Source organism: Euleptes europaea, chromosome 4, assembly GCF_029931775.1.
Source record: "Euleptes europaea isolate rEulEur1 chromosome 4, rEulEur1.hap1, whole genome shotgun sequence".
Lineage (NCBI taxonomy): Eukaryota > Metazoa > Chordata > Lepidosauria > Squamata > Sphaerodactylidae > Euleptes > Euleptes europaea.
This window is the reverse complement of record NC_079315.1, coordinates 14,056,008-14,127,741: the sequence shown is the minus strand read 5'-3', so window position 1 is coordinate 14,127,741 and position 71,734 is coordinate 14,056,008. Positions and strand designations below refer to the sequence as shown.

Sequence of the window (71,734 nt, the reverse complement as noted above, 5' to 3'; positions counted from 1 at the left end):
TACCATAAACAGAATAATAATGAACAAATATGTTTTGGTCGAAACCCTGTGCCATCAATCCATACTCACTCTGCATCTCTCTGACTCGTGATGATAAAATGCCTTTCGTGTTGAGTTCTGTTCTTCAGGAACATCTGGAGTAAATGATTGGGAAAGAACACATTGTTGTCAATATCATGAAAGTGGAGCCCCCCTGCTATGGAAATTCAATACAGAAGCTGGGTGAATGGGATATCTTTTTTGAAGTAGCCTTAAGAAGAAGGTGAAGGCCACTGTGTATACCTGACTTGGGTTGTGCACCATTCCCCCCACCCCCCCCGGTATTTTTTGGATTCAGGTTTATTGGACCTGAAAATGTTTGGAAAAGCTGAAAAAAGCCGAATACCCATACCAGTAAATAGGGCTTTTTTGGCTTTCCCCCTTGGATATTCTGAAATTTTTTGGCTCCATTAAAGTCTATGGGGAATTTTTTAGGAGCTCTGGAGGGGTTGTTTTTCAAGGTAGAGGCACCATATTTGCAGCACAGCTGCTGGTGACTGTCCTTAGAATAGTGTCTTCTAAGGGGGTTCTCCCATCTTCCATTGGAAACAATTGAAAACTCCATTGGATAGATGAGGGCACCCCCTTTGTGGGCCCATAGAACTGGACCTCCTGACCCAGACTTCACCAAACTTGGGGGTTCTTCTAAGGAGGATCACCTGCAGCAATGTTGCAAATTTGGTGCCTCTACCTTGAAAAATAGCTCCCCCCCCCCGAGATCCACAAAATTTTTCCATAGGCTTTAATGGGCCAATGTCACACCCGAGCATCCATAGGAAAAAGCTCCCACCATTGACTTCAATGGAGAGGGGGCTAGGAAATGCACACCCTATACTTGACAACTGAGCATGCACTTGATGCATTTAAAGAAATTTATGTCACAATGTATTGCTTAGTCTTTAATTGTTTTTGTGGCAGTGGGCAAATCTAGTTTCTCCTCTAGAATTGTGTAAGACAATTGTTTTTAGAAGGAAAGATTATAAGGATTCGCACATCAAAATCAACCCAAGGTAATAGAAAAGATTAATACTAATTGTCTGAATCTGTTTTTAGGTTATCTTCATGTTTCTGAGAAGCTGGTACCTGTGTCCTGCTGAAAGCAGTCTGAAAAGGGACTCTGCGGGTTTGCTCTTCCCAGAAGACCTTTTCTTTTTTAACAAATAATTTTTCTCACCAATTCTTCTTTGCCATTGACAACTGCGAGATGAGAATCAAATTCAGCACAGGTCACCAGGCTCTCATCCCATGTTTGTGATCTGGTAGAAAAGTAGTAGCATTTGCCATTGAAGAATGACCAGCTGACAGAGCAGCCTACAGTTATGGGGAGACAGAAGATACATATCTTTACTACTTGGGCATGTGTGTGTAGAATTCCATTGTCCTCTGGGCAGATTTTGTCATAAACCAACCTTTAGTGATGCTGGTGGGTTCTTCTCGCAGAACAGGAGTATAGAAAATCTGTGAAGCTGAAAAGAAAAAGAATTTTAATCACAAGATCACAAGATCACACACAAGGTTGGAAGAGACCACAAGGGCCATCCAGTCCAACCCCCTGCCATGCAGGATCCCACAATCAAAGCACTCCCAACAGATGGCCATCCAGCCTCTGCTTAAAGACCTCCAAAGACGAGGACTCCACCACCCTCCGAGGCAGTGCATTCCACCATCGAACCGCCCTCACCGTCAGAAAGTTCTTCCTAATGTTTAGGTGGAATCGCTTTTCTCTTAGTTTAAATTCATTACTCCGTGTCCTAGTCTCTGATGCAACAGAGAACATGACATCTCTTCAAATATTTAAACATGGCTATCATGTCTCCCTTTAACCTTCTCTTCTCCAGACTAAACAAACCCATCTCCTTAAGTCTCTCCTCATAGGGCAAAAATTCCAGACCTTTGACCATTCTGGTCGCCCTCCTCTGGACACACTCCAACTTTTCAACATCCTTCTTAAATTGTGGAGCTCAAAACTGGACACAGTAGTCCAAGTGAGGTCTGACCAATCTATTAAAAGAAGATGCTGTTCTTAGATATAACCCTAACAGGAAATGGGCTACATCATAATGCATGATATAATCTAAGTACGTTTAAACCCCCAAGCTGAGCCAACCTGCCTTTCCCTGTAGTTACTTCAAGACCTGTGCCTGAGGAGAGGGACATAGAGGAGAAGCCTAGCTCTAGGGAAATCAGGCCATCTTCTCCTGAAAGAACTATCAAGGACCTTGAATGTATAAGAATATTCTCAATCAGTAGGCCTGGATTTTTTTTTCATATGTCTGGTATTTATTTCTGAAGATGAAAAAAATATATTTAGAACCATGCTTATTACTCATGAAATAAATTAAGCTTCTACCAACTAAAGGGACAAAAGAAAACCTAGTCCCTAATTATCTTGAAGAGAGCCAGAGTGGCGTAGTGGTTAAGAGCAGTGGACTCTAATCTGGAGAACCGGGTTCGATTCCCCACTCCACCACATGAAGCCTACTGGGTGACCTTGGGCTAGTCACAGTTCTCGCTGAATCTTCTCAGCCCAGGCGGAGGCAGGCAATGGCAAACCACTTCTGAATTTCTGTTGCCTTGAAAACCTGACAGGTCACCGTAGGTCAGCTGTGACTTAGGGGCACTTTCCACCATAATTATCTTGAAATTACTCCCAGATTCAATATCTGCTCCTCAATTCATTACATCCTCAGTTAACTGAATAAAATATCATCGTGTGACACTCTGATTAATCAATGGATAAGTAAAACACGTTTGCAAACTATTCACTTAGCAAGAGATACATCTTTAAATAAGTAAAACAACCAGTTTCAATGAATGAATAATTCACAAGTCCTGCCATAAAGTCTCAAGTTAATACTCTTAATTTCCTTGAATTAATTCATTACCAGTGGTCAACTGATTGAAGTGTTGTATGAAACTCTAACAATACAAGAACTCCAACTCAATCTTCTTGGATCGAACCCACATACTGCAGAAATTCAGACAGACAGCATTTCTCTGCCTCCTTCCTAAAGTTAATCAGCAATGGCCTTCCACAGTGGGCCAAACAGTTCCTTCCCCAGACTATTAATTAAATTAAAAGAGTTTCCATCTAGACATTAGGAAGAATTTTCTAACAGTCAGAGCGGTTCCTCAGTGGAACAGGCTTCCTCAGGAGGTGGTATGCTCCCCTTCCCTGGAGGTTTTTAAGCAGAGGCTAGATGACCATCTGTCAGCAATGCTGATTCTATGACCTGAGGCAAATCATGAGAGGGAGGGCATCTTGGCCATCTTTTGGGCGTGGAGTCGGGGTTGCTGGGTGTGTGTGGGGGGAGGTGTTTGTAAATTCCCGGCATTGTGCAGGGGGTTGAACTAGATGACCCTGGTGGTCCCTTCCAACTCTATGATTCTATTTGGGGGTAACAGCACAGGAGGGAAGGTGAAAGCAGTGTGATCCAGAGGGGGAACAGCATGCTGGGAATAAGGGTGGAAATACAAATCACATCTGGACTGTGATGGAGTTCCCAGGTTGGGTGTTTCATCCCTTCCCAGCGAGTACCATCTTGTGAAAATCAAGCCCAACAGAAGCAATGTCAAACCACCGAAACCAAGCAGACTCCAGGATCAAAATGGCGAGCCCAACAGAACTTAAACCCATCCGCACAACAGGCTAGCAAACAGCAATATAATCCCAAACATTCAAGCACATAATGGTTTCATTATGAATGCATGATGGAAGGCATATCAACATGAACGAATTCATGAGCTGGTACTGGAAAGCTCAAAGTAAAACAAAATTGTCCAAATTCTGCTTGGAGCAGGTAATTGGGTATATCACAGTCCCAACAAAGTAATAATGTGGTGAATAAACAGTAATGTTGATGGAAGAGACGGAGAACCGGATGACTGCGGTTTCGAAGAATGACTTCATCAGTCTACATATCATGCAATAATGAAATGTATTGCATGATATGTAGACTGATGAAGTCATCCTTCGAAACAGCAGACATCTGTTATGTGCTTGAATGTTTGGGATTATATTGCTTATTGTTAGCCTGTCGTGCTGTTGTTGAGCCCAACAGAACTAACATCAAACCATAGAATCTAACCCAAACCAACCTGGCAAGCCAACACCAAGGCAGCCAGCCAGACTGGCAAGACAGACTGGCACACACTAATGTCACTTCCCTGAAATGGAATCAAGCTGCAGGCCTGCTTTTTATGCTCTTTACTCATGCTCAAAGAGCCATGGAGAACTGTGAGAGAATACACATGAAGCTGCCTTATACTGAATCAGACCCTTGGTCTATCAAAGTCAGTACTGTCTACTCAGACCAGCAGCGGCTCTCCAGGGTCCCAGGTAGACGTCTTTCGCATCACCTACTTGCCCAGTCCCTTGAACTGGAGATGTCGGGGATTGAACCTGGGACCTTCTGCGTGCCAAGCAGATGCTCTACCATTGGGCCATGGCCCCTTCACAGTTGGTTAACCCTTAGGGTATGGAGAGGTCTCCAGGGTCTCAGGCAGAGGTCTTTCATATCACCTACTTGCCTAGTCCCTTGAACTGGAGATGCCGGGGATTGAACCTGGGACCTTCTGCATGCCAAGCAGATGCTCTACCACTGAGCCACTGGCATATTACTTTTGAAAACCTCAGTTTTCAGAGAAACAGACAATTGCAATCGTGGATTTGTTGAGCAGTTTGGACAAAAAAACCACACAATAGCTCCCTATTTCTGAGAAAATATTTTGACTTCCTCCCACTCCCCATTCACTCATTCCCTGAACACTGAGGTCATTTATGCATGGGTACTTTCACTCATGTTCACCCCCTCATCCTGTCTGTCTGTCTTGGTTGTTCCTTGGAATTATACATGGGTTTTCTCTCCATTAGAGATGACCTCGCCGATCCCGGGACTTCCCGTTCCCCTGTTAACCCAATTCTTCCCTCTCTCCTGAGCTCAGCCTGGGTAAAATCTCTGTGCATAAGGCAAAATGTGGGACACACAAGCTTAGTTTCGCTCACAGCCAATTACAAAGCAGCATGTCTGGAGGCAGGGATTCAAGTACTTCCTGCTTCCTGAGAGCTTTTTCTGAGCAGAAGAAAGGATTTTTAAAACCAAGGCTTGGATTTCTCCACCTCCCCTTCGTTTCAGATTGCTCTGGTTTTTGTTCTATTTTCTTAAAATGCCTTTTAATGCAGCAATTGGGTTTGGGGTGGGGAGGGAACTTTTCTCTCACTACAGCCAATTACAAAGCAGCACTTAAAGGGACGGGGACTTGATTTGAACTTGGAGACTGCTGGTACCTAGATTCCGCCCCCTCAACTTCCTTTCAGCGATCCTTTTTTTGTTTTTGTTCTTAAAATGCTTTTTTATGCAGCAATTGGGTTGGGGGGATTTTCTCTCACAGTAAGCTCTACAAAGTAAGCCAATTCAAGGGGCGGGGACTTGATTTGAGCCTGGAGACTGCTGGTGCATAGATTCCCAACAGGAAAGTGTGGGTCCAGCAAGCAACGAACCTCAGATAAAACTCCCATGCATAAATGACCTGAGAAAGTAGGTGTTTTTTTTCTTTCAGAAGGCTGAAGAACTGTCTCACAAGAATGTTAAAGGAAGTGGAAATCAGGTAGAAGGCCAGCCTAAACGGGCCTTCTCACAATCTTCTCTCAATTTCCTAACACTGTCCATGTGTGGGCTGACTGCTCCAGGAGTTAAGAGAGGACATGGGTACACTGACCCCTCTCCCACCTCCATGCAATTGCCAAGTCATCTGCATGATGTGAACACATGGAGGAAGTGTCCGCGCATACGCTCCCTCCCCATGACCAGCAATATTCAGGAAGCAGTATCGCTGATCCAGGGGAGGAACTGTAAGCACAGACACAGAAGAAGAAGAAGAGTTGGTTTTTATATGCCAATTTTCTCTACCACTTAAGGCAGAATCAAATTGGCTTATAATCGCCTTCCCTTCCCCTCCCCACAACAGACACCCTGTGAGGCAGGTGGGACTGAGAGAGCTCTAAGAGAACTGTGACTAGCCCAAGGTCACCCAGCTGGCTTCATGTGTAGGAGTGGGGAGACAAATCCAGTTCACCAGATTAGCCTCCGCCGCTCATGTGGAGGACTGGGGAATCAAACCCGGTTCTCCAAATCAGAGTCCACTGCTCCAAACCACCGCTCAGAGCCAGTGTGGTGTAGTGGTTAAGAGCAGTGGTTTGGAGCAGTGGACTCTAACCTGGAGAACCAGCTTTGATTCCCCAGTCCTCCACATGAGCGGCGGAGGCTAATCTGGTGAACCGGCTTTGTTTCCCCACTCTTCCACATGAAGCCTGGTGGGTGAACATGGGCTAGTCACAGTTCTCTCCGAACTCTCTCAGCTTCCCCTACCTCACGAGGTCTCTGTTGTGGGGAGAGGAAGGGAAAGCAATTGTAATCGGGGTATAAAAACCAACTTTTCTCCTCCTCCTCCTCCTCCTTCTTCCATATGTTCACATCATACAGAAGAACAGGGGCGGCGTGCTTTCATTCCCTTTGCGGTCATTTAATGTCTTGATAGGTTATCTGTATAGGGCCTTCATATTGGCTGCAAACAATTTATGTATGTATTATTTATTTATTTATTAAGAGAAAATGAGAATATAACAATAAAAGCAAATGGAAATATAACATTACTAAAATACTCATAATATAAATTCTTGAACTAAACTAAAACCATGCTGCTAATATAACTAAAATATCCATACCAGTGAATCAAGCAATACTCTATTTATCTAAAATCGACATGATTATTACATCACTCCCTCTCTGCAATTTACCCATTGGAGTGTTTTTTCCATCCTTGAAACTGTTACATTCCAGCGAGCATCCAGTTCTTCCATATTTTTGGTGTTATTATGATATGTCAACTTAATTACGTCATAGATTTCTTTAACCTTATCAAGCCAATTATTTAAATGGGGGAATTTATTGTTTTTCCAATGTCCCGGAAGATTTGTTCTAGCAACCGTTAGTATATGGAAAAACATAACTAGAATATCCTTTGGTTTATCTGGAAAATAATTTAATAAAATTGTTTCCAGTCTTACTGGAATTACAATTTCAAGGCCGCTGGATATGATTTCAATCACGTTCATCCAATATGTTTGGGCTCTACTGCAGAGCCACCACATGTGTAGAAAATCTGAGCCAGCTGAATCACAATACCAACATTTACTAGAATTTTCATCCAAGTTACACATTTTTTTAAACTCTGCTTGGGGAAAGATGGCACATATGTGTCATCTTAAATAATTTCTCGCTAAATGCAAGACTTATTGTAGGCTGCAAACAATTTAGTTTCCTAGAGAGAGTGAAAAGGAGCTGGAAAGCCAGCTTGCTGCCAACACTTCTCATGCCACAGTTGTCCGGTAAGAATTGCTGTGAGTGAAAATTGATGCATAACAGGAGAGGAGCAATGGGAAAGGCAATGTTATTCATTCCTAAAAATCAGAATATGGTACTAAGATAAAAAAATACTCACAATACATCAGAAACAGAGAAGATGCTATCGCCTTCAAAATGACAATGGTCCCAAGTTGAGTCATGAGGTTCCAGTTCATGTTTCTCTGCAGGCTACTCACAAAAGATTCAAAATGACAGATCCAAGGAGGGCGAAATGCTCAAATGCTTCTCCGGTAGTGCTTGCAGATACCTGCAATTAAGTAAAATAATCATGGAATCGATAGGGTTGGATCCAACCAACTTTCCCACTGGTAAAAGAGAGCCAGCGTGGTGTAGTGGTTAAGAGCAGTGGTTTGGAGTGGTGGACTCTGATCTGGAGAACTGGGTTTGATTCTCCACTCCTCCACATGAGCAGCGGAGGCTAATCTGGTGAACCGGGTTGTTTTCCCCACTCCTACCCATGAAGCCTGCTGGGTGACCTTGGGCTAGTCACAGCTCTCCTAGAGCTCTCTCAGCCCCACCTACTTCACAGGGTGTCTGTTTTGGGGAGGGGAAGGGAAGGTGATTGTGAGCCGGTTTGATTCTGCCTTAAGTGGTAGAGAAAGTTGGCATATAAAAACCAACTCTTCTCCTAAAAAAGAATCCCTGTTGACCGCTCTGGTTAAGAGCAGTGGTTTGGAGCGGTGGAGTCTGATCTGGAGAACCGGGTTTGATTTCCCACTCCTCCACATGAGTGGCAGACGCTAATCTGGTAAACTGGATTTGTTTCCCCACTCCTACACACGAAGTCAGCTGGGTGACCTTGGGCACGTTACACTCTCTCAGCCCCACCTACCTCACAGGGTGTCTGTTGTGGGGAGGGGAAGGGGATTGTAAGCTGGTTTGATTCTCCCTTAAGCGACAGAGAAAGTCGGCATATAAAAACCAACTCTTCTCCTCCTCCTCCTCCTCCTCCTCCTCCTCCTCCTCCTCCTCCTCCTCCTCCTCCTCCTCCTTCTTCTTCTTCTTCTTCAAAAAAGTCTATGCTGGTGATCCTGGGACATGCATGGACATGGAGTTGTAAGGAGAAGAACGGGATGAGACTGAGCAAAAAACCCTGGCTGGATCCAGTCTATAGTGTGCGACTGAGATCACTATTAACAACATTCCTCTGGGCAAGCCACCTGCTGAGTATTTAATGCAAATTGCAGCTATCGACCGGCTTCAAACTGTTGTGTAGGTTTTTGCCTGTGGTGAAAATAATAACAATTTCAAGAAGCCCAATCATACATTTACGAAACAGCTAACCTGTCTTAGTACATTTTTATCTCATATTTTCTCCAAGGAGCTCTGCGGTGATTATATCGTATACATTACATTACATTACAATGGAACAGGCTGTTGCCCTCTATGATATTTGCATGCATTCATTTAGTTTCACTAAGTTTGGTTGTTAGAATTGCAGATTGCACGAGCTTCCTTATCCTGAAACCAGCTGTGCCCATCCTTGTATCCTCTGGCTAATAAATGGCCTTTTGGAAAAACCCCCGTCTCTCCTGTGTAAACTTAAGAGCAGGAAGAAAGGTGAGTACCCTCGTCCTGACCTGTTAGCACAAAGGAACACCACAAGGTCAAAGCCTCATGCGTGGGGTTTTTTCTCTTCCCCATTTTACCCTCGCAATAACCTTGTGAAGTAAATTCGGTTGAGCGAGACCAGACTTTTCCGCACGGCTGTTTCACACTCGCCGCCACCCCTCCGATGACTTTGGGTCTTTATGTTGATTACGCATGCCGTTTGCGACTGTCAGAGGTCGCCTCGCTCTCCCCCTGCGTTTCTTCGCATTTTGAAGGACCTGTTTCATCTCGAATTCGAAAATGCAGGCAAAATGCCGGGAAACGCAGGGGGAGAGCGAGGCGACCTCTGATGGCTGGAAACAGCATGCATAATCAACACAAAGACCCGAAGTCATCAGAGGGGTGACAGTGAGGGAAGCAGCCATGCATAAAAGGCCAATGACTGGACTACGGTGGCCAAGTAAGCTTCAGGACAGGGTGGGAATTTGAACCCCAGGAAGCCTCCATACAAAAGCTGCCTTCCGTTGTTTAAGAACCTCGGTCTGCATGGTGAGGACATGAAGCTGCCTTATACTGAATCAGACCCTCGATCCATCAAAATCAGTATTGTCTACTCTGACTGGCAGCGGCTCTCCAGGGTCTCAGGCAGAGCCTTTCTTCACATCACCTACTTGCCTGGTCCCTTGAACTGGAGATGCCGAGGTTGAACCTGGGACCTTCTGCACACCAAGCAGAGGCTCTACCACTGAGCCACAGCCCCTCCCTTAGTGGCTATTGCCCACTCTGACCGGTAGTGGGTCTCCAGGATCTCAGGCAGAGAGGGGTCTTTCCCATCACCTCCTACCTGATCTTTTTCACTGGAAATGCCAGAGATTGAACCTGGGACCTTCTGAACACCAAGCAGAGGCTCTACCACTGAGCCACAGCCCCTCCCTTAGTGGCTATTGCCCACTCTGACCGGTTGTGGGTCTCCAGGATCTCAGGCAGAGAGGGGTCTTTCCCATCACCTCCTACCTGATCTTTTTCACTGGAAATGCCAGAGATTGAACCTGGGACCTTTTGCATGCCAAGCGGATGTTATATCACTGAGCCACAGCCGCTAAGCCCATTCTAGTTCTCAGCGAAGATAAACAGCTTCTACCAAAATACATATATCAAATATGTGCAGATTTTACAATCTTGCAACGGACGACATGAAAAGACAGAATGTAAAAAAAGGAAGTGGGGAAAAATTGGAGGAAGAGACCAGCAATCTAGTAAGTAAAATGATATGAGTTGTCTAAGCAAAATGGAATGATCTTACGATGCTTCTTAAAGAATAGGGAGAGAGCTGAGCAGCCAGGATCTCATAGAATCATAGAGTTGGAAGGGGTCATACAGGCCATCTAGTCCAGCCCCCTGCTCAATGCAGGACCAGCCTAAAGCATCCTGGAAATGCTCGAGTATTTTCAGCTTGGTATGTTTAGCCTGAAGAAGAGAAGACTGAGAGGGGATATGAGAACCATCTTCAAGTACTTGAAGGGGTGTCATATAGAGGATAGTGTTGAGTTGTTTTCTGTTGCTCCAGAAGGTCGGACCAGAACCAATGGGTTGGAATTAAAATCAAAAGAGTTTTTGTCTAGACATTAGGAAGAATTTTCTAACAGTTAGAGCGGTTCCTCAGTGGAACAGGCTTCCTCGGGAGGTGGTGAGCTCTCCTTCCGTGGAGGTTTTTAAGAAGAGGCTAGATGGCCATCTGTCAGCAATGCTGATTCTATAGCCTTGGGCAGATCATGAGAGGGAGGGCACCTTGGCCATCTTCTGGGCATGAAGTATGGGTCACTGAGTGTGTGTGTGTGTGTGTGGGGGGGGAGGTAGTTCAGAATTTCTTGCATTGTGCAGGGGGTTGGACTAGATGACCCTGGTGGTCCCTTCCAACTCTATGATTCTATGATCCCTGACAAGTGTTTGTCCAGCTGCTGCTTGGAGACTGCCAGAGAGGGGGAGCTCACCACCTCCCTAGGCAGCCGATTCCACTGCTGAACTCTTCATACTGTAAATGTTTTTTCCTAATATCCAGCAGGTACCTTTCTGTGTGAAATTTAAACCCATTATCTCCAGGGATAGCAGTCTGAAGTAATGAACCCCAATGTGAAAGAGGAAGGAAGTGAGCGGTTCAGAAAGAAGAACCAGAAGAACGTTGTTCTCTGCTGTCATGTGTCTGGATCAAAACAGAACAGCCACCCAAGCAAACAAAAATTTGCTGAATAATTATATGGCTTATAAACGATTCAGTGATGAATGGACTGTTTTTATTATTTGCTTATGAGTTGTGGAGCTGCTAATCTCTATTTTGAGTTTTTATTTATTTATTTCCTTTAAAGCATGTCTGAGCTGCCTTTCTACCCTATTCAGGATCATAGAATCGTAGAGTCATAGAATCAGAATCATAGAGTCGGAAGGGACCACCAGGGTCATCTAGTCCAACCCCCTGCACAATGCAGGAAATTCACAACTACCTCCCCCCCACACCCCCGGTGACCCCCACTACATGCCCAGAAGATGGCCAAGAGATTCCCTCTCATCATCTGCTTTAAGGTTATAGAATCACCAAGGAGACAAACATTAAAACAAAGCATTACAGCATTTCAGACAGTAAAAAGCTTTTAATATAGAAGAAGAGGGAGAGCTGGTTTTTATATGCCGACTTTCTCTACTACTTAAGGGAGACTCAAACCGGCTTACAGTCACCTTCCCTTCCCCTCCCCACAACAGGCACCCTGCGAGGTAGGTGGGGCTGAGAGAGCTCTTAATAGAACTGTGATTAGCCCAATGTCACCAAGCTGGCTTCATGCGGAGGGGCAGGGAAACCAACCTGGTTCACCAGAGTAGCCTCCACCGCTCATGTGTAGGAGAGGGGAATCAAATCCGGTTCTCCAGATCAGACTCCACCGCACCAAACCACCGCTCTTAATAGACAGGCTGGAAGGCTAATAAGAGTTAGTGAGGGAACGACAAAGAAAACAACTAAGTCTTCATCCACTGGGAGATCCAGGATAAGGGCTGGAGTAGGGGCTCCGCCTCCCAAACCTCCCGCCGGTGGCAAAGAGGGACCCGGCAACCCTACTGACCACCCAGAAGCAGTGGCGGACCTACATTTTTGGGGCCCTGAAGCTTGAACTGCTAGTGGGGCACAACCAGCAACAATAGGGCAACATCCAACAAGGTCCAAAGGGCCTTGCTGCCCTTGCGAGGACCTCGAGGCCCAAAAGGTGGAGAATAGGGTGGTGGGGTGGAGCCCTTGAAAACAAGGCATACCGTGACAAAATAAAACCATAGAACTATTAAGCAGTGCACCAATGAAGGATTTGAGGATCCATCTGTAGGGTTGCCAGAAACTTACCTTTGGCGGGAGGTTTCTGTGCTATCCGCGCACGCTTGCCAACGCGCCACCTGGCACGCGGGGCTGCAACGGGCGGCCCGCTCGCCCCGGGGAGGGAGAGGAGAGGCTTCCCGGCTGGCGCGGGTGAGTGCGTCTGCACGATTGCCTGCTGACCCTCAGCTGGTCGGCGGGCAGAGGGGCATTTCACCAGAGGTTTGCCCGCCACCAGCAGGCACCTGGCAACTCTATCCATCTGCCAAAATGTAGGCTATGAATAGATTCTATTCAATATAGTAAACTCAACTGTAATTATGAGTAGCAGTCAAAGAACACAGTTGTAGGCCAATATTAACACAGTCAATCTCTGTATTATAACATCACTTAGTATTTGTATTATAACATACTATATATAGTAACCCAATTATTATACACTGTTATATTACACTATTTATATCATAATGCAGCAGGGCACAAGTGTATTATAGGTCAGTGAGTATATCCAAAGAAAGTCCATGAAAATAAAGTCAACAGAAAAATCTTTGTTTCCTTGTTCCTTGTTTACAAGATTTCCTTTTTTCTTCATAAAATGATTGGTTATGTCCTTATAATTTGTAGGGTAGTTTTTTCTTCAGCCACCCCAAAGGGACATAGAGCCTGATTCAGCGTCTGGGTATTATTATATATTCTCAGAACACTCAAATAGTTGTATGTATATTCAAGCACAGTAACATGTGAGGTATGGACCTGACAAGGTTTCTTTCTTGTTCTCAGTCCCTATCCATCTGCCAAAATGTAGGCTATGAATAGATTCTGGCAAGCTCAGAGAGCCCTTACAGCTGGGGGTTCAAGTGCTGCATGCCCCGAGAAAAATTTGACCTATTACAGGGACATTTTGAGGCCATATGGAATGAGTATTAGAGCATATTCTAAAGTCAATATTAAGTACTTCAACCCATTGGCTTATGAGTCGATTACTGAAAAACTCCATCGATTTTGTTGAGAAATTCACTCATTAAAAAAAAAGTTGCTAATCCCTCCGGGATTAGGGGCCCTGAAGCTTAAGCTTCATTAGTTTCACAGTACATCTGCCTCTGCCCAGAAGAGGTCTACGTTGGGCAGACACAATGCAGGCAGAAAAATATTGTTTCTTTGCCACCCTCGCTGTCCCAGAGTCGGCTTTAAAATGCTCTCCAGCCCATGCCTTGCCAAACAGGTAATGAGTCTTACTCCCCTGAGTTGTAACCCAGAGAGCTCTCCAATAAAAAAGAAGTAGAAGAAGGAATAGTCAAATGTATGCGGGTGTGAATAAACGAGAATTGTTCAGTTAATATTTGTCTTCAAAGCCAGCATGGTGTAGTGGTTAAGAAGGGCAGACTCCCTACTCCTGGGGTAGCCAGCCTCCGGGTACTAGCTGGAGATCTCCCGCTATTACAACTGATGTACGGCTGATAGAGATCAGTTCACCTGGAGAAAATGGCCGCTTTGGCAACTGGACACTACGGCATTGAAGCCCCTCCCCGAACCCTGCTCTCCTCAGGCTACGCTCCAAAAACCTCCCACCAGTTACGAAGAGGGACTTGGCAAAGCTACCTACTCCTCCACGTGAAGCCTGCCGGGTTGAACTTGGGCCAGTCTCGGTCCTCTCAGAACTCTCTCAGCCTACTCAGAGGCAGGCAATGGCAAACCACCTCCGAATGTCTCTTGCCTTGACAACCCAACGGGTTGACAACCCAACGGGTTGTCAGCTGTAACTTGACGGCACTTTCCCCCACAATAGTTGCCTTATTTGTCTTCCACCACAATATTTGTCTCATTCCATGCTGGTTTCTAAAGTATTGCTTACATTGTATTGCTTAAAAAATGACCATCCAGATAACACCCCCCCCCCAAAAAAAATTACATTTTGCAGCTGAGTAAAATATTAATTCGATGAAATGAACATTCCCTCTTTTTTCATGCAACGATGCCGCGAGTTGTTAGCAGAGGCAACTCTCTCATCAGCTGAGGGGCAGAAGTAAGAATACTTGTTCTAAGGTGGCGCTGACCACACTTGGTTTGGTAAGCGATTGTACTGAAGTGACGTCAACCCGGAAGTGACGTAATCCCGTTGCGCATGGCCAAGCACACGGGATCGCCACCCCGGACTTGCCCCCCAAACCTCCCACTGGTGGAGAGGAGTGGGGTTGCCAACCTCCAGGTCGTAGGAAAACAAAATCACACCTCTGTACTCAATTGTTACAGCATAAACTCAGTATAGGTAAAAGAATAAATGACTCAAAAGGTAGGTACAGTATTCTATATTGTAAATCACAAGTATAAAGCACAAACCAAATATTCTCAATGATAACATCAATAACACAAAAGTGCAATCCACTAATAGACGAATATGCTGTGTCCACTTATAATCCCTGGATCGGGAGAATTGGTGGTTACAAGAGGACACAGCATATTGGTCTATTAGTGGATTGCACATGAGGGGTTTTCTTTTGAGTTATTGATGTTATATATGATTGTGAATATTTGGTTTGTGCTTTATACTTGTGATTTACAACATAGAATACTGTACCTACCTTTTGAGTCATTTATTCTTTAACCTCCAGGTAGTAGCTGGAGATCTCCCGCTATTACAGCTGGTCTCCAGCCGATAGAGATCAGTTCACCTGGAGACAAATGGCTGCCTTGGCAATTGGACTCCATGGCATTGAGATCCCACCCCTCCCCAAACCCCACCCTCCTCAGGCTCCGCCCCCCAAATCTCCAGGTATTTCGCAACCCAGAGCCGGCCACCCTAGGGAGGAGGGATCTAGCAACCCTATGGATAGCTCAGTTGTCTGACACTACTGAAAGCAGTTTCAAGAGTATTCATGGTGTCCAGTTTCATGCCCAGTAAGACAATTTCACACATTTACCATGTACAAACATAGATATGAATAAATATGATGCATGAACTCACCCTAGGGTTCCCACTGGTGGTGAAGATGGATTTGGCAACCCTATCCACCACCCAACCTACCTTTAGGATTGCCAGCCTCCAGGTACTAGCTGGAGATCTCCAGCTATGACAACTGACCTCCAGCCAATAGAGATGAGTTCCCCTGGAGAAAATGGCAGCTTTGGCCAGTGGACTCTATGGCGTCAAAGTCCCTCCCCTCCCCAAACCATGCCCTCCTCAGGCTCCGCCCCGAAAACCTCCTGCCGGTGGTGAAGAGGGACCGGGCAACCCTAACTCACCCAGTGCAGGAAAAGAAAGAAAAGAAACTTTCCGAAGGCTTTGTCTTTTCCTTCCTGCTTCGTCCCCTTCCTCATTCATGAAGATCTGGCCTAGTTTGGTGGGCCTTCGTTGCGCTGCTTCGCTGAGACCTTATTTCCTTCCTTTTGATGAACGGTCCACCCTTTCTGCAGCCTGTTAATGACTTGGTGGGATGGGTACTCTGAACAGGCTGTCTTGAGAAACTCCTGAGCGTGACTTCCTTGTTTCATTGTACAGAGAAACTTTGCAGTTGCAGTGTGTCAGTGTGTGTGTGTCTTTTCTTGCATTGCTGTTGGCTCATGTTTCATAGAATCCCGGAAGAATGAACTTATGAATGTTTGAAATAGATATCTGCAAAGGGGGAGGGAATCTCATTTCCCTTTGCCCCACTATTTCATCGTTCCCTTCCCTGAAAGCTCCCATAGCCTCTCCTCTTTTCCTGCTTCCTTCTCTCCTTCTCATCCACCACTAGGGTTGCACACTTCCAGGTACCAGCTGGAGATCTCCTGCTTTACAATGGATCTCCAGCCGATAGAGATCAGTTCACCTGGAGAATATGGCCGCTTTGGCAATTGGACTCTGTGGCATTGAAGTCCCTCCCCTCCCCAAACCCCATTCTCTACAGGTTCCGCCCCCAAAACCTCCCACCAGTGGCAAAGATGGATCTGGCAACCCTATCCACCACCCAATCTACCGTAAGGGTTGCCAGCCTCCAGGTAGTAGCTGGAGACCTCCTGCTATTACAACTGATCTCCAGTTCGTAGACATCAGTTCACCTGGAGAAAACTGGCCGCTTTGGCAATTGGACTCTATGGCATTGAAGTCCCTCCCCTCCCCAAACCCTGCCCTCCCCAGGCTCCACCCCAGAAATCTCCAGGTATTTCCCAACCCAGAGCTGGCAACCCTACCTACCTTTATCTGTCTTCAGCTTCCCCCTCCCTGGCAATTTCTACCTGCTAAAGCTATGGCACGGTTGTGTGTTGGGGAACCGGCAAGGAGTTGTGTGGTAGGGTTGCCAGCTCTGGGTTGGGAAATTCTTGAAGATATGGGGAGGGTGGGATTTGAGGAGGGGATGGGCCTCAGAAGGGAATAAATGACATAAGGCCCATCCTCCAAAGCTGCCATTTTCTCCAGGGGAACAGATCTCTGTAGCTTGGAGATCAGTTGAAATTCCAGGAAATCTCCAGGCCCCACATGGAGGTTGTCAACCCTACGTATGGGAGCACATCACTTTTCTCTCTTCCTCTCTGCACACTATTTCCTTTTTCCCCTCCTCCTGGCAGAACCCACATCTTCTCCCCTTTCCCTGCTTCCTGCTCTGCTTCCCACCCACCAAGTAACCCTACCTTTCTTCTGCTCCCCATCTCCAGCTATATTTGTTATTACTTTACTTCATTAATACTTTGCCTTTCCGCATAATGGGGACCCAATGCAGCCTTTTAAAACAATACTTTCCTTTTAAAAAGCATCCTGTTGAGCAGAGCTTCTGCTTGAAATGCTGAAGAGTTACAACCAGAGCTATGCACAACCTAATTCCCTGACATTTTGTGATTGGCTCCGCCTCCTATGGCAGCCATTTTATGGTTGTGCCCAACACCCTGTGTCAGGATTCAATGGTACAGTCTGGCTCAAAAAGGCTGGGCACCGCTGTTTTAAATTCTCACAAGAGCCTCCGGACAGTCTTCAAGCAGCGGTTGAACGAACACTAGTCAGGGATGCTTTAGGCTGATCCTATATTGAGCAGGGGGTTGGACTAGATGGTTCGTATGGCCCCTTCCCATTCTATGAATCTATCTATCACTATGAATCTATCTATCTATCTATCTATCTATCTATCTATCTATCTATCTATCTATCTATCTATCTATCTATCTATCTATCTATCTATCTATCTATCTATCTATCTATCTATCTGCTGTCAAGCTGCAGCCGACTTATGGCAACCCTATAGGGTTTTCAAGGCAAGAGACTAGCAGAAGTGTTTTGCCATTGCCTGGCTTTGCATTGTGGTTACCCATCTAAATGCTAACCGGGGCCAAACCGGCTTAGCTTCTGAGATCTGATGAGATCTGGTTAGCCTGGGCTATCTAGGTCAGGGGAAACAATAAATAGCTAACATAATATATAGGGATGACCTCTAGATGGCAGTGTGGCACAGATTGGTGTGACTCTACTCTTGACTATTGGAATCTCAATTTCACTCCCAAAGATTTACAAAAAAATGTACAAATCCCACCAAGCGAACTGCCGGAAGTACTCAGAGACCAAGGGGACTTTTTTCCATCAATGGTGGACTTGTAAAAAGGCCCAGAAATACTGGAAGCGAATTCATAAAGAGATCATGGCAATACTCCAGGTGGAATTTGACCTAAATCCAAAATTTATGCTCTTAGGGATGATTCCAACCCAACTACAAGTTATGCAGAAGGAACTTTTCCAGTATGCGGTTATAGCAGCGAGGATTTTACAAGCAAAATACTGGAAAAACAAAGAGACCCCAGGAACAACGGAATGGATTACAAAAATGATGGAATTTGCCACAATGGCCAAGCTCACCAACCAATTACAAGGGAAACAAAATGAAGAGCACCGACAGAAATGGCAATTGTTTTATGTTAAATACGGAGGGTAATGTTCTCATTTCCGATTTGCTCATAATACTATTATGAATGGTGTTGTATTTAAGTTACAGATAAGTGTAGAAGTATAGCAATGGATATAAAGTAACAATAACTTGACGAGCTTAAGATGGGTAATGGTTTATAATATGAAAACATTTGATTTAAATGGCAAGTTCCATTTTGGATGGTTTTAAACTGGAGATGGGTTGCCGGGTATGTACAACATGTAATATGACTTTCCCTTGTTTCCCCTTTTTCCTTTTAATCCCCCCTTTTTAAATTCTGTATCCTAAAAACGAATAAAATTTTCAAAAAGAAAAGAGAGAAAAAGATAAAAATCCCCATCACAGTTAGAGGAAGGCATAGGCTGTTTATTTTGCTGTTTGATGGTAAAGCAATGAGCAGAACCCAGTGAAGATTGCAAAAACCTCAGTTCCTACTAGCATCATAGAAATCTCGATCTTCATGACCAATAGATACCAGGGATGTAATGAAGAAACACGTTGTACATTTGCCCTGTTGAAAACAAGAAGCACCAAACAACTTGGGTGCAGGGAAGCAATGCATCGCATTACTATATTCTCAAAATCAGAAGGGGAAATCTAGCTGCACAGGCGTAGGACATTTCCCATGGACTTGGAGCTGCCTGCATAGCTAAGCAAGCCTTCTGCGTTTCTTCACCACAGCGAATGCATCCTCCCCTCTTGCATTTATAACCCGTTAGTAGGGGGGAAAATGGAGATAATTTATTTGAGGGTTTTGTCTATGGCCAATCATGCTCTGATGCTGTGGTAGAAGGCAAGACATTTTCTCTCTGTGCTGGGTTTTCGCCCCCATCTGTGCTTGCTTCTAGCACACACTTTGGGAGTCCTCAATAGGAAACGAAATGAAACCCACTCCCGTGAGATGTGGTTCTTGCACACCTTTGGTTCTCAGCTAGCAGGCGGGGCTGTAACTCCAAGGTCAGGAGCAAACCTTGCTTGAATAAACAGTCCCCAGTCGAGAACAGGTGGTGGCAGAGACCTCCCTGCCACCGACCCTGGTGAGTTGCTATCAGTCAGTGTAAACTGGCAGTCTGAGGAGCCGGCAGTCTTTCAGTGGTTTGGATCCTGTGGGCTCATTCTACTAGCAGAGGTGCTTTCCACTGGTAGAAGGAGCCTTCCCCTGACGCAAGACACTTTCCATCAGGGGAAGGCTCCTTCTGCTGGTGGAAGGCGCCTCATCAAGAAGAAGAATAAGAATAAGAAGAAGAAGAAGAAGAAGAGTTGGTTTTTATATGCCCACTTTCTCTCCCACTTAAGGAAGAATCAAACTGGCTTACAATCTCCTTCCCTTTCCCTCCCCACAACAGACACCCTGTGAGGTAGGTGGGACTGAGAGAGCTGTGACTAGCCCAAGGTCACACAGCTGTCTTCATGTGTAGGGGTGGGGAAACAAATCCAGATTAGCCTCCGCCGCTCATGTGGAGGAGTGGGGAATCAAACCCAGTTCTCCAGATCAGAGACCACCACTCCAAACCACCACTCTTAACCCCTACACCAAGTTGGCTCCCTAGATGATAAATGGATAAAAAGATAGATTGATAGACAGGTGGATGGATGGGATGGATAGATCATGAATATTGACTGGATGGGTGAATACTTGTCAAACTTTAAACTCAACACCTGAAATGCAACAATATTTAAATGAAATCCAAGGAGCCGACAGACGTTGTGATCCTCTGAACTAAATAAAAACCACCAGCTATTCACATCTGCTCACCAGAACCTTCATAGATCTCCCTTTTTCATTCCCTGCCTGGGATGACAAAAAGGGAGGAATTGCTAGGCATCTTGGCAGGCCACAACCTGGTTGCGATCCATCCCCTCCTACTGTGCATGAGCAGTGAGTGCCTCTGTATGCATATGGGGGCTTTTTGTGTCTCATGGAGGGCTACTCCAAAGGGACCCTCGACCTTGGGGTGGGTGGCGGTTGTGGTGATGCTGGTAGGGAGCTGTGAAGTCCTCCTCATCACCAAGGGGAAGACCCTGGGCAGCAGTCATGAATCCAGTCGATGACTGGTCGATTGCAGTCGTATTGATAAGTCACCAACTGCTTAGACCGCATATTGGTCTTATCATAGGTCAGGGGTGGGGAACCTTTTTCTTGCCAAGGGCCATTTGCATATTTATAACATCATTCGGGGTCCATACCAGGCGTAGCTCTACCGGCGGGGGGGGGGAGAAGCTAGGGTTGCCAGGTCTCCAGCCACCACCTGGAGATTGGAAACCCTAGCAGAGGCTATGCAGAGTAGGGAGGGAAGGAAGGAAAGAAGGAAGGAAAGAAAGAAAAAGAAGGAAGGAAGGAAGGAAAGAAGGAAGGAAAGAAAGAAAGAAAGAAAGAAGGAAGGAAAGAAGGAAGGAAAGAAAGAAAGAAAGAAAGAAAAGGAAGGAAGGAAGGAAAGAAAGAAGGAAGGAAGGAAAGAAAGGAGGCTTCCCCTCCCCAACACCCCCCCATGGGGATCTCTCACCCCCCCGGCCACCCAGCAGCCCAGGATCACGCACACACACTCACCCACGTGATAGGGGGAAGCACCCCCTCCCCTGCATGGGGATCTCTCTCTCTCACACACACACACACACACAAACGCAAGCATGCCGGCCTGGAAGAATGGAGCATGGGGAGGGCTTGGCGGGGACCCTCCAGTGGTGGCACGACTAGCGTGCGGGCCAAGGGGAATGGAGCACGGGGAGGGTTGGGCACGGCAAGCACACAGGGGGAGGGGGAAAGAATGGAGATGGGAGCTTTGGCCACCCGGGGAACTTTAAGCCGCGGAGCGGCAAGCACACAGGGGGCGGGGGGGGGGGGGAGAAGGAGGCAGGACATAGGTGGACAAAGTAGGAGACCGGCTTTGCCGCAATCCACAGGTAAGCTTTCCTACACAAGGCCTGTTGACATGAGCAGGGGCTGTGGAAAATTACCCCCAAAATCCCAGCATGCCAGAGAGAAGAGTACCAGGGAATGGAAAAGTACCACTCTCTTGTTGGGAGGGAAGGTGGCAGGGTGTAGCCCGATATCATCAGATCTCTGAAGCTAAGCAGGGTCGATACTTGGAAGGGAGACCCCCAAGGAAGGCTCTGCAGAGGAAGGCAACGGCAAACCACCTCTGCTTCTTATTTGTCTTAAAGCCCCAACAAGAGTCACTGGAAAAGACAGTCATGCTAGGAAAAGTTGAGGGCAGCAGGAAAAGAGGAAGACCCAACAAGAGATGGATGGACTCTATAAAGGAAGCCACAGCCCTCAGTTTGCAAGATCTGAATAAGGCTGTCAAAGATAGGACATTTTGGAGGACTTTCATTCATAGGGTCGCCATGAGTTGGAAGTGACTTGACGGCACTTAACACACACGTATGTTAAAATTTTGATATAATTCATTTTCCAGTCTTTGCAACCCTCATTTGCTTAAGTGACTTTTTTTTGAATAGATGCAAACATGTTTCTGTTATGAAAAGCTGGAAACACTATCCTTCAGTGGTTTGCATCTTCATTGAACAGCTGGACCTTTGGGTACATGTTGATGTCTTCTTCTGTCTATTTAAAAATTTTTTTTGTGCTTTTCTTTTGTGATGCAGCGGTGGAGACTGACTTATTATTCTGCTTTATTATTTACTTTATTTGTAGCCCATTTTTCTCACTGAGACTCAAGGCGGTTTTACCCATCACAAGCCAATGCAAACAATTGGATGAGACATCTGATGAAGAATATCACAGGACTAGGATTACAGCAATCTGAAATAGAGCATAGACTATTAGACATGACATGTTCAACAATGCACAAAAAGTGTTACGTAATTATAACATGGAGGAGCCCCGTGGCGCAGAGTGGTAAGCTGCAGTACTGCAGTCCAAGCTCTGCTCACGACATGAGTTCAATCCTGACGGAAGTCGGTTTCAGGTAGCCGGCTCAAGGTTGACTCAGCCTTCCATCCTTCTGAGGTCGGTAAAGTGAGTACCCAGCTTGCTGGGGGTAGACGACTGGGGAAGGCAATGGCAAACCACCCTGTCAACACAGTCTGCAAAGTAAAGGTCAGGATGTGACATCACCCCATGGGTCAGGAATGACCCGGTGCTTGCACAGAGGACTACCTTTACCTTTTAAGTATAAAACAATGCCAGACAACCAATTTAAGTTTATTAACCATAATTGCAAAATGTGTATTTGTGTGTGAACAGCAACCTTTATATATCTCTTTTGTTCTTATGGTATTAGCTGTTTACCATTTAATAAGTGACTATGAAATAATTTGGGGGCGTATCAAAATATTGTCGAAGGCTTTCACGGTCAGAGTTCATTGGTTCTTGTAGGTTATCCGGGCTGTGTAACCGTGGTCTTGGAATTTTCTTTCCTGACGTTTCGCCAGCAACTGTGGCAGGCATCTTCAGAGGAGTAACACTGTCAGAGACACTGTCCTTCAGTGTTACTACTCTGAAGATGCCTGCCACAGTTGCTGGCGAAACGTCAGGAAAGAAAATTCCAAGACCACGGTTACACAGCCCGGATAACCTACAAGAACCAATTTGGGGGCGTTTCCATGGGAAACCATCTGTGCGAAGCATCACCAAAGCTGTCTGTCAAGGCAAACCAAAAGTTAGTTGATGTCACATCGGACAAGACTTGTTTATTGCTCTTCAAAAAAAAATTGTAATGGAATCCCAAAGGGTACAGATGTAGGAAATGAAAAGGGACTCCCGGCAGGGCTGGAAGGGGGGGTCTGGGGGGGTCTGGTCTTGCCAGCCCTGCCGGGAGTCCCGGCAGGGCTGGGGTGTGTGTCTTTAAATAGATATGTGCCTCCCGGCCGGGAGGCACAGATCTATTTAAAGGGCCCACCGCGCGCCTCCAGGGAAGCTCCCTGGAGGCGCGCGGCGGGTCTTCAAACAGATCTGCGCCTCCCGCCCGGGAGGCGCAAATCTGTTTGAAGCTCCCCCCGTCTTGCCGGGACTCCCGGCAGGGCTGGAAGGGTGTGTGTGTGGAGGGGTCTGGTCTTGTCAGCCCCCCGCCAGCCCTGAGGGAGTCCCGGCAGGGCTGGGGGGGGGCTTTAAATAGATCTGCACCTCCCAGCTGGGAGGCGCAGATCTGTTTAAAGGGCCCCCGCGAGCCTTCAGGGAATCCCCCTGAAGGCGCGTGGGGGCCGAATTTCCCTCTGAACTCCGGATCCTCCCGAATATCCGGGGATCCGAAGCGGGGGAGTTCGGACTTCGGCACGGTCCGAATTAAAACGGGCCGAATTCAGTCGAATCCGAACTATACCGAATTTTTTTTCCCAACAGCCCTAAGGATCAGCCCTGGTTGGCATTTGGAGGGGAGACCACCAAGGAATACCAGGGTTGCTGTGCAGAGGAAGGCACTGGCAAACCACCTCTGTTAGTCTCTTGCCATGAAAACCCCAAAAGGGGCCGCCATAAGTCGGCTGCGACTTGACGGCACTTTACACACATTTTTTTTTTAGATGTATCCACCAGGAGCCCTGGGTCTTTGAGCACCCCCAAGTTACAAATCTGTCCCTTTGTGAGGGGACTGCAACCCCGTTCAGAGCAGGAGGTATTTCAGTATATTTGGACTGGCAGTATCTTCACACATGCACAGGTTTGAAAACAAAAACAAAAAACAACCTGTTACAAATCTGTTCAGCAGGCATTCAAGTCATTTGACATGGACTGCAATATGTTGTGTGTGTGTGTAAAGTGCCTTCAAGTCGCAGCCGACTTATGGCGACCCCTTTTGGGGTTTTCATGGCAAGACACTAACAGAGGTGGTTTGCCAGGGCCTTCCTCTGCACAGCAACCCTGTTAATGCCAGTTACATCATTGTGCCTCTGAATTCAGAGACAAACAGTGTGCATTCCAGAGCAGAATGCCTGTGCTGGGCTTAGGAGGCAACGCAGTGGTGCTGCCTCCTAAGGAGGTTTCAGCCTGGCCGAAACCTCCGGCCAGCGCCAAATATCCGTGCAACCTAAAAGGTGGCGTATCTCAGCAAAAGTAAAACGGGGCGTTCCCAAGTCATAACAGCTTAGGAAGGTGCCTAACGGCGACACTACCCCTGGCCAGCACCGGAATGCCCTGGGAATACCTCCTGGGACACTGTTACGCCCCGAGAACACCTCCTGGGATGCTGGAACGCCCTGGGAACACCTCCTGGGTCGCCGCCACAGCTTTTGCCGGCGTGCAGACGCCGGTGGCAGGCTCCGTTAGCGTCTGGGCCCGGTGCTGCCGCGCCAGCGACCAGAGACCAGTGTCCGGCCCTGCACGCCAGCACTGGGGCCACAAGTGTGGGCATGCGCCTCCTGGATGCCGGCGCTGTGGGCCCTTGCACCGGTATAGGCCATCACCGGCCTCCAAAGGCTTTTGGGTGCAGCTGCCGGCGAAAGTCAGGAATTCACTGAAAAAGAGCAATCGAGACACAGGCATTCTGTTAACTATCTCCAATATCCGTGGACCTGTCCAGGCCTTTGGTGTTCCACAAATATATAGGATATGGCCCCAAACGAGAGGTACTTGGAATGTCCCCATGAAAGCAGTACATCACCAGGAAAGGGCCTGCATTGTCCCCAATTGCCTGTACCCTTCAGGCCTAGTCACTTTTCATAATCTGAAGCAATGATTCTGCGAGGATTCTCTCCTCTGATGCAGTCTTGCCAGCGAAAGAACCTGGCCAACCAAAAATCCCTGTGGAGATTTTAAATGACAGGGATAAATTCCTTCTAAGACACACTGGACAAAATATCTTCATGATATAAGAGAATGTTTTGATCTCGAGGACTGACATTCACAAAACTGCTAATATTTAATTTCCCACCTTCCGAGGGAATCCCTATCTGGAAATTAAACAGCCTCAGTGTCATTCTTTGGTAGAAAAAATATATATAAAAGGCATCTATAATATTAATCCCCAGATCTTCAGAGGTTTAGCTTCTCCACTGTTCTGAAAGATCAGATAGTCAAGGTTTCTAAAAACAGATGAAGGTATTATGTTCTATATCTGTGTGAATTTCATGTTTGCTCCAGGTGCCGCCTAGGAAAACCAGTAACCAGAGAGTTCGGCACATTTGCATTGGTGAGCCACTGGTTTTTAATCAATTAGATGCCATCTCTGAGCACTTCGATGTTGAACCAGATGGTACAAAGTTCTGTGTACCATCCGGAGGAACAGAATAAAGATAGCATCACTATGGAATTTGTTATGCCTAGAGAGAGGGGATCGATACCCCAGGCACTTGTGAATTTCTACCTTGCTACTTCAGGCATCATTTATCTCTTGGTCGTCCTGACCAATGGGCTTATCATTGTGGTGAATCTCGCTGATTGGTCCAAAGGGAGAAGTCTGGTGCCAAACGACGAGATTCTGTCCAGCCTTGCATTGTCCAACCTTTGCTTTGCCACGATGTTAATTGTGGACTATTTTTTTTCGCTCATCTGGGTTGAGTTTTACAGCAAATTCTACACAGCCCAAATAGTCGTCTTCACCCTCGATATCGCCACGAGCTTTTCGAGCTTTTGGTTCACCGCCTGGCTCAGCGTTTTCTACTGCATGAAGATTGTCAACTTCAAGAGGACATTTTGGCTGAGAATGAAATTAAAGTTTCCCGGCCTTGTGCGTTGGCTCCTCCTTGGCTCGACTTTGGTTTCTTTGGGAGCTGCGGGCCTCTTTCAATGGGCCATTACAACAACAGAGCACAGGAATCGAGTCACAGGCTTAGCCAATCGAACAGCCAGTCTTCCTTCTACCTTTAACTGTACGCACAACTGTGGGAACGTAAAAACGATACTTGTTCATATGAGCCCTTTTTACCGAATCCTCATCATTATGCTCGGTTGCTCCGTTCCCTTGATGGTGGTGGTTTCCTCTTTGGTCCCAGTCCTTTACTCACTTTTCAGGCACACTCAAAAGCTGGAACAAAATTTATCTCCTTCTCACTTGGAGGCTCATGTCAATGCAGCTAAGGCTGTGCTTTCTCTCCTGCTGTGTTATGTCGTTTTAGTCAGTGCTCAGACAATAGCCAGAACTGAGATCTACCGCAACTGGTATTTTCAGTATTTTCTGTGTCTGACAGTTCAGCTGGTGACCTTATTTGCCCAAAGCACCATCCTAAGCCGAAGTAATCCAAAACTGAAGCAAACGGCTACACGGCTCCTTTCCTGCCTGCCAGGCCGACACAGAAAAAGGAACAGCCAACGAGCCACAGAACTGCAAGAAGCGTAAAGTGAAGATCAATGTAAAATTTGTGTAACCATGGGACTGACATAGAAGAAACAGCACGGCATTTAGTATGAATCCACCTTTTCTTTTCTTCACTTTTGAAATAAACTTCACTGTTTGAAATAAACTTCATCTACAACAAAGCTGGCACTGATCTGTGGTGTCCCCCCCCAAAAAAACCCTAATCCTCAGAGCTGCTTTGCAAGTATTTTATAAACTTTTTTTAAAAATGGAGGGAGGAGGAATGAGTGATGTAGATAGATGTAGCATTTACAAATCGAAAGGTAGTTAAAGAGCAAGACTGATGGCTGACCCGGCATTTGGATTAATAGAATGGGAGAACTGGCCTTATCAGGTCTACTCAAAAGTAAGTCCCATTTTATTCAGTGGTGGTCCTTCCAAAAAAGTGTTTTTAGGATTGCCGGCTATACCTCGGTGATGCCAGATGGGAAGAGGGGAGGGAGCTGGGCTTTTTCTGCAGGCAAACATCACACTGTGACTTCTTTTAAATATTCCATCTGTTTTCATCCTTAGAAAGGTTTCTCTGACTTGGAACCAAGAGGCGCAAACACTACTGGCATAATTATGACAAGGATACATCCACGAATTCATCCTGTAAATCAGAGCTGCCTCTGGTTGCAGAATATCAAGGCCCGGGAACAAAATGCTTTGTTTGGAGAGCCCAGGGTTTAAACAAAACCCGATAGGTGACTGGTTTCACCAGTGAGGATATGGCTGGTCCAGTCATGAGTTTGCATGAATCTCATCAGGAAAACGCAATCACCAACTGTACGGTGAAAACGATTTGTGTACTTTAACGTGGCATAGATTTTAGAAAATGGGATGAAGCACTGGGATATGTGAGGGTCTCTTCTATTCATTGTCATCTGATCTCCGTTTTTTTTAAAAAATGCTAATTTGAATTAACCACATAACCACCAGATTTGGACAATAGACCCCAAACGGTGAGCAGCCAAAATGTAAATTGGCATATTCTGAATGGGATGATATTGTAAATATGAGAGTGTCCTTATTTTCCGCTGTGAACTGTTGCAGGGTGTGAATTAGCTCATGTGCAACACAGTCTTACTCCAAGTAACACCACTCTAAATCCCATTAAGGTCAATTGATTTAAGACTGCAGTGCCAGGACCTGTTTTGTGGCACGAGGTGAAAGATCCACTTAATCTGGCATTCTGTAGTTTCTAACACTCACCAACCAGACTCCTCTGAGATTAGGGTTGCCACGTCCCTGTTCGCCACTGGTGGGAGGCTTTTGGGGCAGAGCCTGAAAAGGACGGGGTTTGGGGAAGGGAGAGACTTCAATGCCATAGAGTCCAATTGCCAAAGTGGCCATTTTCTCCAGGGGAACTGATCTCTATCGGCTGGAGATCAGTTGTAATAGGAGGAGATCTCCAGCTAGTACCTGGAGGTTATCCTCCGATCCAATGTGCACCTGCATTTACAGCCTTGTGCTGAGTATCCTGGATTCGGTCCTTCCGATTCAGAGTCTCTTGTTGTGGCGTTTTTTGGAACAGGCTTATCTCGTTGTGACACAAGATTTGCTATTGAGCGGAGGAGTGCCCGACAGACGTGTGGAGCGAGTCTGCGAACTCATGAACTCACAAATTGCATGACTGAGCGGCATGGGCAGCCAGTTCCTGCATTCCATCTGACTTTGAGTCAAGCCGAGTTGTTCTTTATTATTCTCCGTTCCACTTGCATTTGATTTATATGTATTTGGGGATACTTTGTTTTATGAATGCCTTGTAAATGTATGTATTAGAAGGGATATATTACTAGTAAAGTGTAGCATTTAAGAATTGTGTTTGTTTGTGGTCTGCGCTGCTGTTATATTCCTTTCAGTTTTGCTCAGTACCTATTCTGCTAAGATGTGGACACTAGGGCTGTCGATTCGGTTCGGCCCGAACTGAAAAACAGCCGAATTTCCCCTGATTCGGCGGTTTTTAGTTTGGGACGAACCGAACTCAAAAATGGTGGGAAACCGGGGAGCCGAATTCAGCGAGTTCGGGAGTTCACAAATAAATCCGGCAAATTCGGGGCCGTCAGTAAGCAGCATAACTGTCAGTAAGCAGCATTCTCCTCCCCCGGCCAATCGGTGGCCAAGCTGGGTCTTCTTTTGGCCAATCAGTCAGGATTGAGTACTGGAGGAATCAGCTGATGAGCGGCTGGGCCGGGGAGAGAGAGAGAGTGAGAGAAATCCTCGTGTGTGTGGGGGGGTGCTTGTGCACATTCGCTCCTTTCCGTGGCTGCAGGGGGAGCATTTTGGGGGGGTAAAGACCCCAAACTTTCATCAGAGCTTTAGACGAGCCTTCTTAAGAGACCCCCCAAGTTTTGTAAACATTGGGTCAGGGAGTCCCGAGATATGGGCTCCCCCCTTTTCTCTTTCCGTGGCTGCAGGGGGCGCATTTTTAGGGGTACAGACCCCAAACTTTCATCAGAGCTTTAGACGAGCCTTCTTAAGAGACCCCCCAGTTTTGTAGACTTTGGGTCAGGGGGTCCCGAGATATGGGCTCCACCCCTTTTCCCTCCCCCCTTTTCCATTTCTGTGGCTGCAGGGGGTGCTTTTTTGGGGGTGCAGCCCCCAAACCTTCAGGATATCTTCAGACGAGCCTTCTTAAGAGACCCCCCAAGTTTTGTAAAGATGGGTTCAGTGGGGGCAGAAATATCGGCTCCCCCCTTTTCTCTTTCCGTGGCTGCAGGGGGCGCATTTTTGGGTGTGCCGACCCCAAACTTTCAGCGGAGCTTCAGACAAGCCATTTAAGAGACCCCCCAAGTTTTGTAAAGATTGGGTCAGGGCCCCCCGAGATATGGGCTTTCCCCTTTTCCCTTTTCCCTATTGGGATGAATGGATCACCCAATCCTGTATGCATCTCCAGAGCAAAATGTCCCGTGCTTAAATGGAATCGTCTTGGATTACCCAGTCCTCCTCCCACCCCTCCTGATGGAACAGAAGACAGCCACAGTAAGATCCCTTTGGGGGCTTTAATCTATACTTTTTCTCCTGTGTGTGTGTGTGTGTGGGAAAGCAGAGTCTGTGTGTGTGTGGGGGAGGAAGCAGTTTCTGTGGGTGGGGGGGAAGCCAAAGGGGGCTTTCGCCAGTTCTGCCTGGGGGTGTGTGTGCCCCCTCAAGTCTCTCTCTCCCTGGTTTGAGGGGGGGCTTCAGTGTGTCCTCAGGTTTTCCCTCATTCATAAGATTGGTTAGGTCTGTTTTGATACTTGCTCAAAACTGGTTTTCAAATGGTGACTTAAAGAATGCATTTGCCTGGTCCCAGTCCTTATGCATAGCTAGCTGCCTCTGTCCCTTTCCATGCTTTGCACGGTTGCAAAGGTGTTGCTTTACAGGGTTGTGTTGCTTTGCAGTTGTGTTGCTTTGCAAACTTCTTGGCACCTGCCCCACCCTTTGCATGTTTGCAAAGGTGTTGCTTTGCAGTTGTGTTGCTTTGCAGTGTTGCTTTGCAGTTGTGTTGCTTTGCAAACTTCTTAGCACCTGGCCATGTTTGCAAAGGTGTTGCTTTGCAGTTGTGTTGCTTTGCAGTGTTGCTTTGCAGTTGTGTTGCTTTGCAAACTTCTTTGCACCTGCCCCGCCCTTGCTCTCATCAGCTGTTTGTCGGGGCTGGGAGCTTTGTGCGTGGACAGCAAGCTCTGCTCAGAGATGCACATTAAGGGTGGGGGACCCCTTTTGGGGCCCATATCTCAGCCCCCCCTGACCCAATCTTTACAAAACTTGGGGGGTCTGGCAAGAAGGGTCCTTTGAAGCTCCGCTGAAAGTTTGGGACCTCTATCCCCAAAAATGCCCCCTCAGAGCCGTGGAAAGGCACTGTTGTGTTTTTAATGGCTTTATTCAGCCGAATTTTTTCCCTGAACTTTGAATTCCCGCCGAATTGCACGGACCCGAAGCAGGGGAGTTCGGACTTCGGCATATCCCGAATCTAAACGGGCCGAATTCAGCCGAATCCGAACTATACCGAATTTTTTTAAGTTCAACAGCCCTAGTGGACACAAACATTCAGGGCTGTTGACCAGGGCTCTGGGTAAGGCTATAATCCTTCAGTATTGTAGAAAGGGAGCAGAATGCATAGATGTGCATAGAATGCAGTGTGCAGAATTCAGCTTCCTCGGAATTTCAGTTTTCAAAAATGGCGGCCAGACAACAAGTAGACTTGTAGATGAGTGAGACATTATTATAGACCATTCTTGAAGTTACAGGGAGGAGGGCATGTGCGGTGTAGTGGTTAAGAGCTGTGGACTGTAATCTGGAGAACCGGGTTTGTTTCCCCACTCCTACGCATGAAGCCTGCTGGGTGACCTTGGGCTAGTCACAGTTCTCTTTGAACTCTCTCAGCCTCACCTACCTCACAATGTGTCTGTTGTGGGGAGGGGGTGGGAAGGTGATTGTAAGCTGCTTTGAGACTCCTTAAAGGTATAGAAAAGCGGGATATAAAAACCAACTCTTCCTTTTCTTCTTCATGTGTGTTGGAAATGAAGGACTTTGCACTGTCTCTTAACCCCAGAGTTCATAGGGGAACTGCAAGAGAGTCAGAGAGATAGATAAATCACGACACTGAACATCCTTCCTTTCTACTGCTCTGTCGCTATCCCTTTGATGTGTAGATTGCTACTCTCAGGGAATCTTCCTTCCTTCCACCTTTTACACATTCTCCCCACACCTGTCCACCTTGGCACCATGAGGGCAGGACATGCATCCAGAATAGGGTTGCCAGCTCTGGGCTGGGAAATATCTGGAGATTTTGGGGGCACAGCCTGAGGAGGGTGGGATTTGGGGAGGGGAGGGACTTCAATGCCAGAGACCAATGGCAGGGCCAATGCACCTGTTGGCAATATAGCACATTTAAGCATTGCTATGAGTACTCATTGTTAAGAACGCTACAAGCCTTTCTCATGACAGTTGTGATATTATTCACTGGCATTTGGTAAGTTTGTGTTAAGACTCCTCTGCTAATTACATTAGCAATATTAGTATTCTTAAGATTGTATAGCATATTTAAGTCTCACATTTTTGTATTATTTCTTCTTATATAGAGTCAAACATACTTGCTCAAGCCACCTTAAGCCCGATGGACAAAGCATCAGCGAAATAGGAAAATACCGGAATCCTATTTCGGGCTTAAAATATTCTAAGGAAATTCTCCTCAAAGTAAAGGGCAATTTAGCCCTAATTTTTGTTACAATATACTTTAAAATCAAGTTTTGGCTCAAAATTCTTCGGCTACATACAGCCAACATCGATCTGCAACTACTTTTGCCTGCGGTACCTGTTTCATCCGCGGCTCGGCATGCCGCTAGTGCCGCCCCAGTGAACGTATCGGAATTTGTTTTCACCACGGGACTTTGTTTGCTTCTGTTTCACTGTATAAGGTTTGATTTTCATGACTGAATTATAAAAAGTCTTATTGATGTTTCCAGTAGCCATCAGTGCTTGTTATTTTCCTTCGCCATCTGGAAGTTGGCAACCCTAATCCTGCAACTCTCCCCATCCTAGTTATTTAGATTAGAATCCTGCCTCTACTCTATCCTGTCCAGAATGGAGTTCCTTACAATAAAGAGCTTGTGTTAGTTTGCAAAGATACAAGAGGCTCTGTGTGTAACTTTGTTTATAGCAACACTCACAAACCGGATGGTAGTTTTCTGCGGGTATGCACCTTGAGCACTCTGCTAATCTTATATTCCAATAATGTGTTGGGCTACATTTGAAAGGTTTATGATGCGAAAAAAAGAAAAAAAAGGGGCGGGAGTGGTTCAGCATTGCCACACTTCTTCCCAGAATGCGCCGCTTCAGCTTGCAGGGACTGTCTCTCAGTGGCGTGAGTATGAGAAACCACAGCCAGCGCTGCAAACTGACCTCTTTTGACATCACTCGAAGTCTGGAACAGAAGTGATTGGTTATGGAAAGTGCCATCAAGTCTCAGATGACTTATGGTGACCCCGTAGAGTTTTCAAGGCAAGAGAGGTTCGGAGGTGGTTTGCCATTGCCTGTCTCTGTGTAGCCACCCTGGCCTTCCTTGGTGATCTCCCAGCCAAGTACTTACCCGGGTCGAGTGGTCCCTACTTAGCTTCCAAGATCTCACAAGACTGGGCCTGCTTGGGCCATCCAGGTCAGGGCATAGTAGGGTTGCCAGGTCTCTCTTCACCACTGGCGGGAGGTTTTTTTGGGGGGAGCCTGAGGAGGGAAGGGTTTGGGGAGGGACTCCAATGCCATAGAGTCCAATTGCCAAAGTGGCCATTGTCTCCAGGTGAACTATTTCTATTGGATGGAGATCAGTTGTAATAGTAGGAGATCTCCAGCTACTACCTGGAGGTTGGCAACCCTAGGGCATAGTAGGTAATTACCATCTTAAAATCCATCCACCAGCCCTGAACGTTTTGGCCAGGAGAGTGTCCAAGGGCCAATTTGTAGTCAGACGTGTAGTTTTAGCAGGTATCTATTAGGATTATCCTGTGTTTATGAATGAATTTTTGTAGATTACTTTTATCCCTTTTGTAATTAATGTTTCCTTTCTTTATATACTGGTCATGGACTGTAATAATAAAGAACTCAGAACTCGGCCATGCTACAGGCAGAGAAACTTTTTGAAATCTGAAGTAAGTTTCTTTGGTTGGTTTTGTACACTGTGAAAATATTGTGTGAAAATAGCAACAGTATATAATGAAAGAAAACGGAGATGTTAATGCAACATAAACTTCAGCTGAAAATATAATATCCTGTGTTTATTGTCACAATCTTTATTCGCATTAGTGTTCATTGTTACCACAGAGATTAATATTCTGATACAGTCAGGGGTGAAAGTAACTTACATTTCTTACTAAAACTGTCCCTCTTGAGAAGCTCAAAGCGGAAGAGGGCCGGTAGAAGTTGGGGCGCTTTCATACCAGTACTCTGTACCGACCCATTCTGGCTTCCTTTCTCCCCTGATAATAGTTCCATGTTCTCTGCCAGAAAGGAGTACTAATAATAGAGTCTACTGACTCCAAAACCCATTTTCTTAGTCAAATACATAGGTTGCTTCCGCACAGAGGTTTTGCTTCAGGTTCACATGCAAACCACATCACTCCCTAATCATCCACACTGTTTTGTTGCGATCTTTCCAAAACCAGATTTGATGGGCATTTCCATACCAGGTTTTCGCTTCCGCTTGACTCCTTATCTGCATTGGTTTTTCCCCTCCCTTACACACAGGATCATTTGCTGGTCATTGCACTCCTGTTTTCCCATGTTTTTTCAGACCACTACAAAAGTGGTCTGAAAAAACAGGGGGAAAACGTGAAGAAAAAACTGGAAGAGCAAAAACTAGCAAATGATACTGAGCGTGAAGGGAAGAATACACCAATGCAGGTAAGAAGCCAAGTTGGGAGAAAAAAACCCAGCGCAGAAAAGTCCGATATGATCTTTCTAGAAAGATCACAGTCAAAGCAATGTATGGAAGGGAAGATGTGCATTTTTGATAGTTGCGCATACATTTTCAGCTTTCCCCCTGTATTTCCCATTTCCCCCATACCATCAAAAAGCTTGTTTTGGGGTGTTATAAAAATTAGTACTTGGCATATTACCATATCATAATTGTAAAAGCAATCTATTGTAAAAGCAATCTAAAAGCAAAAGGAAATTGAAATTGTTCAAGACTTTCTAATTGTAAAAGCAATCTAAAAGCAAAAGGAAATTGAAATTGTTCAAGACTTTCTATTGCTTGGCTCCACCATCAACCAAAAGGGAGACTGCAGCCAAGAAATCAGAAGGAGATTGAGACTGGGAAGGGCAGCCATGAAGGAGCTAGAAAATATTTTGACGTGTAAGGATGTGTCACTGGCCACCAAGACTAGATTAATTCATGCCATCATATTCCCTATTACTATGTATGGGTGTGAAGGCTGGACAGTGAAGAAAGCTGATAAGAAGAAAATAGATTCCTTTGAAATGTGGTGTTGGAGGAGAGGGTTACGGATTCCATGGACTGCCAAAAAAACAAATCAGTGGGTTATAGATCAAATCAAGCCTGAACTGACCCTAGAAGCTAAAATGACTAAACTGAGGGTATCGTATTTTGGTCACATCATGAGACGACAAGAGTCACTGGAAAAGACAGTCATGCTAGGAAAAGATGAGGGCAGCAGGAAAAGAGGAAGACCCATCAAGAGATGGATTGAAAGGAAGCCACAGCCTTCAATTTGCAAGATCTGAGCAAGGCTGTCAAAGATAGGACATTTTGGAGGACTTTCGTTCATGAGTCGAAAGCGACTTGGCGGCACTTAACACACACAAAAGCAATCTATGCTGAATTCCCAGCATTTTTTTAAAAAAAGTAATTCTCTAGCCCTTTTTGTTGTGGAGCTGTAAGTGGTACACCTTTCCCCTTATATCTCTGCAACAAAAATAAATGGAAGTTGGGAAATCCCAGGAATTAGCAGATTGTTATAACCTTATTATGGTATAACAATATACAGTAGACGATTGTCATTTGCAGGGGACCTGTTCCCGGGATAACTGCAAATGGCGAAATACACAAATATAAAACCACCCAGTTTCCTGCACAATTTATTACGTACTTGTAATGATGGCACAGCGGGAATAAAAACAGGTTCGAGACCACATCGTGTTACTGGATTACGGGACAGAAGATAAATGAAATCATGAATGGCGAGGATTTACTGTAACAAAAACTAATTTTTTTAATCAAAAAGTCCTCAGGTAGTGGGGACAGGACTGAGGCAAAGAAGGGCAGGGAAAACTGCTATGTGGACACTCTGTTACCATTGGAAGAGGTGTGAGGAGGCTTGTTGCCATGTGGAAGCAGCCATACATTAACCTTTTCCTGCAAGATTATTAGATTACACAACATTTACAAAGTATGATTACAGAACATTAATCAGGTACATGCTATTGTCAGAAATTTCAAATACAACTATGAATGATCCTATCTAACTTTGTAATATAACAGAAGGTTGTTGATTCCATTGGGAAAATATAGATTTCCCCCCCACTCCCTGAAATAAATATCAGCACGAACAATGCAAATCAATACAGCGTTTAATTTAATCTCAGAAGGCTACGGAATTCATATCAATGTGAAGCACACTGATTTGAAGCGAAAATGATTCCAATGGCAGTTTGAAAATAAATATTTTGCTTTTGATCATAAGTTGCAACAAAAAAAAAAATCTGTTTCATATTGTGCACAGTTTTTCAAGTGTTCATTTCTATGCAGAGCCAAAATATTATTTTGATTAATAACCTGCAAAAATCAGCAAAGCAGAATAAGAGCAGAATCCAGGACACTTTTTAACTTTTTGCCAACTTGATTCCTGAACTCGAAAGACCTGTTCACACAGGTAGGTCTTCTAAAATGCTTCTGAAAACACCCAGGCTTGGGACATTGGAGAGACTGTAGCGTAGGGTAGCCAACTCTGGTTTGGGAAATTCCTGGAAATTTGGGAGGGGAGCCAAGGGAGGGGAGGGACCTCAGTGAGCTATGATGCCATAGAGTCCATCCTCAAAAGCTGCCTTTTTCTCTAGGGAAATTAATCTCTATCGTATGGAGATCAGTTGTAATTCTGGGAGAACTCCAGGCCCCACCAGGAGGTTGGCAACCCTGCTGAAGTGAGAGGGCGTTCCATACAGGTTGAGGCAAATCTTGTTGTCCGATCTATAGAATTTAAAAGTTGCCTTTGGTCAAAGCAATTAATGGGTCTATTGATTTCTGAAAGACAGGGGTAACTCTGCATAGCATTATATTTAGAGTTGCCAGCTTTGGATTGGAAAATACTTGGAGATTTAGGGTGGAGCCGGGGGAGGGCAGGGTTTGGTGAGGGGAGGGACTTCAATGGGTAGGCTTGCCATCCTCCAGGTGGTGGCTGGAGATCTGCTGTTACAACTGATCTCCAGGTGACAGAGATCAATTCCCCTGGAGTAAATGGCAGCTTTGGCAATTGGACTCAATGGCATTGAAGTCCCTCCACTCTCCAAACCCTGCTCTCCTCAGGCTCCACCCCCAAAATCTCCAGGCATTTCCCAACCCGGAGATGGCAACCTTATCAATGGGGTATACTGACATAGAGTCCACCTTCCAAAGCGGTTATGTTCTCCAGGTGAATTGATCTCTGTCACCTGGAGATCAGTTGAAATAGCAGGAAATCTCCAGCTACGACCTGGAGGTTGCCACCCCTAATTATACGGTAAATGTAAATTTATTACCATTTAAATAATTTAAATCTGCAAAATTTAGCTTTTTAAATTTTACAGTTGCCCAGCTATGGATGGCTATTATCTTTCCTCTTTGTTTCATGTGCCCAGGAGAACTTCCTACCTTGGATCAATGATTTCAAATGGTTAATCTATAGCCTGTCCTTTTCAAGCAATACTTAACTACTTTTTTAATGGCAGTGTGCTGGTGGCATGATTTGTGCCCATGTGCACAAACATAGGCCTCTGTGCAGATGTTCTTCTCCACACTCTGCCGTCAAGAGCACTAAAAGGGGGTGGGGAGTCTGGTAGACACAATCACAACACACATATAACAAATATCTGAACAGGGCTTAAAGCCCATTCCGTTTCTTTCCATGGGACTTTTCCAAATTTGCCACATCACCTCCATAATAGGGGTTGGATCCAGCCATCTTTTTAATTCGGTCTTCCCAACTTTTCCTCCTTACTGCAGCCCCTCTCCCACATGGCATTTGTCCATGCAGGTCCCATTATTGCTAGCATAACCATTTGGGGGGGGTGTCAGAGGGATCCCCTCCTCTTTTTGTCACTGGCAGAAAAGCTGGTTGGATCCAACCCTGGGTACATCCAAACAAGTAAGTTGAGGATTGCACCATAGAGTGGTAGATACAGATTTCATCTCAATGGGCACATTGTTCCTCAGCAGGTCATGAATGAAAAATTTAAAAACTCAGGACAAACCAACATGTACAAAGAATCCTATCACGGTAGGGCTGCCAGCTCCAGGTTGGGAAATTCCTGAAGGTTTGGGAGTGGAACCAAACCACCGCTCTTAACCGCTACACCACTCTGGCTCCCATTAAGCATGCATAGGATTGCACTGTTGGCAGGCTAGTGATGACATCTTATGACATTCGCCTCTGAGATTCAGACTACAAACAGGGAGAAAGTAAGGAGCCAAGTAAAACCCAAGTGTACGAACAGCGAAGTAGGAAACGGTAGGGTGGCTTTGGGGTCGAGGGCATTGGATGTTGTGGCCGCCTGGTACCTGGCCTGCATTTCTGGCTCAGATGTAGGGTCATTATTGAAAATATTTTTGCAGGGGGCTGGTTCAGTGTCAATGATATCTCGAATGAAGCCAGTTTCGTTGACGACCACCTCCTGGAGAGGAAGAAAGAAAAACAATAAAGATTAATTCGGTTACCAGACTGGGTGACAGTCTGGACTACCTGGTCCTGTTAGGGCAAAGGCATTTCTTTTTTTAAAATTAACCCCCCCAAAAAAAACAACATAAAACTTCACATACAACATCCAATACTTGCAATAAGATCCTCATCAGTTACATTTTGGATCTAAATCATTTTGTACTGTTTTACATCATTCTAAAAATTCATCCGTAAATTTTATTAAAATAGGGCAGCCCATTCCTGAGCCTTGGACGGCTGGGGATGGCAGGGTCGCGGCACTGCCACGGGGCCTCCTAAGCTGTTCCCCGGCTGCCAAAAAGCTTTAAAACGTTTTTTGAAGGGTGTTTTTTAAAAAATTATTATTTATTTCAAAAAAGGGATACAAAAAGTGGGGGAGGAAGGAATAGGGGACCATCTACAGATAAAATGTGTATATAGGGAAAAAAAGAATGTTTCAGCATATAAAAAATAAAGATTACGACGTAATTACTGCATCTATTTCTCCAGTTATTTATATAAAGTATCTTATTCTAATAGAAAATAGCTTCATTTTCCTATAACCAATTATTGTACCTTTATTCTTGTTTTACTAGAGAATGGCTTCACTATACTTTAGCCAGTGTTTATACCATTTAAGCTGGTATTATTATAGAGTTTCAACTATTGGTTTCTATATATCTATAAAACAAACTCCATTTTTCATTAAACTGTTCAAGAGTTTCCTCATCAGTTATGTTCATCATGTGGGTCATTTTGGCATATTCCATCATTTTATATTTCCAGTCGTCTATATCTGGTAAATTTGGTTGTCGCCACCTCTTTGCAAGGACTACTCTGAAGGTTTTTTTGTTTTTTAAACGGGGCATTTGGCCCATTTAAAACAGAGAGGCTGCACCAGCAAAAAGCTGGCCCCACCAGCAAAAAGTTCTCCCCATCAGCATACCCTGGGCAAAAGGGGTCAAGAAGCTGCCTACTGGCAGCTCCGGCCCCCAGCACGCCCCAGGAACGCCCCCCAGGAAGCTGGCGTGGGGCTTTGCCCGGTGGGACGCCGGCGGAGGTGCAGCAGCACCAGGAGAATGGTGTCTTGCTCTCCCCATGCATTTCCACGCGTTTTGCCCGCGTTTTCCGGATTAGAGAAATACATGGAGAGTTTGGAGGCGGAGCCTGGGGAGGGCGGGGTTTGGAGAGGGGGGACTCCAGTGCCATAGAGTCCAATGGCCAAAGCGGCCATTTTCTCCAGGGGAACTGATCTCTATCGGCTGGAGATCAGTTGTAATAGCAGGAGGTCTCCAGCTCGTACCTGGAGGTTGGCAACCCTACCGAAGTCCCTCCCCTCCCCAAACCCTGCCCTCCTCAGGCTCCCCCGCCCCCAAATCTACAGGTATTTCCCAACCCAGAGCTGGCGACCCTGCTGCAGGGAGCTGGCCAGTTGGTGAGCAAGGCCAAAATCCGCTTCCCTCCTCGAGTTGCTGCCGATCAACTGTTGCAGCAACTGGGTAGGCTGCGGAGTCTCCCTGCCCCCGGACAACGTGCGAGTCCCACCTACATCAATAGTTTTAAGGATGACAACTTGATCCACTTCTTTGCACGCCTTCTCCGCTTTTTTGGCGGTTTCGTTGTCCCAGTCTACCAAGTTAATGGCCATCATCCCTTCCATTGCGCTGTGGAGGAGAAATCAAAGAGGAGATGAATGACCAGGGAATAGGGTTGCTAACCTCCAGGTACTCAATACAATATAAACATACAGCTGCTACTTAAGCTCATCCAAAATATACAGCTAATGGCACAAAAATAATAACAATGTGATAGTATGCTTAATTTAACCATGTACTGGCAAGGATTAATTTGTTCATATATGTATTTTTTATATAGTTAAACAGCACAATTTTTCTTCAATACATTTGAATATATATTAACTTTTTCAAGTGCAGCCACGTAACGTTTTACACACAATTCAATTTCTTTTACAGCTCACAATTTCAATACAAGATATTTTGCATTATTTGAATCTCTCAGTTCAAATTCTCCCGCTGGGTAGGACAGGCTCCCGGTGAAAATGGCCGCTTTGGCCATTGGACTCTATGGCATTGAAGCCCCCCTCCCCAAACCCTGCCTTCCTCAGGCTCCGCCCCAAAAACCTCCCGCTGATGGCGAAGCGGTACCTGGCAACCCTACCGGGGAAGCAAAAATGGAAGCAAAACCAGTAAGTTGGGAAGCAGGGGCCGGATTGGTGTAGGAGGAACATGAATAGGGTTGCCAGGTCCTTCTTTGCCACCGGTGGGAGGTTTTTTGGGGAGGGGCTTCAATGCCATAGAGTCTAGTGGCCAAAGCAGCCATTTTCTCTAGGTGAACTGATGTCTACCGGCTGTAGATGGGTTGTAATAGCAGGAGATCTCCAGCTAGTACCTGGAGGTTGGCAACTCTAAACATGAAGAGCAGCATGGGCAAAGAGAGAGCAGGAGGAGACAAGCATAAATATTGGAAAGGTGGACACATGGGGGTGGGAAGGAGAAAAGGATGTGTGTGTGTGGGGGGGAAGGAGTGGAGTTGATGGAAGAAAGGAAAGTGGACCTAGAGTAGGAGTGGTGGATAAGGGTGCCATTTGCCCACTTTTGGTGGTCAAACCCCAGCAGGAACCCCCACCCCCAACTCCCCACTGGTGCTCAAAGGAGCAGCAGAAGAAAATTGGGTGTGGGGAACGCTGTTGATGTATCAATGGTCATTTATGCATGGGAGTTTTATCTGACACTCGTTGCTGGCTGGACCCACACTTTCTGGTTGGGAATCTATGCACCAGCAGTCTCCAAGCTCAAATCAAGTCCCCACCCCTTTAAATGCTGCTTTGTAATTGGCTTACTTGTAATGCTTACTGTGAGAGAAACCCCCTCCCAAACCCAATTGCCACATAAAAAAGCATTTTAAGAACAACAACATAAAAAACGGAGCAATCTGAAAGGGGGGGGGAGAAATTCAAGCCTCGTTTTTAAAAAGTTTTTCTTCTGCTCAGAAAGAGCTCTGAGGAAGCAGGAAGCATTTCAATCCCCACCTCTGGACATGCTGCTTTGTAATTGGCTGTGAGAGAAACCAAGCTTGCGTACCCCACACTTTGCCTTCTTCATGGGGATTTCATCTGGGCTTTGCTCAGGGGAGAGGGAAGAGTCGGGTTAACAGAGGAATGGGAAGACCCGGACATTGCGAGGGCTGGGCACAAGGTCATCTCTAACGGACGAAAAATTCACGCGTAACTCCAAGGAACAACCGATTCAGACCAGTGTGAACGTGAGTGAAAGTACCGATGCATAAACGGCCAATGTCACTTCTGCTTAAAACCCGGACGTGATGTCACCACCTCTGTAGGATTTTGCTGATCTCTATGGTTAAATCCTAGAATGTTGGTGACATCCCTTCTGGGTCTTAGCTGGAAGAGACATTGATGCATCAACAATGTCCTTTCTCCCTTGCCCTGTCCCCTATAGTCTCCCAGGCATTCCAAGTATGTGGAGGAAGCAGGGGCTGGTGTGAATATTTGGGAAGAACAGGATTTTACCTCCCCTGCAAGCCACTGCAGGTCTCCCTTAGTTCTCAAACTATTTCCATCACAGGTTCTTGTAGGTTATCTGGGCTGTGTAACCGTGGTCTTGGTATTTTCTTTCCTGATGTTTCGCCAGCAGCTGTGGCAGGCATCTTCAGAGGAGTAACACTGAAGGACAGTGTCTCTCAGTGTCAAGTGTGTAGGAAGACACTTGGGTTCAGCTCAAACCCACCCCCCTTCTGACTATATATTGCTCTTCCTACACACTTGACACTGAGAGACACTGTCCTTCAGTGTTACTCCTCTGAAGATGCCTGCCACAGCTGCTGGCGAAACGTCAGGAAAGAAAATACCAAGACCACGGTCACACAGCCCGGATAGCCTACAAGAACCAATGAACTCTGACCGTGAAAGCCTTCGCCAATATTTCCATCACTATTTCCATCACATTCCAGTTCTGATCTCAGTCTGCAGGTTCCCAAACTCATGCTCTTTGGGCCCAGTCCAGGAACACTTACTCTGCCGCTGTCTGACCAAGTTCCTGGGCGACGTATTGAATGCTCGGGTATCCCATGCAGCTGGAGATGTTGTTGCGAGGGTAATAGAAGAGGAACGCCAGGCACATTTCGTTCAGGGTACTTGGCCCGCCCTGCAGAAAAAGGGAGAGGAAATGGCCAAGTTAGCTAAGAGGCAGGAATGGAGCGCTGGCTGCTAACCACCATGTTTATGCCTATGAGGTTAGGCAAGGCATCCAGATGCCCAGGCTGGTTTTCACAGGCTCCTCCATCACAGCTTTCCCCCCTCTGCACTGCAGTAACATCCCTCCTAGAGGGCTTTGTTCCTCCCCCCCCAAATGTGGATATGGTGGAGGGAGCAGGTTGTGGCTTCATTTGCCCTTCTTCCTGTCCCGTGTCAAAGGAACATGAAGGAGGCTGCTGGGGTCTCTGGGTCAGTCAGGATACCCCTCTGGAGGAAGCAGCAGCGCATGATTCACATGTACTCTTAGGGTTGCCAACCTCCAGGTATTAGCTGGAGATCTGCTGCTATTACAACTGATCTCCAGCCGATAGAGATCAGTTCACCTGGAGAAAATGGCCACTTTGGCCATTTAAGGCACATCTCGGGATCGCGTGGCAACGCGTGGATGCTCCGACCGTCAGCTGGTCGGCGGGCAAAGGGGCAAATTGCCGGGGGTTTGCCCACCACCACTGGGCACCTGGCAACCCTACTGTGCCACCTTTTTTGGTGGTGCAGCCTCGCTGTTTTCATGGGGGCATTTCTCCTTATTGTTCCTTTTTTATTTTTATAAAACCGTTTTTTCACAGCAGCCAGGAAGCCTCGGAGGAGGCGACGCATTTTCCGCTGCTGCCGGCCACTGCAGATCTACCCCCCCCTTAACAAATGGGCTGCCCCACTTACAAATGTCAGGCTTGTCCGATCGAGTGTTTGATAGCGACATTCCACCAAGAACTCATCTCCCTGCAAAACAAAGCAGGCCACACGTGAGACTGTAATGCCTGAAATCATTATATGCTATGGGAAATGTATTGGAAATGTATTCTTTGATTTGAAATATATTCTTTGTACTCAATAAAGTATATCTGCACTCACGAACATGCCACACTCAGCATATTAGAGGTGGCTTGTATAGTTACACCAAGCACTTGCATATGTTACAAGCCTCAAGTATAAGAGGCCCACTGTTGCTCCTTAATTGGAAGCTAATTAAAGAATCCATAGATGGCTTCAGTATGCTTGCATAAGCTGGTTTTCCAGAGATAAGAACCAGCTAGGAACTCTCTTAGTTAGCCTTGGCAGCTGCCAGGGTCCAAGATAAGAAGAACTGCAGTAATTTAGGATCAAACAGAAAAGTACCTGACCATGAGGGTCTTCACTGCTCATTAGTGAGAATGAGATCACCATTTCTATGTAACGCCTCCGAATCTCTAATAGGGTATTCAAATCCTTAAATATCTATTATTGGTTCTATGTATTGACGCCATGTATTTCGTCTTTTGTACCTCCCATTACCAAAGACCCGTAGGAACAGAAGACTACTGCCACAAAAGGACATCGCAAGACCACGTACCGTTTTTAAAGTGACGACTTCCTTCAAGCCTCTCGTCTCCTGAAGGTTGAAATCATACTTATTGTCTTCGCAGAGGATTCGCAACTGCTTGCCATCCCTGGGGGTAGAGACAAAGGAATCGGCTTGGGGATAGCGTTGCCAACCTCCAGGTGGTGGCTGGAGATCTCCCGCTATTACAACTGATCCGGCACTTTTCAATTGTGACCGGCAGGGGAAGGCTGTTGCCTCCAATTTAGTTGATGCCTTGATAAAAATTATTGAAACTTTACCCAATCCCGGGAAATAAAGTTGGCATGGCATGGCATATGGCACAGCATAGATTGTAAGGGTAAGTAATGCTCATAGAAAAATTGGCAATTACACCGGATTTGTAAAAATTGCAAGGTCATATTATGCCTGTATATTCAGATATGTAAATCTGTATGTATGTGTATGAGATAAGCCATATGACTGTAAGTTTGTATGAAGTATATACAACATCCAGTAAAAGCAAACAAGGTTTAGTTGTAAATTTTGTTCATTATTTCGGTATTTTTCCATACGGAACACAACAATAACCTACAGGTACTGGCTGGAGATCTCCTGCTATTACAACTGATCTCCAGTGATAGAGATCAGTTCACCTGGAGAAAATGGCTGCTTTGGCAATTGGACTCTATGGCATTAGAATCATAGAATCATAGAATCATAGAGTTGGAAGGGACCACCAGGGCCATCAAGTCCAGCCCCCTGCACAATGCAGGAAATTCACAACTACCTTCCCCCTCCACACCCCTAGTGACCAGAAGATGGCCAAGATGCCCTCCCTCTCATCATCTGCCTAAGGTCACAGAATCAGCATTGCTGACGGATGGCCATCTAGCCTCTGCTTAAAAACCTCCAGGGAAGGAGAGCTTACCACCTCCCGAGGAAGCCTGTTCCACTGAGGAACCGCTCTAACTGTTAGAAAATTCTTCCTAATGTCTAGACGGAAACTCTTTGATTTAATTTCAACCCATTGGTTCTGGTCCGACCTTCTTGAGCAACAGAAAACAACTCGGCACCCTCCTCTCTATGACAGCCCTTCAAGTACTTGAAGATGGTTCTCATATCCCCTCTCAGTCTTCTCCTCTTCAGGCTAAACATACCCAGCTCCTTCAACCTTTCCTCGTAGGACTTGGTATCCAGACCCCTCACCATCTTTGTTGCCCTTCTCTGGACACCCTATCTGTATGGGAGACCAATACAGCCCAGTATAAGAACAACTTGCAGGCGCTCCAACTAGAGGGCTTTACGATCTGAAATTTATTTTAACACCCTACACGCAAGCCTGGGCTGGTATATGGTTGTCTGCATATGTCGCAATATTTGTTTATGCATCATATGGGTTTGATTTGACCACTGATGAAGGCCTGCTGGCCGAAATGCATTTGGCATGTAGTGTAGGTCTATCAACCTTATAAGATGGCATCATGCCACGTGTTATCATTTTTAATGTTTTTAATCCTTATATAGAGCTTTAAAATAAAATATATTTCTCTATTAATATTTTATCTTTTTCACCCAACCTTGGGTACCCTGCTTTTGGTTTTTTAAGGTTGGGTTTCTTCCCCCTCCCCCCCCTATTTTTCGAACTAGCTGGAGATCTCATGCTATTACAACTGATCTCCAGCCAATAGAAATCAGTTCGCCTGGAGAAAATGGCCGCTTTGGCAATTGGACTCGATGGCATTGAAGTCCCTCCCCAAACCCCGGCCTCCTCAGGCTCCGTCCCAAAAACCTCCCACCGGTGGCGAAGATCGACCTGGCAACTTTACTCCTCTCCCCAATCCCTGCCTTCCTCATACTCCACCCCCAAAACCTCCAGGAATTTCCCAACCTGGAACTGGCAACCCTACTTGGGGAGAACAATTGTGCGTGGGGTGGGGGTGGGGGTGGGGGGATGAACACAAGCTGCACGTAGGGGACCGTTCAGCTCCCCCAGCCCACACCCTCCTTTAAATTTCTTCTTTTGTTTAAATATTAATACCCTACCGTCCCCTTCGGCTCAAAGCAGCTCACAATCCCAACAATTAATAACATACAAAATACAGTAACCCGATTTACCCTCTTCCCAAGAAAAATGTCCGCAGTGTAATCCCCTCATTCTATAATCTCTTGCCCCCTTCCTTCTATTTGTGATTTATTGGGGCAGTTCTGCAGTGAAACAACTGCTCCTCTCCCTACACATATGTTGCCTTTCTTACCGGTACTGGACTCCTCTCACCCCTCTTCCAGCCAAGTGAGTGTGGAGCAAGTAACCAAAGACATTCATATCGGGCACCGGGGTCCCGTTCAGCTACAGTTCAAAAGAGAGAAACAAGGCTTTTGTCAAGGGAAATTTGTAAGCGCATAGAGGCCAGCGATGGTCATTCATCCACGTGACCTGTGCTGCTATAACACACCTGCATGGACTACCTGTATAACCTTGACAACTTCACAAGACTTGTTAGGAAAGAGCTCACCATGTTCTAGAATGAGCTCCTTCCTCTTTAAAAGATGATGATGATGATGAAGAAGAAGAAGATGAAGAAGAAAATGAAGAAGATGAAAAAGATGAAGATGATGAAGAAGATGATGAAGAAGATGATTATGAGTTGGTTTTTATATGCCGACTTTCTCTACCACTTAAGGAAGAATCAAACCGGCTTACAATAACCCTTCCCCTCCCCACAACAGACACCCTGTGAGGTAGGTGGGGCTGAGGGAGTGTGACTAGCCCAGGGTCACCCAGCTGGCTTCATAGGAGTGGTGAAACAAATCCAGTTCACCAGATTAGCATCCACCGCTCAAGTGGAGGAGCGGGGAATCAAACCCGGTTCTCCAGACCACTGCTCCAAACCACCGCTCTTAACCACTACACCATGCTGGCATTAGTGACCACTCTGTTGAAAGTTGCCGTGGAGTCTGTGTGGGGCATGTTTGGCAGGGAAAGGAGAACTGGGAGCCCTCGATCAGGGTCTATGGGTTCAAGAGGCATCTGGACTGCTCATTTTATTTTTTGTGTGGTTGCCAGACACTTACAGACTACATAAAACATTGGCGTGACTTGCATTTTTGAATGGCACACATGTTCTTTTGTAACTACACCACCCCCCTCAGTCCTGAACAAGTTGGGGTGGGTGGATCCAACCATCCTCCATGGAGCCTTCCTCCAGCCTAAGGAAATTTCCTCTGACTTAAGTGGTTCTTCTTCCTATGGATGCACCACATATGTTGGAAGAAGGCTTCTTATGTTGGAGCAAGGATTCGACCATGATGCAAAAGGAAAGGTGGAGTATAAGTATTTAAATAAATAAACAAACTTAGGCCAGTGGAGTGATAGGATAGGGGTAGGAACCACCCCATGGTGCCTGGTTGCATGTTAAAAGGAAAAGTCTCCTGGAGATCAAGAAGAATAGCCAACGGCTGAGATAGCATGCCTGGACGTTCAGCCTTTTACCATTCTAAAGCTTACCTCGTCAAACTGACTGGTATTGCAGAGTCCATAGGAGTTGAAACTCTCTACTCCTGGAGGGAGGAAATGGATGGGAAAGGTGTAGAGCCCGGTCTGTAGCACCCCCATGTCGTACGGACGCAGCTCCGGGGTATAGTAGAGTCTTATCCCTGAGTTGTCGATTAGGTCTAAGAAAGGAAAAACATGAGATGAATGTAGGGTTGCCAGGCCCCTCTTCGCTACCGACAGGAGGTTTTTGGGGCAGAGCCTGAGGAGGGCAGGGTATGGGAAGGGACTTCAATGCCATAGAGTCCAATTGCCAAAGCGGCCATTTTCTCCAAGGGAACTGATCTCTATAGGCAGGAGATCAGTTGTAATAGCAGGAGCTGTGACTAGCCCAAGGTCACCTAGCAGGCTTCATGTGGAGGAGGGGGGAATCAAACCTGGTTCTCCAGATTAGAGTCCATCGCTCTTAACCACTACACCACGTTGCATCTCATCTGGTTTGATCCTCAGTTACTGGGGACAGCCAACAGATGATGGCCATCACTTCTCTTTCTCTTTCTGCCTGACCTCCTCCATGGCTCCAGCTCTACTTCTCCCCCCCCCCTCATCTCCTCACACATGAGTCTGCTGTATACTGAATCATCAATGTCAGTATTGGTCCACCAAGGTCTGTATTGTCTACTCACCGACAGCGGCTCTCCAGGGTCTCAGGTAGAGGACTTTTCAAATCACCTACTACCTGGTCCTTTTAACTGGAGACTTTGGAGATTGAACCTGGGACCTTCTGCATGTTGAGCAGATGCTCTGCCACTGAGCCACGGCCCTTCCTTCTCCTCCCTTGGGCACCATTTTGGGTTGTTATGGCAAATCAATATGCTATCTGAACTCTAATGTTTTGGGGTTTTTAACATTTAAGGCATTTGTATAACTTGGTGGACACCTTGGGTTTATAGAAGGCAATCATATCTGGGGCAGGACCATTTCATGGATTTTCGAAAGCCATACAGGGCTCAACCCTTAGGTATTAGATATAAGGATGCTTATGATAGAGCCCTGTGGCACAGAGTGGTAAGCTGCAGTACTGCAGTCCAAGCTCTGCTCACGACCTGAGTTCAATCCCAATGGAAGTTGGTTTCAGGTAGCCGGCTCAAGGTTGACTCAGCCTTCTATCCTTCCGAGGTCGGTCAAATGAGTACCCAGCTTGCTGGGGGTAAAGGGACGATGACTGGGGAAGGCACTGGGGAAGGCACCCCGTAAAAAAAAAGTCTGCCTAGTAAACACTGGGATGTGATGTCACCCCGTGGGTCAGGAATGACCAGCTGCATGCACAGGGGACCTTTACCTTTTATTAAAGAGTATTCAGTAAAAGGTATTACATGACTTTTGTTTTTGAATTTTGCTGTGGACTGTGTGGTGTAGTGGTTAAGGTGTCCGACTAGATCTGAGAAACCCAGGTTTGAATCCCCACTCTGTCATGGAAGCTTGCCGGGTGGGTGCCCTTGGGCAAGTCACACACTCTCAGCCTCGACCCTGGCAAGTATTTGGATGGGAGACCCCCAAGAAATACCAGGACCATGATGCGGAAGAAGGCAATGGCAGGCCACCTCTGAATGTCTTTTGCCTTGAAGACCATATGGGGGTTGTCATAAGTCAGCTGTGTCTTGATGGTTAAAAATTAAAGGAGTGAAACAGCAACTTATTCTTTTTTTAATCCAAGTGTATGAACATGTACAGTGCTACTCTAATTTATCATTTCACAGGGGGGACATTTCAATGTCAGAAGCTCTCGTCTATGGTTTCATGCTAATGAGAGCTCACTGAAATTAAAAGCGATCATGGGCATAAGAATAAGTTGATATATGCTGCCCATTGATCACTTGTGGGTGGATGCAGCAGGGTTTCCAACCACGAGAAGATTAAAATTCTAGATTAAACCTAGCAGTTCCAAAGAAACCCATTCTTCTGAAAATGGAAATAAGATGTATTCATGAATAATAATGTAAATTTTCATCCGGTATTTCTTAAATTGCTTACTGAGCTTCACCAGGATACTTTTCCAGAAATGTTGAAGGGTCATCGCTACTAGAAACATATCCTGGTCACAATGCAAAGGGCCAGCGTGGAACTCTATACCTTGTCCCTGATCTCTCCTAGGTTGGCTTGTTTCATCCGCTTACCAAGGATATGGCTAGAAATACAGGGGATTCGTTGCCGGTTTTGACTAACCAAATCATGGAACATAGTTTCAGGTGGGTTTCATGAACATAATTTCCTGTTGTTCTGCAGTACAAGAACAAGATGTCCAGTGGCACCTTAGAGTCCAGTGGCACCTTAGAGTCCAACAAGGTTTCCAGGGAATAAGCTTTTGGGAGTCAAAGCTCCCTTCATTGGACTTGAACCCAGATCACGAAAGGTGACTAATACTATTAAGAGATGCAGAAAAGAATTAGACCACTATAGCTTCACAATGCGTGCCCGGAGAGTATGTTCAACTCAGTTCTTTGGCATTCCTCCCCCTTTGGTAACTCCACTATACTTTTACAACCTGACAGTCCCTTCCTTCTGAAGAGCCTTTGGACGAAAACACATGGTCGCTTTAGCCTCCTTTATTCCCTGTTTCAGCCAGAATTCAGCCAGGATCGAACGCATGCGTTTTCGCAGAACTGCGTTCGATCCTGGCTGCATCCTGGCTGAAACAGGGAATAAAGGAGGCTAAAGCGACCATGCGTTTTCGCCCTTTATGCTCGCCCGTTTAAATGCTGCACCTTCAGCAGTATTAAATGGAAGATATAGAAATCTACCATACTCTGTCAGACTTTGCCCATGCAGTTCAAAGAAAATAGACACATTATCTCATAAGATGATGGAATACCCCCTCTTTAAACACCACCAAAATAAATGGATCACCCCGGTATTGGCGAGAATTCCTGCCCCCATAACAAGAGACAAACTGGATCGAGATCCAAATATAACACTGGTGGTGGCCAAATATCTCTCCATCATATTTTCCTCTAAGAAATAACTGCTCAGGAACTATGGGTCATAGGAGCAAAGAAGGAAGGGAAGGAAAGGAAAGGTGCGTACCCAGGACAAAATCAAGGTAGGCCTGGTCTCTCGGCTAAACACTGGATGCTTCTCTGCCCACCTTTATCCTTGATCTGCCTTTCCTCATCAGATTGGGGAGGGGCTGTGGCTCAGTAGTAGAGCATCTGCTTGGCATGCAGAAGGTCTCAGGTTCAATCCCCGGCATCACCAGTAAAAGGGACTAGGCAGGTAGGTGATGTGAAAGACCTCCGCCTGAGACCCTGGAGAGCCACTGCCAGTCTGAGTAGACAATACTGTCTTGATGGACCAAGGGTCTGATTCAGTATAAGGCAACTTCACGTGTTCATGTGATTCACACCCGCTTTTTACTCACCTGGGATTAAATCGAAATTGCTGTAGTGGACTTCTAACCGGATCCACTGGGGATCCCGTGGTGTGCCTATGGAGATTCCAGTTTCATCTGGGAACATGTAGGACTAATTGGGCCGGGGGGAGGGGAGAGTAGGAGAAGAGAGAAGAAGAGAGAAATCATCACTTGACAGCTGCGGTATCTGGTCCTTTGGATTCAAAACTGGGTATCTTTACAGAGGCCAAGCTGGACTGCAAGAAGGCAGTCTTTGGCAATGATGGGGAGGGTGGTGGCTCAGTGGCAGAGCATTTGCTTGGCATGCAGAAGGTCCCAGGTTCAATCCCTGGCATCTCCTAATAAGAGAATGAGGTAGTTGGTATGGTAAGACTGTGGATAGCTGTGGATTAAAAATGTATCAGGCTTCTTTGGTATTATTCTAAGAAAATAAAGAAACAAATCCCTCTTCCCTGGAAGAGATCAATGGTTGGAATTGAATTAATAAAATTAATAATAAACTTGGTCAATCCCCCAGCTCTGCCCAAAATAAACTTTCAGATTTAGTACAGTAGTTTGGTTGCAGGTAGGAAATGATCCACATGAAAACATGAAGTTGCCTGATACTGAATCAAACCCTCGGTCCATCAAAGTCAGTATTGTCTACTCAGACTGGCAGCAGCTCTCCAGGGTCTCAGGCAGAGGTCTTTCACATCACCTACTTGCCTAGTCCCTTTTAACTGGAGATGCCGGGGATTGAACCTTCTGCATGCCAAGCAGATGCTCTACAAACTGAGCCACAGCCCCTCCCCAAAACTCGCGGGGTCAAGACAATTCCCCATACTCACCCCTCCTCCTACGGCCCAGCCCACGACGATTTGGGAGCAGAGGGAAAATTCCGGTTCGGCTCCATAGCAGTCGCTCACCCCAGTGGGCAGCACGCTCGCGTTGCCGCAGGCGTAAACCAGGATGTGATGCACCATGGTTTCGTTCCGCGGCGTGATGACGGCCTCAAACTATAAACAAAAGAGGAGAAAGGTTGCCTGGCTTCGACCCTCCATCTCTTTCCTCAGTAGGGTTGCCAACCTCCAGGTACTAGCTGGAGACCTCCCGCTATTACAACTGATCTCCAGCCGATAGAGATCGGTTCCCCTGGAGAAAATGGCCGCTTTGGCAATTGGACTCTATGGCGCTGAAGTCCCTCCCCTCCTCAAATGCTGCCCTCCACAGGCTCCGCCCCAAAAACCTCCCGCCGGTGGCGAAGAGGGACCTGGCAACCCTACTCCTCGGTTGTCAGGGGCCGCAGTCAGCAGGGATGTCTGGCATTGGCTCGATACGAGCCTGTTCTCGATGTCACTGCTGATGCACTTGGGCAATGGCGTCTTTGCTAAAACAGCCACAGCCTCCGAAGGCTGGAAATATTAACGGCCAAAAGAGAGGGGACAACAGTGGCCTCTCCTCTTTCCCCCTCATAGTCACAATATGATGCACAGGGAAATGTAGGGTGGCCAACCTCCAGGTACTAGCTGGCGATCTCCTGCTATTACAACTGATCTCCAGCCGATAGAGATCAGTTCACCTGGAGAAAATGGCCGCTTTGGCAATTGGTCTCTATGGCATTGAAGTCCCCCAAAACCTCCCGCCAGTGGTGCCAGTGGTGACCTGGCAACCCTAGGCGAGAGAATTGTTTTTTAATTGTCAGCATCGCACGTGACATAGCTTATTCCAGGGAAATCCTGGAAGTGGTGTCAAGTCACTCTAGGAATTGCCAGAAACTCTATGGTGATTCCTAGACTGACATGATGGCATATCTGGTTTCCCCCAAAAGTGACATCACATTGCATGTGATGCTGGATCTAGTTAAGCAGTGCTTTGCAGAATTATCTGTCTGTTATGTCCATGCAGTAGGATTGCCAGATAGCTCTTTGCTATCGGTGGGAGATTTTGGGGGCAGAGCCTGAGGAGGGCGGGGTTTGGGGAGGGGAGGGACTTCAATGCCATAGAGTCCAATTGCCAAAGTGGCCATTTTCTCCAGGGGAACTGATCTCTATTGGCTGGAGATCAGTTGAATTAGCAGGACTACTACCTGGCAGTTGGCAACCCTACCGTGCAGTCTGGAGAGGCGAAACACAAGGCTCCCAGTTTTCCTCTCATGGCCAAATAACTTACCTTGTAGATGTGATGTTTTGTCTTGACTCTGGGCAGTGGGATGAAAGTGCAGGCATACGTGGTGTCGTCCTCTGGAATGGCGAACTAGAAAACAAAGGCAAAGCACAGACTAAAGACTGTGGAGTTGCCAAGAGACAGGCCGAAGAGGGGAGAGCATGGGCTGTGCATGCGCTCTGCCTTGGAAAACTGGTAGGATGAGGGGTGGAGCATACGGTGGCCATCTTCAGGTACTCACTGGAGATCTCCTGCCATTACAACTGATCTCCAGCCGATAGAGACCAGTTCCCCTGGAGAAAATGGCCGCTTTGGCAATTGGACTCTATGGCATTGAAGTCCCTCCCCTTCCCAAACCTCACCCTCCTTAGGCTCCACCCCAAAAACCTCCTGTGGGTGGTGAAGAGGGACCTGGCAACCCTAGTGTAGCATGCTTGCAAGACCTCAGTGCGTGGAATAGTCATTAAACAAGGGCATAATAGGGACGGGAGTGTGATGGGTAGGGTTGCCAACCTCCAGATACTAGCTGGAGATCTCCTGCTATTACAACAGATCTTCAGCTGATAGAAATCAGTTCCCCTGGAGAAAATGACTGCTTGGGCAATTGGACTCTATGGCACTATAGTCCCTCTCCTCTCCAAACCCCACCCTCCTCAGGCTCCACCCCCAAAAATCTCCAAGTAATTCCCAACCCAGAGCTGGCAACCATATTGTAAGGGTTAAAATGGGGAAAGGGGAAAATGTGGTAAGGCAGTTCGGATTCCCTTTGGAGAGAAAAGTGGGGTTTAAATGAAGTAGAATGAACTATTTTTAAGAACCAAAACAAGATTTTTAAATAAGTTAAACTCAAAGCCACGCAAAACGTCTCTGCACATCTCCCATTGACAGGGCCACCCCTCAATTGTGTTGTTAGCGGTTCAGTACTTACATCATCTAGCTTGAGATCATATATATGGTAGACGCTGGGCGTGTTTAAGTGAGCTTCGTCTAAATATAACAGGAAGAACAGAGATCTCTTGATCAGCTTTCCTTTGAAGAAATCAATCGTGTCATCTGGGCCAAAACCTGAGATCACTCGTAGTGTATCGCCCTGCACAAGAGATGGTAAACGGAAAATCTTCCTTGAGCTAAAATATGATCACATTTACCTGAACGAGTAGGCAAACTGGCAACTCAAAAGAAGGCTACGTTCAGATGTTTTCTACATTTTGGTCAAACAACATCCAAATCACGCAGTCAAATGCAGAGGAAGCATGTCTATTTTAATTCTCTATCCCACAACATTCATAACAATAATAAGCATGCAGGATTAAATGTCGAGTAGATACATCTGCTGTGTTTCTGTTGTGCCCCAAGGTAGAAAACAAAGCCGGATGCAGACCGTGAAAATATGTAGATTACCAAAGACGTTTAGAAGTTGATTCCTCTTGGAATTTGTATGTAGAGAGGGCCTTTTACTGCACTACTCCATTCAACCAAGTATAAAGCCTTTGCCCGAGGAACCTTCCTCCAACTGAAAAGAAACTCTTCCATCAGCAAGAGGAGAGTGGAAGGCACAAGCTACGGTGTTTGCGGCTAGCCTTTGTTTGGGATAGAGGTTCCTGATCCATGCGCCTCCTACCCCGGTCCAAGCTACATGAAAACAGACATAGAGACAAAGACACAAACAGAGAAGCCCTCTTTGACATGGAGCTCATATCTCTTTGAAAGCAACCTAGGGTTAAAGAAATATAGAAACAATTAAATATATATATATAGAGAGAGAGCCAGCATGGAATGGTGGTTAAGAGCGGTGGTTTGGAGGGGTGGACTCTGATCTGGAGAACCGGGTTTGATTCCCCACTCCTCCACGTGAGTGGCGGAGAGTAATCTGGTGAACTGGATTTGTGTCCCCGCCCCTACACCTGAAGCCAGCTCTGAGCCCCACCTACCTCACAAGGTGTCTGTTGTGGGGAGGGGAAGGGAAGGTGATTGTTCGCCGGTTTGATTCTTCCTTAAGTGGTAGAGAAACTCAACATATAAAAACCAACTCTTCTTCTTCTTCTTCTTCTTCTTCTTCTTCTTCTTCTTCTTCTTCTTCTTCTTCTTCTTCTTCTTCTTCTTCTTCTGGCAATTTTTTGTGTGCCCTCAGTTCAGCCCTCTTATGGTGACCCAGTAGACTTTTGGAGGTGGTTTGCCATTGCCGGCTCCGCACGACAACCCTGGTGTTCCTTGGAGGTTGCCCAAAATGTGACCTGCTTAAAATACTTAAGGATCAGCTGAGAGAAGGGGGACTGGAAGAGGGGAGTGGGATGGAACAGTGGGATGGAGTAGTAATGCTCTCACTGGAGCTGGATGCAGCCAAACGCTTCCTGGTAATGGCATTTATGGTTTGCCCCTTTCCTTTGGTATTGGCTTTTCGGGTTTCTAATACTGTGGCCTTTTATTGTCTTTTTGTTCCCATTGTTCTTTATGAGCAAGCCACTTTGGGTTACATTCTTCAGCTGACAAGCAGGATGAAAATATGGCCAACAAGTAAATATTAAGCTCTTTTCAGCAGTCCCATGGCTTTCGGTGGGGGAACTAAGCGCATTGTTCAATCTCGACCTTTGGCACCAATTGTTTTTTTTTTAGAAAAGTGGGACTACCATCCAACAGACAAGCAAGGCACACGTAAGACCATTTATGGGGTTACAGACCAACTTGGTTATGACCCTAAACTTTGTTTAGACAGTGTCCCTTGTTCGTGCCCTGAGCATTGTTTTACCGTGATAGGCTGGTCATGAGCATCACACGTCTGGAAGTAGCGCCGGAATGTTATGGTGGTGGAAGTCTTGTCTTCGGTCATTGACAACAATTGATAGTCTTGGCTTTCATCCTCTACGATGGTCTCCTCATCCACAATGTGCCAGTCCTAAGGGAGATAGCGAAAAGCTACTTAGAAAAGCCAGAAGGTGAAAATTGGACAAAATGAGGCTTTTATTAGAAACATTTTTACCTTTGTTGGTTCATTAGAATCATAGAGTTGGAAGGGGCCATACAGGCCATCTAGTCCAACCCCCTGCTAAATGCAGGATCAGCCTAGAGCAGTGGTTCTCAACTTTTTTTGCTCCATACACGATCGAGAAAGGACGAACAGTGGAAGTCCTGGTCCCATTATAACTGGGCAGGCGAAAACAATAATTTGTAACTGCAATTGGAGATTGTAAGATTCCCTCTTCCTGCCCCAGCATGTGAAAAGTGAAGCCTGTTTGAGATTTATGTGTGTGTTCAGTGCCATGAAGTCGATTCCGACTCATGGTGACCCTATGAATCAATGACCTCCATAACCTCTTATCATTAACAGCCTTGCTCAGGTCTTGCAAAATGAGGGCAGTGGCTTCCTTTATAGAGTCGATCCATCTCATGATGGGTCTTCCTTTTTTCCTGCTGCCTTCAGCTTTTCCTAGCATTATTTTACTCCATTGTGAACATTATGATGATGCCAGAAATCGTTTAATTACTCCCCTATCTCGGTTTGTACACTCTTACACTTCCGAGGCCTCTTTGGTAGAATATCTACTGGAAGATAGGGTGACTTTTCTTTCACACTCCATAGCAAAATTTTGCTCTTATGTCTGTTGGAAACAGAAGGCTTTAATGATGAACAAAGATCTTATGGATAAATCTTCAGACTAGCAAGCACGGGTGAGATGTTGTAAATGGGGGCTGTATGGTTCTATTAAAGGTAAAGGTCCCTTGTACAAGCACCGGGTCATTCCTGACCCATGTGGTGATGTCACATCCCGACGTTTACTAGGCAGACTTTGGTAAAAAATGCATGGTTGCTGTAGCCTCCTTTATTCCGTTTCAGCCAGGATCAAATTTTTGCGAACGGACGTTACATTATTGATTGTCAGCTCAGCCCTGTTTCGACGCAAAATGAACCCGGCTTTTCTCATTCCTCTTCTGGCCCGAGTCAAACCGTTGTTCCTGGCTCGTCATTGGTCAAATTGAAACGGCCAATCACCGGGGGCAGGGGGCATGGCAAACTAAACAGGAACTCCGCGTCTCCCCCATTTTCTGTTTTCATGGATCGATTTGCACACAGTTTCGTCCCTGCTCATTCAAGATAATGTGTCCAGTTTCCCCACCCCCCAGCCAGGGTAACTTTGATCCTGGCTGAAACAGGGAATAAAGAAGGTTCAGCGACCATGTGTTATAGACCTGTGTTTACGGGGTGGCTTGCCAGTGCCTTCCCCAGTCATCTTCCCTTTACCCCCAACAAGCTGGGTACTCATTTTATCGACCTCGGAAGGATGGCAGGCTGAGTCAACCTTGAGCCGGCTACCTAAAACCGACTTTCGTTGGGATCAAACTCAGGTCATGAGCAGAGCTTGGACTGCAGTACTGCAGCTTACCACTCTGTGCCACAGGGCTGCTATGGTTCTATTACAGGATGTATATTTTATACTGGCCTTTGGCTGTAATAAACATGATGATTCTTAGCATTATTTCCTTTTACAGTGACTCTTGGCTTGAAACTTACCGAGAAATACATGTTGCCATCGGGAAGGACTCCACCAATCACAACATCTCCCCCAGGCAGCTCTCCATGAGTGGTGAAGCCAAACGCCACCCAGCCAGTTGACTGGACGTGAAGCTCAAAGGTTATCATCTCCTTGGAATCGTGGTCCCATTGTAGGTGGAACTGCTGCAGGGGGTCTAGGTAGGCAGAGAAACGCATCGGACGAGATGCGGAATGGCTGGAACAAAGGCACAAGGTGGACAGGAGGAAGAGAAGGCTTTTCATACATGGGTGGCTCATCATCCTTGGAGCAGATGGAGCTCCCTTTCTCTCGTACTCTGTCTCTCTTTCTTTGATATGGGTTTTCTCCCTCAGTTACCTAGTGGTGAGGAGACTCAGCTTATATGAAAGATCAGCCAGGCTGGGACCTCTGCCAGAAAGGAGGAGCAGTGCATTGGATTCTGCATATCAGATTTAAAGGGTGGGTTAATAGCGTCCTTTTACATAATAAAGTGGCTTCCTTCTCAGGAGCCAGCGTGGTAGAGTGGTTAATAGTGGTGGACTCTAATCTGGAGAACCAGGTTGGATTCCCCACTCCTCCACATGAGCGGCGGACTCTAATCAGGTGAACCGGGTTAGATCCCCCACTCCTCCATGTGAAGCCAGCTGGGTGACCTTGGGCTAGTCACAGTTCTCTTAGAGCTCTCTCAGCCTCACCTACTTCACAAGTTGTCTGTTGTGGGGAGAGGAAGGGGATTGTAAGCCGGTTTGATTCTCCTTAAAAGGTAGAGAAAATTGGCATACAAAAACTAACTCCTCCTCCTCCTCCTCCTCCTCCTCCTCCTCTTCTTCTTCTTCTTCTTCTTCTTCTTCTTCTTCTTCTTCTTCTACTACTACTACTACTACTACTACTACTACTACTACTACTACTACTACTATTACTACTACTACGGGGAGAGATGGCACCTTGTTCCTGTGCCATACAGACTATTGTGGCTCATTCAGACATTATTGAATAAAAAAACCTCGTTTAAAGCTAAGGTGTCGGATGAATCGGCCACTTCACACGTTACAAAGTCCTCATGTTTGTTGGAGGATGAGAGTACCTTGCATCAGATGTTCAATGGGAATTTTGGGCATCCCAGACTCACTTGTACCTTTTTTCTCCCCATGATTCACAGTGTGTGGCCTGGTAGAAGCAGCTCCAGCCTATTTGTTTGTTTGTTTCCTCAAACCATCCTGTGGAGAAGCTATTGGCTTCAATGAGGAATGGTGTTGCTTATGTGGCTGTGAGCAAGTAATTTTTGCAACGGAGCTAACAGCAGCGCCACAGGGTGACTACAGGTCATAGAAATGATACTGCTTCTGCCCATGAGTCATTGTTGTGAGAAGAAAATGAATCTGGAAGGAACAAAACTCTTGTTAAATGTCTGATGCAAAATCCTTGGGTAACTGCTCAACAAATGTGTAGTCTTTAAGGTGTCAGTAGATTTTTGTTTTATTGTCCCTTTTGACCCCAAGTTTATCCCCTGCTGTGGCTCTGCTTAGCCGGATGTGGTTTCTTTAGGGTTTTCCATATCTTATAAGAGTCATCCCAGCCTGCACACTAATCTGCTGGATGAGGAGAAAACCAAGAGGACACTTAATCTGTGTCGTTAGAAAAGGATTTTCATGGCACATTTATACCAGATTGCTGTGGCAGCGTGTTTCAAGACCGTATTACCCTGCCAATTTGTCATTCTGCTCTGGTTTGGGGATGGAAGCTTAATCAACACGCCTCAGTTTCCTTCCTTGTTATTCATATTCTTTGCTCAGGATAGTTTCATAAGGGCTGTGGTAGACCTGAGGTCAATAAAACTATGGGGGGGAGGTGGTTGTGAATTTTCTGCATTGTGCAGGGGGTTGGACTTGATGACCCTGGGGGTCCCTTCCAACTCTATGATTCTATGTGAAGGAGGGATGTTTTAGAGTTCACTGTGGTGGTGAGAAGGAGATAATGTAAATCTGTGAGAAACAGCAAAACATAAATATGTCACTGACTATATTTAAAGTTAATTCACTAATTAATTTAAATATAACTGAAATAAAAAATTTAATACACTTAAAATAAAATGTCAGAAACTCAAATTAATGATGCCAACCTCCTGGTTGACTATCAGAAACAAACAGCAACTATGGCCAAAATACCATATTAATACAATGTTACAAATTTAATGTGCAATACTACAACGTGATACTGTCAAAATTACAAAATCTACCTGCTAAACTACAAACAACAATATATTACAATCAACACAGAGTATAATGTCTACTCTGTGTTGATTGTAATATATTGTTGTTTGTAGTTTAGCAGGTAGATTTTGTAATTTTGACAGTATCACGTTGTAGTATTGCACATTAAATTTGTAACCTTTAGTATTGTATTAATATGGTATTTTAGGCATAGTTGCTGTTCGTTTCTGATAACCTCCTGGTTGAGCCTGGAGTTCTCCTGGAATTACAACCAATCTCCAGATGACTAGGGCTGTGCAGCTTATTGGGCGGTATTTTTCGGGTTTGGGTTTAATAAACCTGAAAATTTCCAAAAAATCCGAAAAGCTGAATATAATGGATTCGGCTTTTTAAATAATTCAAAAATTTTCAGGTGTATTAAACCCAAACCTGAAAAATACATAGCTCAGAGCTGAGTGCTGGGTTCTGCAGGCAGTGCGAATCTGATCCCCCTGGGGTTCACTCCCACTTAGACTTCACAGAGGCCATGTGCTGGGGATCTGAGTAAGACTGCCAGTGCCTGGCCTCCGGGGACTTTGCAGAGACCATGAGCCAGTGATTGGGCTCAGCCAGCAGGTAAGTAAGGGAAAAGGGAAGAGGGGAGGGAAAAGGGAAATTGCGGTGAGGAGGAAAGAGGGGAGGGAGGGGGAAATGGCGGCGAGGAGGGAAGAGGGGAGGGAGGGGAAATGGCAGTGAGGAGGGAAGAGGGGAGGGAAAGGGGAAATGGCAGTGAGGAGGGAAGAGGGGAGGGAGGGGGAAATGGCGATGAGGAGGGAAGAGGGGAGGGAGGGGTAAATGGCAGCAGGGCCAAAGTGGCCTGAATAATGCTCAACCCCCCCGCCAGCATTATTCAAGATCTGTTTTCTTGGCTCCCTTTTATTGCTGCCATTTTTTTTTTTACCGGTAACCCTCGCCGCCAAATACAGAAAAGGAATTGTGAGAGGGGTGGGGTTTCCGGTTCGGCTTTAGCTAAACGTGCACTCCTACAGATGTCAGAGATCTGCTCCCCTGAAGAAAATGAATGTGTTGGAGGATGGGCTCTATGGAATCATATCCCTGCTGAGCTCCCTCCCCACCCCAAACTCTACCCTTCTCAGACACCACTCCTGAATCTCCAGGAACTTCTCAAGCCAGAGTTGGCACCTCTAGCTCAAATGCTTGTCCACAACTTCAGTGCGTTTGCCCTTGGCCAGAAGACTGCAAGGTAAAGCCAGGATAGAAATGTTTCTCATTGAATGGGGGAATCATACCTGCCTAGACTCCTTTCTTCCTTAAGCAGAGGAGCCAACAATTTTATTTTATTTTTATTTTTAAAAAACGAAGCTAAAGATTACAGTCCACACAGCACTCCCTCATCTCACAGATGTACCAGTGCGGTGTAGTTGTCTGAGTGCTGGATTGGGCCTCCCGAGAAGACCCAGGATCAAATTGCCTTGAAGCTCACTGAGTGACTTTGGCTCAGCCATTCTTTCTTAGCCTGTCCTACCTTGTATGGCTGTTGTGAGAGCAAACAGCATGAGTGAAAACCATCTAACCCCCCCCCAGGAAATCTTAGGAGGTAGAGTATGATAAAGTCTATCTCAGTTTTTGCCTTTAGGTATAATGCCTTTATTCCATTCTTTAGGCTTGAGGACCAACTGGTCATTAGCAAAACAAATTCAGTACATTCCATAATACATAAATAACCATAATACAAAAATATAATATCTAAACAGTACAGTTAAAAAGAGGTATCATTACAAACCATAGATAAAATTTTTGCCACAGTGAGGGTTACATTTGGGTCAGTATCAGCCAATAACTTTGTAACTATCTCTTGCTTTAGGGCAGGTCCCCACCTCTGAATGTGCATTGTGATCCATTTGTCTCTGGTGAGATCATGCTTTTTGCAGTCTACAAAAAAATGCCAAACTGTGTCTAAACTCCCTGGTCCACAATCACAAAATTGCTCAGAAAAAAGGGGACCCCTGAAAATCTGCCTGCTGACTCCCCCAATGGCAGTGCATTTAACCTGGCCTTGGAGAAAAGCACTCTGTACTTGAGGACAGTTAAAAATTTACAATAAGCAGGTAGAATCCTTGGAATGGGGAGGCCCAGATGATACAAAGAGCATAACCTGCGCGCTCTGCAGCCAGTGCTCCATGTGTCAAGTTGCAACACTCTAAAGGTAAAGGTCCCCTGTGCAAGCACTGGGTCATTCCTGACCCATGGGGTGACGTCACATCCCGACGTTTCCAAGGCAGACTTTGTTTGCGGGGTGGTTTGCCAGTGCCTTCCCCAGTCATCCTCCTTTTCCCCCCAGCAAGCTGGGTGCTCATTTGACCGACCTCGGAAGGATGGAAGGCTGAGTCAACCTTGAGCCGGCTACCTGAAACCAACTTCTGTTAGGATCGAACTCTGGTCGTGAGCAGAGCTTTTGACTGCAGTACTGCAGCTTAACACTCTGCGCCACGGGGCTCCTTTGCAACGCTCTAGATCTAACTAATTTACATGCAGAGGGATATTCTATTTGCTTTAAAACCTCTAGGGACAAATTCAGTCTCTGCAATCTATCCTCAACTACATTTTGCCATCAACTCTGAAAGCCATCTTTAGCCAATAAATGCAAATAGCATCCCTCTGGGAAATAAAGAATTTTAAAGTGAAGGTAAATGTTGCAATCCAAGCTTTAGCTTCCAAAGCTGGTTCAGCAAATTCCAAACGAACTGCTGGACCAGGAATACATGTTGGCACTCTCGGTTTGTGAGGGCTGCTTCCCATATTACCTTATCTAAGTGAACACCTGAGATTATTTTACCTGTACTTCTAAACATGTAAACATCACAAAGGAAAATTTATGAGAAATCTGGATTTGGCGGCTGCACAGCTAGCACAGGTTGTTTTTTTTTTGCTACGTAATGTGTGAAATGGCCATGAAAGGCAAAACCAGGGAATCATAGAACCATAGAGTAGGAAGGAGGCATACAAGCCATCTAGTCCAATCCCCTGCTCAATGCAGGATCAACTTAAAGCATCCCTGACAAGTGTTTGTCCAGCTGCTGCTTGAAGACAGCCAGTGAGGGGGAGCTCATCACCTCCTTAGGCAGCCGATTCTACTGCTGAACTGTAAAAAAATTCCCATTATTCATCCGATACCTTTCTGCTCCTAATTTATACCCATTATACCCATTATTGTGCGTCCTTGTAATAGCTGTAGGATGTGCCCAAAGTGTAAGGACGAATAAATGTGGTCTTTTTGATATGTGGTCATGGGGAACCTTTCACCCCACCCATTTTCATTGCTGGCGTTCTCAAATAATTTATTTCTTCGATGCCGTTTTACACCCGAAATAGAAGAAGGTGAGGAGTTGATTGTTGTACCCTGATTTTCTCTACCTTTAAGGTGTCTCAAACCAGCGTACAATCACCTTCCTTTCCTCTCCCCACAACAGACACCTTGTGAGGCAGGTGGGGCTGAGGGAGTTCGGAGAGAGCTGTGACTAGCCCAAGGTCACCCAGCTGGCTTCATGTGGACGAGTGGGGAAACCAACCCCGTTCTCCAGATTAGAGTCCACCGCTCTTAACCATTACATCACGCTAGCTCTCCGCAGGACCTGTAAAACGGAGCTATTCCGCCAGGTCTATAACAGAGGACAGCCACAAGAAGAAGAAGATCCATCTTTACTGGCCTCCCCATCTCGCCCCCACTCTTGAAATCTGGGGGGGGGGCTGATCTGCTGACACTTATCTGCTGTGGCACCTAGGTATAGTTATGGCCATCTGATTAGGATTTTAATGGTTTTAATGATTACGGTTTTAAGGAGGTATATTGGATATTTATGTTCTTAATTGTTGTTACCCGCCCTGAGCCCGGTTCGCTGGGGATGAGGGCGGGTTATAAATCTGAACAAACAAACAAACAAATAAATATATGTAATAGGAAAATGTGTATGAAGGAACAGAGGAATGTTGTAAAGATAATCTCAAGTTTGGGTCTCACAAAAGCAAAGCAAAAGCAAAATGGAGGACAAAGCGACAGGAATAAGAATCACCCCTGAATCATTATGATTCAGTATGAATCAGTATGGTTCTTTGTATTTGCATGAATCAGTATGGTTCAGTATGAATCAGTATGGTTCTTTGTATTTGCATGAATTTTACGCCACCCGTTTGTGACTATAATGAGGTGCAGAAAATCCCTCCTACAAATGAAAGCAAACATTTGATCTGGGGGTTCTTTCAAGACAGAGCTGGAAAGGAAGACTGTGTAAGGATTATAGCCAGCGATGGTTTAAGAAGAGATAAGAAATATATGGGGTTTTGTGGGGGGAAGGAGGAGATCTTGGCAAAGACTTCATGTCTCCATGTTGGGGTCTTAATGGCACCTGAGATGTATCCAGGAAGAGGAACAGATCTGTGCGACAGCGAGGAGAGATTAAAAGATACCCAAGAAGATAAATAATAAAAAAGCACTTATAGAACACTTAAGATCTGGCACAGAACGCAATGTGGAGAAAAGCACCGAAACTCAAGTCCTCGTGCGCAACAATGGAGGCATTGAGGATCCATGCGATTAAGGAGAGGGAAACACATGCGCTGATGCAAGTGGAGAAGAGCCAGTGGTGATGAATGATGGGGCGCCTTAGTCCATTCATACAGGAAATGAATTTGAGGTCAATTGACAGGGGGAGGATGGAATGAATCCAAGAGGAGGCATAGGCTATCTGGGCCTTCCTGAAACACCAATCGCTCTGGCAGACCTTAAGAATTTTAAACATAGGAGCAAAATCAAATGTTCAAACACTCAGTACTCGTCCTTTGGTCTGAGTGGCTTCTCCAGTCCTGCCCAGAAATTGCTTGGGGAAAGAAAATGAGGAGGGAGACAGATTACCTCTTATGCCACTAGTCTCCAAGAGGAGAGAGACTAGTGGCATAGGAGATAATTTGCATCTTCTCTGGGGAGGGGGCGGGTTCCAGCCTGGGTCCAGATACAATGCTTCCAGGGCTTTGTTTGGGCAGGACCAGGAAATGACAGGTGAGTCTTCCTAGGGGTAAGAAGATACCTTGAACTGGCCCTTGCTTTCAGTGAAACACCAATGGCACGATCCAACCCCAATATTTTTTTTTTTTGCTGTCAAGTCACAGTTGGCTTATGGTGACCCCGTAGGGTTTTCAAGGCAAGAGACATTCAGAGGTGGTTTCCCATTGTCTACCTCCATGTCATGGCCAAGGTCACCCAGCAAGTTTCCATGGCAGAATGGGGATTCGAACCTTGGTTTCCCAGATCCTGTTCCGACGCCTTAACCATGCTGGCTCTCCCGATCCAAATTAGGCATTTTAAAATCACATTGATTTTCATTGGGAGAATTGAAATCATGACTGTTGGAATAAAAAGGATTTTAAAGCATTTGACAGAATGTGTCGGCTCTCCTTCTTCTGGGTCTACATGCAATTGCATATGCCTTATATTGGCAAAACCATTTATTCCAGTATCACTGTGACCGGCAGCAGCTCTCCAGGGTCTCAGGAAGGGAAACATCTTTCCCAATACTGGCTGACAGGACCCTGATATGGTGTGAGGCTGACGAAATCAAATTTGATCTACCAAATGACACGGAGGAATAATATTTGCCATAAAAAGGGGAGTTAACAGAAAGGAAACACACCCTTTAAAAGGGTTAGAACAGAGGTTCCCAACCTTTTTTTTGGCCACGCCCCACCTAAGCATCTCTAAAATCTTGATGCCCCCAATGTAACATTGTCACCATCTGACCGCCATGTACATTCTGATTTTAATTTTAAAAATGTGTATGTCACAATATATATTTCTATATGGTATATGAGGCCCCTAGAACTGTAAGAAATGAAAAAAATTCACTGTTAATAACTCATTCTCAAATTGCCCCCCTTAAAAATCAAATTGCCTCCCGTGGGGCGTGTGCCCCACGTTGGGAACCACTAGGTTAGAAGAATGAAGTTTAGCATTAGCTATGGTGTGACTTTCTGCCAACCAATCCAGAAAGACATTTAAAAAGGTGGTTGAATGGCAGGCAGATATAAGAACAGATTCAGAGTAAGAAGGAAAACTGGGACCTGAGCTCAGGTGAGATGGGTTTTTGAAGAAACAGGATGCCAGAAGAGAGGACTCTCTGCCATGGAAACTCACTGTGTGACCTTGGTCCAGTCACACACACTCATCCTTGACCCTGGCAAGTATTTGTATGGGAGACCCCCAAGGAATACTAGGATTGAGACATGGAGGCAGGCAATGGTAAACCACCTCTGAACGTCTCTTGCCTTGAAAACCCTAAGGGGTCGCCATAAGTCAGTTGTGCCTTGATGGTGATAGATAGATAGATAGATAGATAGATAGATAGATAGATAGATAGATAGATAGATAGATAGATAGATAAATAGATTGACTGATTGACTGATTGACTGATTGACTGATTGACTGATTGACTGATTGATTTTGGGTTGCTAACTCTGGGTGGAGTTTGGGGAAGGCAGGGAGTTTCAGGGGCATGCGATGCCATAGAGTCCAAAGCAGCCATTTTCTTCAGCGGAACTGATCTCTGTATTCTGGAGACCTGTTACACTTCTGGGAGAACTCCAGGTCACACCTTGAGGTTGGTAACCCCAGATATACCACCACTACTACTACTAGTGTTTTATTTAATAGCAAGCTGGACAATGAAAAAGTTTAAGTAATGGAACATACCAGTGAATTACTTGCGGCAAGAGAAAGCACTGGGTCGATAGCTTCCGGTAAGTCTTCTCACAATTGCAACAGAGATAGGAGGAACAAAAGTGATAAACTTAATCTCTGGCCACACCCCTTCCTGAAACAGAGGAGATGGTGAATGTTCTCCCCATCAAATGCTTCTGGCTTTTGAGCATTCCCCTCAAGGCTCACCTCAACAGAGATGCTTGTTCTTCTCGGTGTGTTTATCATCCTTCCGGTCGGCATTCTTTCAGGTTACTCTAAGCCCATCGATGATTCCACAGCTGAGGGCAACCAGATGGATTCTTCATTCTTCATTATGGTTCCTTTTGTTTTTCAGGCGGAGGAGATGAGTTGGTGGAGCAGTCCCTGCAGTATGCAATCTTAACAAAGGACACCACTCTTACTGTGAACTGCACACTGAAAGACACTGCGTACCCCTGGTTGAGCTGGTATGTGCAGGACCTCCAAGGCCAGCTCCACTTTTTAGCAAATACTAGGACGAAAGGAGACAAGGAGAAACCAGCCTGGAGGAACGCCTCCTATTTGATTGAACGGGTTAGTGAGACTGGGCTGCGTTTGATGGTGACGAATGTGACCGAGTCTCAGGTTCTGTACTGCACCTGCAGCAAAGACCACAGTGACAAACAGACTAAGGAACTTGTCACAAATTCTGTTTCTTCACTACTTCCAAACTCACTTGAAGACCTTGGGTAGGCCTCTCTCTCTCTCTCTCTCTCTCTCTCTCTCTCTCTCTCTCTCTCTCTCTCTCTCTCTCTCTCTCTCTCTCTCTCTCTCTCTCTCTCTCTCTCTCTCTCTCTCTCTCTCTCTCTCTCAGCTTAATCCATTTAGATAAAGGTAGTGCCTTGTGCAAGCACCGGGTCATGACTGACCCACGGGGTGACATCACATCCCAACGTTTACTAGGCAGACTTTGTTTATGGGGTGGTTTGCCATTGCCTTCTCCAGTGGTCTACACTTGACCCCCAGCAAGCTGGGTCCTCATTTGACCGACCTTGGAAGGATGGAAGGTTGAGTCGACCTTGAGCCAGCTACCTGAAACCGACTTCTGCCGGGATCGAACTCAGGTCGTGAGCAGAGCTTTTGACTGCGGTACTGCAGCTTACCACTCTGCGCCACGGGGCTCCTTTTAATCCATTTGCCTCACCAAATTTCTTGGCTAAAAAGCTGCATGGCACTCCTCAGAGGAAGGAGGAGGGCAGAAATCGAGTTAATCAAAGCAGTACATTATAAACTAACAACTGTGTTACTTCTAATATATATAGAAAACATGGCATTCCAAAGTACACTGGACACAAGACATACTGCTGGGAAAAAGCAGTTCTCTCATAACTGATACACAGGCTAAAGAGAGAATCAAACTGGCCCAGAGGAATAAAAGGAGCTGGATCATACCCCCTGAGGTATGAATACGTCTCTGGAGACCTGGGAGCTAGGGTTGCCAACCTCCAGGTAGTAGCTGGAAATCTCCAGCTATTACAACTGATCTCCAGCCGATAGAGATCAGTTCACCTGGAGGAAAATGGCCACTTTGGCCATTGGACTCTATGGCATAGAAGTCCCTCCCCTCCCCAAACCCCACCCTCCTCAGGCTCCACCCCCAAAATCTCCAGGTATTTCCCTACCCGGAGCTGGCAACCCTACCAGAAGTACTTCAGTAATAACCATCTGATACATACCAGTTGGTCTCCTTTCTTTCAGTTCAGTCCTCTCCTACTAATTCTTCCCTTTCCCCCAACAAAATTGGGGTCTGAAGTCCCACAGGAATCTCACAACGCTGCTGCTCTGAGCTTCACCATCTTCTGAGGGCAGTTCCTTCATGTTTGAGTCCTGAGGATGGACAGCTGTTGTTCCCTCATGCCTTTGTTTTATCATAAACATTGCACCCTACTTTTGACTGAGGTGGCTTATTCCCCTAGACACAACATGGAAGCAAGGAAACTCTCAGAGAAAACCCACAAAAACATCCTGATTCCTGAGACACAAGGTCTAAATGGCACCCACAGAAGAAATATAAGAAGACAAAACCAATGACAATTTGCTGCCCTTTCATCGTACCCACTTGAAGCTGCCTTCTACTGAACCAGACCCTCGATCCATCAAATTCCGTATTGTCTACTCAGACCGGCAGCGGCTCTCCAGGGTCTCAGACAGAGGTCTTTCACGTCATCTACCTGCCCAGTCCCATTAACTGGAGATGCTGGGGATTGAACCTGGGACCTTCTGCATGCCAAGCAGAGGCTCTACCACTGAGCCATGGCCCCTCCCCAAAGTCAGTATGGTCTACTCAGACCGGCAGTGGCTCTCCTGAGTCTCAGGCAGAGGTCTTCCACATCACCTACTCGCCTAGTCCCTTTCACTGGAGATGCCGGGGATTGAACCTGGGACCTTCTGCATGCCAGGCAGATGCTCTACCACTGAGCCACAGCCCCTCCCCCAAAGCAGCTGCCCCATCCGGCCTAAAGGTAGTGTGGGATCTGGAAGCTCCAATGAAGAGATGCCACAGACTCTCTTCCAGCTAAACTAGTTGGAGATATAAAGTCTCCCTTTGCTGTATTGTTTCCCTCCCAGCTGTCTTTGTTTTGAGCCTCCTGGCTTGTTTTGTTTCTCCCTCATTTCCCGCCTGCTACCCACACTATTTCCTGTACATACGTCTGAATACTCTCACCTTTGCCACTAGATGGGTGTCAAGTATGTCGCTGTGAAAGCAGTCCTGGCAGTTAGACGAATGTCTGCTTAGACACTGCCTCACGACTAGGGTTGCCCTCTTCACCACTGGCGGGAGGTTTTTGGGGTGGAACATAAGGAGGGCAGGGTTTGGAGAAGGGAGGGACTTCAATGCCATAGAGTCCATTTGCCAAAGCGACCATTTTCTCCAGGGGAACTGATCTCTATTGGCTGGAGATCAGTTGTAATAGCAGGAGATCTCCGGCTAGTACCTGGAGGCTGGCAACCCTATTCACGACCATGAGTTCCCATCTGCTGATCATTTTCCTCCTCTCCTCAGGTAAGCAACTGGGTACAGGATAATCCACTAGACTTCAACCTTTTCAGAACCAGGAGTCACTTCTAATCCAAACTGGAAACGTGAGTCCCACTTTTAAGTTTAATGGCTAATGATGCACATCATTTGATGGGAACAGAAGATCTCATGATGGCGATCCAGTTTCCCATGGTGTGCATGTTAAAACTCTCCATCCCCCAGGTACAATCGGATCCTGACAAAACTATAATACTAGGGAGAGATGTGGATATTCAGCTGGCAATGACGCCTGTATCAAAGCTTTTCTTGTAATTTTCTGTGAAAATATTCGACCTTTAGTTTCTGTGGAAAAGTTGAGGGCAGCAGAAAAAGAGGAAGACCCAACAAGAGATGGATTGACTCAATAAAGGAAGCCACAGCCTTCAATTTGCAAGATCTGAGCAAGGCTGTCAAAGATAGGACATTTTGGAGGACTTTCATTCATAGGGTCGCCATGAGTCGGAAGCGACTTGACGGCACTTAACACACAACACACAGTTTCTGTGGAAATATTCGGTCTTCAGTTTCTGTGGAAATATTCGTCTTCAGTTTCTGTGGGAAAATGCTGTCCTCTGCAAACGTCCATCTTTCTCTGACACTTGATTTCCCTCTTCCCCTCTTTCCTCCCTCCTCTTTCCTCCCTCCTTTAACCCTCTTCTCTACCTGTGTCCGTTGTCTCTCTTCTTTTTTCTCCAGATGTTAAACTTTTAAAAGGGAGCAGAATTGGTGTCACAAATAATTCCATCTTAGGTCATGGCGTGACCCATATGGAAGCCAGAAAGGCCAAGCAATACTGGGATGAGATTCAGATGTTCTGTTTGTAGAAAGAAAACTTCAAAATAGGAGGCAACTTAATTCAAGATCTCCAAAATCCAGGCAGAATGGTATTCTTCTGGATTTCTTCTACGGGGCAACTTAGTTCAAGATCTCCAAAATCCAGGCAGAATGGTATTCTTCTGGATTACTTCTACGGGGCAACTTAATTCAAGGTCTCCAAAATCCAGGCAGAATGGTATTCTTCTGGATTTCTTCTACGGGGCAACTTAATTCAAGATCTCCAAAATCCAGGCAGAATGGTATTCTTCTGGATTTCTGCTACGGGGCAACTTAATTCAAGGTCTCCAAAATCCAGGCAGAATGGTATTCTTCTGGATTTCTGCTATGGGGCAACTTAATTCAAGGTCTCCAAAATCCAGGCAGAATGGTATTCTTCTGGATTTCTTCTACGGGGCAACTTAATTCAAGATCTTTAAAATCCAGGCAGAATGGTATTCTTCTGGATTTCTGCTACGGGGCAACTTAATTCAAGGTCTCCAAAACCCAGGCAGAATGATATTCTTCTGGATTTCTTCTACGATCTTGTGACTGAAACAACAAGTAGCAATACAAAAGGCAAGAGACAATCTTTTAGCAATCTATCCTCTTTGGAAGTTGAAAGATCACAGCATGCCTAAATACACTCCCCCACTTCTTTCTAATGTATCATTTTCATATGCTTTATTGAACTTTTTATCTCCGCAGGTGATGCTGTTATTCAGAGTCTGCAAGAGGTGGTCACACAAGGGCAGCCGGTGACTCTGAACTGTTCCCAGAACAAAACCAGACATTCTTACATGTACTGGTTCAAGCAAGAATGGAAGAAGGATGCTCCACTTCAGCTAGTGATTTTTTCGATAGAAGGTTCCAAAGGAGAGATTCAGAAGCCATTCGAAGGCCGCTTAGTGAGCAATGGAACAAAAAATTATGTGTTATCTATATTTGCAGCAAATGCCCAGCCTGGAGATAGCGGCACTTATTACTGTGCGAAGCAAGATTACACAGTGAGGCAACGGATGAGGAAACCACACACAAACCTCCTCACAGGCACAAGTGAGGGTACAAGAGATGACAGCTAGACACATTTTCTCCTTATCCCTTCACCTGAATAGTTGTTATTCTGACCAGGGTAGGGCTGCCAACCTCTGGAGAACCAGGTTTGACTCCCCACTCCTCCACATGAGTAGCGGAGGCTAATCTGGTGAACTGGATTTGTTTCCCCACTCCTACACACGAAGCCAGCTGGGTGACCTTGTGCAAGTTACAGCTCTGTTAGAGATCTCTCAGCCTCACCTACCTCATGAGGTGTCTGTTGTGGGGAGGGGAAGTGAAGGTGATTGTAAGCTGGTTTGAGTCTCCCTTAAGTGGTAGAGAAAGTTGGCATATAAAAACCAACTCTTCTTCTTCTTCTTCTTCTTCTTCTTCTTCTTCTTCTTCTTCTTCTTCTTCCATACTAGATGATCTCCTGCTATTACAACTGTTCTCCAGCTGATAGAGATCAATTCACCTGGAGAAAATGGCCGCTTTGGCAATTGGACTCTATGGCATTGAAGTCCCTCTCCTCCCCAAACCCTGCCCTCCTCAGGCTCCACCCAAATAACCTCCCACCGGTGGCAAAGAGAGATCTTGCAACCCTAGACCAGGGGCATAAAAGAACAAGTAGCAAATGTATATGGTTCAGCTCAGAGAGCTTCCTTATCTTGTTAATATATGTTTATCTTTGTAAAATGATCCCCTCTTTCTACCCACTGCCATTGCCCAAGAGGCAGAGGGGAATCTGCATGCATGAGAAAGGGCTTCTTGTTAGGATTGCCAACCTCCAGGTACTAGCTAGAGATCTCCTTCTAGTACAACTGATCAACTGATCTGGATATGATTTTTTACCGCAGTTTGACATCTTTAAAAGGAAAAAGATCTTCA

At 46.0% G+C, this 71,734-nt stretch overlaps 2 protein-coding genes across 2 annotated transcripts in view; both read right to left on the bottom strand.

The window, feature by feature from the left end:
• LOC130476552 (C-type lectin domain family 5 member A-like) overlaps positions 1-7,618 on the bottom strand; it is a 13,817-nt gene extending 6,199 nt beyond the window's left edge. Inside the window, exons 1-4 of the mRNA XM_056848496.1 lie at positions 7,540-7,618; positions 1,449-1,505; positions 1,214-1,350; positions 70-134 (exon numbers count right to left, since the gene is read on the bottom strand). Coding sequence (XP_056704474.1) covers positions 70-134; positions 1,214-1,350; positions 1,449-1,505; positions 7,540-7,618 — 338 coding nt within the window. The remainder of the gene's footprint in view (positions 1-69; positions 135-1,213; positions 1,351-1,448; positions 1,506-7,539) is intronic.
• A 29,985-nt stretch (positions 7,619-37,603) lies between these two features.
• On the bottom strand, positions 37,604-57,284 carry LOC130476914 (putative DBH-like monooxygenase protein 2). Its single transcript, XM_056848926.1, has 13 exons — positions 57,003-57,284; positions 55,242-55,388; positions 53,424-53,585; positions 52,502-52,585; positions 51,181-51,348; positions 50,363-50,465; positions 46,960-47,126; positions 45,710-45,801; positions 43,485-43,581; positions 42,815-42,874; positions 41,914-42,044; positions 39,410-39,524; positions 37,604-37,837 (listed from the first exon to the last, which is right to left on the bottom strand). Exons 1-13 carry the CDS (start codon positions 57,282-57,284, stop codon positions 37,604-37,606), a joined length of 1,842 nt encoding a protein of 613 aa, XP_056704904.1.
• Positions 57,285-71,734: the final 14,450 nt, after the last annotated feature.

Bases quoted from the DNA above. Each gene is read 5' to 3' on its own strand.
- LOC130476914 (XM_056848926.1), bottom strand. From the start codon at position 57,284: ATGATGAGCCACCCATGTATGAAAAGCCTTCTCTTCCTCCTGTCCACC. The intron at 43,582-45,709 runs GTAAGAAAGGCA...CTCTACCCCCAG, and splicing joins GTGAGAGGAGTCCAGTACCG to GGATGGCAAGCAGTTGCGAA. The intron at 42,045-42,814 runs GTAAGTGGGGCA...CTTTTTCTGCAG, and splicing joins ATCGGACAAGCCTGACATTT to GGCGGGCCAAGTACCCTGAA.